Here is a 52,500-nt window from a genome sequence, read left to right on the forward strand (position 1 = left end):
TTTTTCTAACATGTCTCCAAAATGCTATGAGCCCACCGGGCACCATAGATGTATTCAGACACCTGTCGGTCTTTGTTATGATGGCAGTGGGTGCCAGGGACTAAACATGTGAGCCACAAAGCACGTGTAAGTGGGTGTGGTGTGGGTTGATGAGCACATCGTTGCTGTGAAACGCAGTGGCTGACGTAATCAGCACTTTGCCATCCGCCTGTCGCTCACCGTCCCTCAAATTGAACAGCCGCGCAAGATAAAAGCAATGCCGGACTGCACTGGATGTTTCAGCTGTGATTAATAATTAATAAAAAACGTTCCACCCACTTAAGATGCTAATAGTTTCCTGCAGGAGCCACAAAGCACCACTCAGAAACCAGATTACAGCATCCTGACAAACAGCTCGTTTGTAGATACAAGTTGGCGCACAAGAGTTGTCATAGTATTACAGTTAATACGGTAATGTGCACGACAGTGACGGAAACTGTGAGACGTGGCGGTACACGAAAGGGGTTTTACGACAATAGACTATGCGTGAAGGTCACGTTGCGTACGCGTGGTTTCCCCCCCCCCCCCGTACCCGTTTTCCGGGAACTCTGCCTCTGATTGGCTAGTACTTGTCGCCTCCGTTGGTTAGGTTGGTTAAGGTTAGGGTTAGGGTGGGGTTAGGGATAGCCAATCAGAGATAGAGGAGGGGCGGGTCTTCCCGGAATCCAGGTGGGAAAAATAATAACGTACTCGAAAACGGGTACGGAAAAAACATCACACGTTGCGTACATGTGAGCTAGCCTGTGTAAACTACTAATAAGACCCGTTAGTTAACGGGTCTGACCCTTTAGCCGAGCGGTTAGTGACGTCACCTTGTGCTGCAGTACACGCCGTATCGAATCCCGCACCGGGCAAGAAAATAACCGGTTACACTTGTTAGCTGAATGAAATAGACACTTCACCGGCTCCGTTTGACTGGACGTTCCGTGATTTGTCACATGGTGTCAGAAGTGAGGCATACATTCACAACGACAATGAATTATGGCGAAGTTTAGCCCACCAGAAAACTGTAGCTCTGATAAACCGACGGCATGGACTGGCTGGAAGAGACGCTTCGAGAGATTCAGAATGGCGACCAAGCGCCACAAGGAGGCTGGTGAAGTACAGGTTAGTTCTCTAATATCTGCGATGGGGAGCGAAGCAGGGAATATTTTCAAGTCTTTCACTTTTGCTGAAGCAGCCCACGAGAAGGATTACAGTATACTCATGGATAAATACAACGAGTACTTTCTCCCTAAACGGAATATAATCCACCAGCCAGCCATTTTCCACCAGCGGGGGCAGCAGCCAGGTGAGGAGGCAGAGACATTTATCAGAGCCCGGTAACACTTTAGTATGGGGAACATAAAAAAACTTAATTACTAGTGAATTAGTAATGATCAAGATGTCACTTTAGTATGGGGAACATAAAAAAACTCAATTACGAGTGAATTAGTAATGATCAAGATGTCACTTTAGTATGGGGAACATATTCTAAGTAACAAAAACTTAATTTAGAGTAATGTAACACTATGAACACTTGTAGTGTTGTGTGTTGTTATGTAAGAACAGACCATATTCATTAAGTGTCAGTAAGGGAGAATAACTCTTCTTGTGGTACTACCACCTTATAAAGGCCATACTAAGCAAAGCATATTGAGATGGTACTACTAATAAGCAATACTTCTGAGGTTATAGAGGGAAAACTCATAGTTAATGGCTTACTGGTTGTATAATAAGGCCATGCAGAATAAGGCATTAATGAGTACGTAATAATGACCAATTAAGAGCCAATATGTTGCTAATTTGCATGCTAATAAGCACCTAATTAATGGTGACTACGTTCCCCATACTAAAGTGTTACCCAGAGCCCTTTGTGAGCTGTCAGAGCCCTTTATGAGCTGTCAGAGCCCTTTATGAGCTGTCAGAGCACTGCGAGTTCGGGATGAATAGGGAGGAGAATATTCGGGACCGGATCGTGGTAGGGATTCTAGAGAAAGAGCAGTCTCGTAAGTTGCAACTCATGAATGAGCTCACGCTAGCACACACAGTACAGTCAGTGCATCAGTCAGAGACCGTTAGCATGCAGACTAGCAAGCAAGGGGAAGCTACAAGCGCTGCAGCAGCTGTGCAAGAGGTGCATGCACAGGGCGCGTGGAAGAAAAACCCCAAATGGCAACGTAACGCCAAACAGAAAGGACGCAAAAACTCCAGAAACACGGAGCGCGGAGGAAAGTGCGGCAGATGTGGAACAATGCAACACAAAAACCAGGAAGGGTGCACAGCGTTCAGATCAGCATGCAACAAGTGCAACAAAAATGGACATTGGGAGAGAATGTGTAAGAGCAAATCGGTGAGTGAAGTTACAAAGACTGTTGAGCAGAATGCATACTTTTTGGGATCAGTGAATGCAAACTTGAGTGATGAAAAATGGACAGGGCAGCTTCTCATTGGTGCAACACCAGTGGAGTTTAAGATTGGTAGTGGAGCAGACGCTAGTGTTATGTGTGAAGAGACTTTCAATATGCTAATTCCAGAGAGAGAATGAAAGCAGACCAACATTTCACTATGCAGTCCAGGGGGTCAATTGAATTGTCAAGGGCAATTTCAAGCATGCACCATGTACAAGGGCAAGTCATACTCATTCCCAGTGTATTTTATCAGAGGGCAGAGAGTCAATAACTTACTCAGCTGTTCCACTGCAGCAGAGATGGGCCTTGTGAAGCGAGTCGAGGAGGTCCATGATGCATTTGAGAGCATGGCCCTCTCAAGACAGAGCATGTAAAGATACAGTTAAAGGACAATGCCACACCATTGCAGTGAACACAGCACGTAGGTTCCCAATCCCGCTAATGCACAAGGTTAGAGAGGCGCTGCGCCGGATGGAGGAGAATGGCATTATAGAAGAGGTAACAGAGCCGACAGATTGGTGTGTCCCTATGGTGCCCGTCCTGGAAAGGTCTGGAAAAGTGCGAATATGCGTGGATATAAAGAAACTGAATGAACGGGTCAAGAGAGAGAGATTCATCTTACCTACACCGGAGGAGATCATAGCCAAGCTGAGCGGAGCAATGGTGTTCTCCAGCCTCGACGCAGCCTCGGGATTTTTCCAGATCCCTTTGCACAGCGACAGTGCCAGCTGACGACGTTCATCACTCCAAACGATAAGCGCCAGGTACTGTTTCTGACGCTTATCGTTTGGACTAACGAGCGCACCAGAGATATTTCAAAGAAAAATGACAGAGACACTGCATGGCCTACAGGGGGCAGCTGTGTACATGGACGACATAGTTGTGTACGGAAGGGACATGGAAGAACACGACCTTCGGCTTCAGAAAGTCCTGGAGAGAGTCGAGTCCGCTGGACTCAAGCTCAACAAGGAAAAGTGTGTGCTGAGGCAGAAACAGCTTCACTTCCTGGGACATGTGATCAATGCCACTGGCGTGCGACCAGATCCAGCCAAAGTGGAGGCTATCCGAGAGCTTATCACACCAGAGAATGTGCAGGACCTGAAACGAGTCCTTGGCATGGTGAACTATCTCGGTAAATACATGCCAAACCTATCCACAGTGGGCCAGCCACTGTATGAGCTGCTAAGGTCCAAGACAGCATGGACCTTGGGGCCAGCACAACAGACAGCGTTTGAGAGGCTTAAAGAGCTCTTGATGACATCGCCTGTGTTGACATTCTACGATGTCAACAAACCCACCGCACTCTCAGCTGATGCAGCTGTAGCTATGGGATCGGTGGCGTGCTACTGCAGCTCCATGGGGAAGACTGGAAGTCAGTAACATACTGCTCCAGGAGATTGACTGACGCGGAAACCAGATACGCAGATCGAAAAAGAGTGTTTGGCGTGTGTTTGGACCTGTGAGCGGTTTGAAAAATACCTCTATGGCCTCGAGAGTTTCAAACTAGTGACAGACCGCAAGCCGTTGGTCCCGCTAATGAACAGCAAGGACTTAGACAATGTTCCGTACGGTGCCAGAGACTTCTTACGCGGCTCATGGGGTTTAAACCCATAGCTGAGTATGCACCTGGAAAGACACTTGTTGTGGCAGACACACTGTCAAGGAGCCCTGTGCGCCACATGGAGAACGAGAGGGACACACACTCAGATGTGGAGTGCTACATGGCAGCTGTCATTCAGAACATGCCTGCTACTCCACAGAAGCTGGCCAGCATCAGAGCAGCCACAGCAGCGGATGAGATGCTACCGACGGTGATCAGACACATCAGGTCAGGGTGGCCTGAACACGGGAGTAAAGTCCCAGGTAACATAAGAGAGTATTTTCCAATGAAAAGTGAACTTTCAGAGTATAAGGGAATGGTTACTAGGGGATGTCGAATAGTGATACCTGAGACATTGAGGACAGACATTCTTGATAGGATTCATGATGGACATCAGGGCCTCACAAAATGTTGGGAGAGGGCAAACGCCTCTGTCTGGTGGCCGGGCATTTCCTCACAGATAAAACACAAGGTCTCGTCATGTCAGTTTGCTGTGAGTCAAGAAGAGCACAGCAAAAGGAGCCATTGATTTCTAATGCGCTCCCTGACAGGCCATGGAAGCGTATAGCTCTGGACCTGTGTGAGTACAACAAACACAACTATTTAGTTATCTCAGACTACTTCTCTAGAGACATAGAGATTCTACACATGACAACAACAACCAGTGCTCAAGTCGCTCTGAAGCTAAAAGCAACATGTGCCCAGTACGGCATACCGGATGTGGTCGTGAGTGACAATGGGCCACAGTTCTTGAGCGCCGAGTTTCAAGACCTAGCCCGTGAGCTCGATTTTAAACATATCACCTCGAGCTCGCACAACGCACAAGGAAATGGTCACGCTGAAAGGGCCGTGCAGATTGCAAAGAGAATCCTGAAACAGAAAGACCCTCTCATTGCAGTCATGTGCTACAGGTCGACTCCGTGCAGCACCACGGGAGCCAGCCCAGCTGAGCTCCTAATGGGCCGGAAGATCAGGACGACGCTTCCTACCCGCGAGAGAAACCTGCAACCTAGATGGCCTAGTTTGCATCGGATCAAGCAGAAGGACAAGGCCGAAAAGAAGAAGCAAGCCTTCTACTATAACCAACGTCACGGGGTGAGATCCCTACCTCCACTGCAGCCAGGTGGTCATGTTCTCACCAAGCTGGACCACCAGAAATCCTCCTGCAGCAGTGACCAGTGAGAGTGACACGCCACGCTCTTACCTCATCGAGACACAGCAGGATGGAACGTTCCGGCGTAGCCGTCGCCATCTCCAGGTGATGCCTGCTCCAGAGTCAGCTGGGAGTATAGTGCCTGTCTCACCTGTTTGCAAGATGCCAGTCAAGAGCCTTATGACACAGTTGGACACGGGACTGATCCACACACCCCCAGTGTCAGCATACATGCTGGTACAGAGAAACTGTCACAGACCAGGTCTGGACGGGTCATTAAACCAGTTGTTAGACTGGACTTGTGAGTGACTGTGTTCTCACATCTCATGGCCTTTGGGGGGGGATATACATTTATGAAAATGGGGGGGGGGGGAGAGGGTGAACAAAAGAAAAAAAAGAGTTCCAGATGGTAAACTATAGAACTAAGGAGTTATTTGGAAATGTCAAAAGAGTTCCAGAGTGTAATAGGCTGTGAAATGTTAAACTGAGTGTTGAAGCCTTATTGTTGCTCTCAGTGTGGTAAGAGTTGTATTGATGCTACAGAGGAATAGCACTGTTTACCTGATGTTTAGAATAATGTTATATCTGTTTACTTTAAAAGGTGAAAGAAAAACTAAAAAGGGGGAGATGTCATAGTATTACAGTTAATACGGTAATGTGCACGACAGTGACGGAAACTGTGAGCTGTGGCTGTACATGGAAGGGGTTTTACGACAGTAGACTATGCGTGAAGGTCATGTTGCATCCATGTGAGCTGACCTGTTAGCTGCATAAAGTAGACACGTAACCTGCTCCGTTTGACTGGACGTGCCATGATTTATTACAAGATTAAAAATCTTCCTAAAGCGGTGCAATTTTTCTCTGCCTAAAATGTCATCCCTAGTCACTGGCCGACTCCAAAACAATGTCGAATGTATGGGAAAAAAAACCAAAACAAAAAACAACAACAAAAAAAGTATGCTGTCAATTCTCTTGTTATGTACGGCAAAAGTCACTCAGCGCCATTTGCTCGAAGCCGTCCAGTGTCTTCAATACCCCATGGGGGCATAACGAGCGAGATCAATTAAAGAGGAACCATTTACAGTTGAGTGCTCATTACATCTGGCACGTGAAATAGACGACGAGAAATTGAACCGCTCCCGATCCAGGAACCACACTAATGCTGATTCTGGTTTGTGTGCAACAAACATTGTATAGGTCATAAACCTTACAACAGGAAAAGCTCATGCTTAATGCTTTTATAATTGTCTTTGTGGTCAGTGCTGGAGATGGACATTTCCTAATATAATCCCCTCAATGGTGATGGCATTTAATCTGCACGGATTCTTTGAAATCCCTGGCATTCGTTAATCAAACAAATCAGGAACATAGTTAAAACAAGCTAATGCTCTTTAACAGCTATATATATATATATATATATATTGATATATATATATATATATATATATTGATATATATATATTGATATATATATATTGATATATATCAACATGGATACAGGAAAAAAGATTTTAATACATTGCAGTACAGGCCCGCACGAAACAGGCCTGTACTGCAATGTATTAAAATCTTTTTTCCTGTATCCGTGTTGATATTCCGCTCCTCATTAGTTGAGCACCCACAACAGCATTGACGGTTTCGGGAAAAAAACGCTATCTATATATATATATGTGTATATACACACACACACACACACACACACACACACACACACACACACACACACACATACATACATACATACTTACATACATTACTGAATCTGGATGTGATATATATATATATATATATAAAATTTAAATAAATCCATCCATCCATCCATTATCCAAGCCACTTATCCCAATTGAGAATTAAAATAAATAATCAAAATAAAATAAATATAAAATGAATATAATTAAAATTGTTAAACAAATAATTAAAACAAATATAAATTGTAAAAATATAACAAACATAAAATATAAATTAAAATAAATTATATATATATATATAAATACCATAATGTCCTTTAAAATTAAACAGGCCCACTTGCGATACTTAATATAAATGAATACTTGACTTGTGCATTTGGCAAAAGGTCCCTTCTGTTCTAAAATTTTCAAGGTGGATTTCGGAAAACAGATTTTTGCAGTGGAGCGCTCAACATTGTAAGTGACCGAAAGCAGTTACCCAGACCTCAGCGGTTGAAATGATTTAAATTGAGGAAAATGTTTGTTTTTCAAACTCTTTTCATAACTGCAACGCTGGTGAAGAAGATGTGAGCAATGTGCGTCAGAAAGACAGAGGCAGGGGGTTTGCTGATGACACCGATGACACCGCACGAGCCGTCACTGCTAACACCGGCTTCTCGATATCCATTTAGGATTGTCAGGTTAAGGTCGGAAAAACGGGCCAGATGTGTCCCTGGCAAACTGCATCTCTGGTAACACACGGTAGCAGTGCCACATCGGTGCAAACTGAAAGAAGACTGAGACCGCGTGTTACAATGCAGGCAATAGTTATCCCCAAACAGCATCAGCGTGCAGTACCTCAGTGAAGAAATCAACTCTAAGCTCAAAGAGGATAAAAGCAATATGTAGGTTTCAAGGACAACTACATAAATGAAAATGGGGAAAGCTAAAATCAGCTGGATGTCAGCATCCAAACATGCTGTTTCTATGCCCTGGACAATTCAGCCCTAACGCGGTGTACTTTCACCAGTGTCTTCACTTGTCAGAAATGATGGGAATCTGTGAATTCATGCTGATTTACAACTCTGGAAAGAATGCATTGGAACGGACTGAAAATAACGTGTACATATATTCTTCAGGGCGACCGTGGTAGCATAAAGCTTACAAAGTCTACAGGGTTAGTCGTTTATTTATTGGATTAGCAGTTGAAAGTAATGCTGTTGCATCATCACACATTTTAGTTTGGGATCTTTATTTCCCATCTTATGGTTATCAGGACAAACACTTGTCTAGACAAGCCTGCAGAGTGACATATGGCAGTCTGAAAGTGACTGGCTGTGAGCGACTGCCCTAATCCAAATTTTTCCAAAACTGTAAATACGTATTTCCACTCGACTCGATCAAATGCTTTCCCCGCATCTAATGATACGACACACTCAGGGACGTTTTCAAAGATGAGTACAGGATGTTAAAAATACACCAGACATTAAAAAAGAAGTGATGTTTCTTAATGAAGCCTGTCCGATCGTTTGCTATTATTTGGGGGTTAACTTCTTCCGATCTGTGTGCCAGGGCCTTTGCTAGAATCTTAGCATCTGGGTTCAGAAGAGAGGTAGGCCTACACGAGGCACATTCTACAGGGTCTCCCCCTTTCTTGGCTATGGGAGTTTTACATGCCTCATTTAGAGAAGGAGGGGTGAACCCAGCCTAAGGGATTCATATAGAACAGTTGTTAATTGTGGTGAGAGAAGTACCAAAAACTTCTTAAAGAATTCGGCTGGAAAGCCGTCCGGCCTTAATGATATATGGCTAGGGTTATTTCTGCTTGGGTCTGAGGTGCTTCCGGCTTCTCCATCGAGTCTGGGGGAATAGTTGGGATGGGCAGAAGGTCTAGAAAGGCTGTAATTGTCATTTCGTTTCCATCAAATTGAGAGGTGTGTAGTTGGGAGTAGAAATCTTTAAATGCATTATTGATTTTAATGGGGTCTACAGTGATATCGCCACTACCTGTGTGAATGCTTGGTATAAGTTGCTTAGCCCTCTGTCCCTTTAGTGGGTTAGCTAACAGTTTCCCTGTCTTTTCACCATGCTCGTGAAGAGTACTTTTGGTTTTTAATAAAAGATTTTGCATTTGGTGAGTAGTAAAGAGGCCAAATTTTGTTTTGAGTTCTAGTCTTTTGGGATATAGTTCTGGAGTTTGAGTTAATGCATACTGTTTATCAATATCTAGATGTTTAGATCATAAATCTAGTTGTTGCTGGGGAGAGGGACGTCTGGAGTGCCCTACTTAGCTTGCTGCCACCGCAACCCCACCCCGGAGAAGTGGCCGAAGATGAGCGAAGGAATGAAATCGTTCCTTCTGAGAATGCCTTTTCTGGTTTGCAGTGGATGATATAATTTGCCCTCTCGGGTAAGCCTTGATTGTATCCCAGACCACAAGAGCAGAGACATCTGGGGTATTACTGGTTTCAAGAAAAAAAGGTAATCTGTTCTTCTGTATTTTACAAACTCATTGTCAGAAAGTAGGGTTGAGTTAAAACGCCGGTGCCTTATGGGCTGTGGGGTACCAGGAAGTAGCAGTGACATCACAACAGGGCCATGATCAGATATAACAATACTTTGATATGTACAGGAATGGACTTGGGGAATTAGTCTGGTGTCAATGAAAACATAGTCTATTCTAGAATATGTATGGTGGACATTGGAAAAAAGGAGTACTCGCTCTCTCGTTAAGGTGAAGGAACCGCCACATATCTTAAATTCCATACTCAGAAAGAGAAGACTGAACGTGTGAGGCTGACTTACTCATTACTTCAGGTTTGGTGGAAGAACGATCCAGCATCAGGTCCAGCCAACGGTCGAGGTCCCCCCCAAGTATGAAGTAGTGTGTGCCCAGGTCAGGAAGAAGAGAGGACGGGCGGTCAAAGAAGCTGGCGTCATCTGTGTTTGGGGCATATACGTTGGCAACATCTGTGTTAAATAGTTTCCCTGAAACTACCGTTCCTCTCAGCAGTGATTTTGGCTGGTTCAAAGAATATGTGTTTAGCTACTAGGATGGAGACCCCCCTCGCCTCGGCCTGGAGCGCAGAGCGGAAGTGCTGCCCCGCCCAACCCGCCATAAGTCTGGAATGCTGTGAAGAACGCAGACGTGTTTGCTGCAGAAAAACAATATCTGTGTCAAACTGCTTAAGGTGGCCAAATACTTTCCTCCTTTTGACTGTGTGGGCAAATAAAAGGATTCTGATTCTGTGGCACGTCTAACCCGTTAGTGAGTCGAGTACTCAGTCAAACAGCACAGAAGAAGAAACGAGGTCAATTTTGCACAGATGAAACCAAACGGGATTATTGACACAAGATTTGAAGCCTGTGTCCAAACCGGGGAGGGACTTCAGAGGATGCTGGGCCACAAGTTGCCATTAATGTTTCACAACCCCCGAAGAGCAGATGCAGATCATAACAAGTCGACTCAAAACCGAAGGAAGTGGTTGGCACGCCTCTCTTACAGGATATTGGTGTGCTTTGCAATTATGCCGAGTCCATAATCAATTGCATTGGGAGCTGAAAGCAAACTGTACATCCATGCCGTGTCACACAAGCACAAGTGGAAATTGGCAAACACAGAAAGTAAATGGAGCAAATAAATACATCATACAGCTGTCATTTATAAGGATACAAATGTTCATTTTACTCAGTTTCAGTTTAGATCTCAGAATTAACAGAAGAAAAAAAATGCATCAGCAAAAAAAGAAAACAGAAAAAAATAGTTACTGTAACTTGGCTGTTTAATGTTCGCTACTTCCTGCTGCAGACTGAATTGGTAGTTGACATATTACAGAGGTGGCAAATTCAGGTCCAGAAAGTAAAAGTCCTAACCACGTATTTGCTCCACCCATGTGCTAAACCAACTGATTCTAATCAACCCCACTCTTCAGCTTGATAGGGTAATGAAATCAGCTGATTTAGCGCGCGGGTGGAGGAAATGCATGCTTCGGAGTTGTACTTTCTGGACCTGGTTTTGCCATGTCTGCATACATTAACGGTTGTTTCCACATACTGTAGGTGCAATGAACAAAGTGAATATTTTACGGGCATATTCCGTACATGTCATCTTTATTCTTTCGGCTTATCACTGAGATGGGTTACAGCAATATCTTGCATGCAGTTTACTCATCCACTACAAGCATAATGCATATGAATGTTGGGAGCTGTGAAATTCAATGTAATCAAAACATTCATTATTTATGTATAACTGATATATACATACTGAACATTTTCATTACATGCAAATTATGCATACATAAATGCAATTATATCTTAGAACATGGAACAACAGATAAAACATTTTGACAATTTATGGTGGTTTTCCTACAATGACAAAAAAAAGAGACAAAATTAACACAACTACTGCTATAAAAATGTAAACACGTGTTAGGAAACAGCCAAGGGCACACAAGATGTGTGACGCTATATCCTTGAGACAATCATATTTAGTATTGTCTGAACTATCTTAAACTCATCTTAGATATTTAGTATGATAAAGACTGAGAGGCAAACTGTGATGACAGTTTACAAAGTATGCAAATATGCAAAAAGCCACATTCAGAATACACTTCCCTTTAATTAGGTTACCAAGTTTATGAATAAAAATGTGCAGTTCAAAGTCGAATAACAGTGGCTATGGTACAGACAGCATATGGCCATATAACATCGGCAACAGTGGCCAAAAAAATCCAGAGGGCTACATCTTAAAAAGAGAAATGATCAGTCACATATTTAACAGTACTCGTATAGAAAGTCATATATCAAAGTAGTCATTTTACAGCTAGATGTACTGTATCCCTGTCCGTCTGCATACAGCAGCAAACCATGAAAATGTTCATATCAGTTCCAAATACCTCATACAGTATATATATATATGTGCACACACACACACACACACACACACACACACACAATAAGGAAGGGTACACACAAGGATGAAACTTTAGGTTACTTCCGTAACCCTGGTTCTCTGAGTAGCGTGAGTGAGCTGTCTCACTATGGGGGAATACATGAGGGGGTGTATCCCACAGTGAGACATCCAAATTAATGCTATGAAAGAGAAGCTATATTTGGGGGATGTCCAATCAGATTTTGAGCACTGAACAATGACTTTCCAGCTCTAATAATACAGAGGACATAAGCAAATGCTGCTGGTAAAAATACCCACTTCAAGCAAATTATGGCAGATACACTGTTGGAAAGGTAAGAGGTTTGTGGTTAGTTGAGGTAACGTATACCATGTTCAGTGGCTTTCACAAGCATTCCAGCTCTGTGTGTCTTTGATTATAGCAATATGGTATTTAGTGAAAAAACATCCATCCATCCATCCATTATCCGAACTGCTTATCCTGCTGTCAGGGTCGCAGGGATGCTGGAGCCTATCTCAGCAGTCATTGGGCGGCAGGCAAGGAGACACCCTGGACAGGCCGCCAGTCCATCACAGGGCCCACACACACACACACACACACACACACACACATTCATACCTAGGGGCAATTTAGTACGGCAGAGTCACCTGACCTACATGTCTTTGGACCGTGGGAGGAAACTGGAGCACCCGGAGGAAACCCACGCAGACACGAGGAGAACATGCAAACTCCACACAGAGGACGACCCGGGACGACCCCCCAAGGTTGGACTACCCCGGGGCTCAAACCCAGAACTTTCTTGCTGTGAGGCAACCGCGCTAACCACTGCGCCACCGTGAGAAAACATTGTATCACTAAATATTGTACTTAAGTACTACATCAACAGCAGTTGATGAAGAATGAGTAAAGACAAAGAAGAAGCTGAGATGAAACGTACGGGATAGACTGAGATGAATAAAACGAATGAATGTGCAAAGTTGGTTTGCCAAGGTGCTTTTGCTCCAAGACCGACTGAAAAGTTACATGACTGGGTTTGTTTGAACTGCCTGCTCAGGATTTTTGGTTTTAAAACATGGAAAACACCCATATATGACTCTATACTTTATATATCATCATGAGATGTGAAGGAGAGGAAGAGAATAACTGGAAGGCGATAGTAATTTTTTGCATGCATAATCATGGCTGAACATTCATGCAGGTCTATATCTCTAATCATCTGCAGCAACCGTCATCGTCCCCTGGATTTGTCAAGTATTGTAAGTTGTATGAGTAAGCAAGATTAGCCTCAATATCACGTTTTCATGACCACAATTGAAGCAATTACCCTTCTTTATAAATAAAAAAAATATAAAAAGTCAGATAACCAACCTATGAACTCTAAAAGTAATATCTTTAAAATGTATCTCTGTCAGTGTAAAATAAGTAGGTAAATGAACAGTCATTAATAGAACAACAATGCAAGCCACTGAATCGCAGAGCTAGCTGCAAGAAAACGTACCCATCAGCTGATGCTGCAGACTGTGTAAATGCTTAAAATGTTGCCCATATACCCATAAGTAGCCAGAGGCCACTCTCAATCTTTAAAATAACACCACCCGAAAAGCAATGGTCCACAGCAGCCTGAATGCAAGTCTTTTTTTCTTCTTCTTCTTCTTCATTTAGGCACCACCCTTTAGTCTCAAGTAGGCATGGTCAGGCACAGATATCCGTACAAAAAGGGAGTCCATTGGATGTCTTAATCACCTCCAAAAGCTGTAAACATGTTGTAATTCAAGGTAATGTCAATGTTGCATTCTCAACATTCCTTTACATGCCTTGCTCCCTGACATCTTTGCTCATGACCTCATTTTCACTAATGTCTTCTTCACATTTGTTCTCGTCTGTTGTTATTACACTATTATTTGAGGCTGGAGTAGCTGCAGATAGGGTTGAGTAATTGCCATCTGGTGCAGAAAGCCCTGTCGATTTGTTTTTGACAACATCCTCCTCGTCAACGAGGTTTTCCTCATTGGGAATCTTGTCTTTGGCATTGTTGCAGGACTTAATGGCAGCACGTGTAATCATATATCTCCTGAATGCTCTTTGGATGACAAAGGCTGACAAGTCCTCTTGTTTGTGGCGGAGGGTGGAAGTGATGGGTTCATAGGACACTTTGGAGGGGTTGGAGGCCATGAAGCGTTCCTCCATCTGCCCCCTCAGCATGTCCATCTCCCCACCCTCACCCAGGACACGTTTGGTGAATGCAAACAGGATGTCCAGACAGTGAATGCGCTCACCACTCACCATGGGCAGGTCCATAGAGATCAGTTGGACCGTGTTGGGTTTGGCGATGCGCAGCGGCGGATCTAGGGCATCTGCAAACTCTGAAAGCTTGTGAAATTCCACGAACTGGGTTGCACTAGGATCAAACTTCTCCCAGACCTCGTAGAACATTTCAAAATCATCCTCGCCCAATGGCTCAGCGCTCTCCTCTGTGGCCACGCTGAAGTTTTCCAGGATGACTGCAATGTACATGTTAATAACAATGAGGAAGCAGATGATGATGTAGCTCACAAAGAAGATAATTCCCACGGAGGGGTTCCCACAGTCTCCCTTGATGGAGCTGCCGGGATTTTCTTTATTGACGTCACAGTCGGGGGTATCTCTGTTGAGAATAGGGGCCAGCAGGCCATCCCACCCTGCTGAGGTGGTGATCTGGAACAAGCAGATCATGCTGTTGCCGAATGTCTCAAAATTGAAAAGGTCATCAATACCCGCCTCCTTCTTGACATAAGCAAATTTTGACATCCCAAAGATGGCGTAGATAAACATTACCAAAAAGAGCAGGAGGCCAATGTTGAACAAGGCAGGAAGTGACATCATCAAGGCAAACAAGAGTGTGCGGATTCCTTTGGCACCTTTAATGAGTCGAAGGATGCGTCCGATCCGAGCCAAACGGATGACTCTTAACAAGGTGGGTGAAAAAAAATTCTTTTTTATTATGTTTGAGATGGACATACCTGGAAAGGAAGCAAAACATAAATCAGACAGACTGCAACAGTGTCCTGACAAATTCAACGGCTAGAGTTCAAAAGTCATGACTGTAGTTTCACACAGAGTTGGGTCGTACCTGCTATTGACAGAATGACTACGATGAAGTCAAACACATTCCAACCAATGGTGAAATAGTAATGGCGGAGAGCGAGCATCTTCAACACACACTCTCCCGTGAAGATGATAATGAAGACGAGGTTAATGTAGTAGAGAATGTTGGTCTTCTGAGTCGTCTGTTCATCTGTTTCCACCATCATGGTGACCATGTTAAGGCATATGAGAACCATTATTATAATGTCAAAGGCCTGCTTTGTGGCGAAATCAAAGATAAAGCCTTGAATCTTGTTCTGAAACAGGAGACAAGTGGAGAAAGAAAAGAAAAGAAATGTAAAAACTAAAGGAGTCTAAATATTAGACTGACATGAGAAATGAGAAACAACATGTTCTAAATTATTTTGGCGTACTGCTGGTCGAGGAATTGGCTTTTGTGGTTTCTTTGAGCCCAGCTTTTTCATGGCATTGTAGTATTTCTTCTGTTCCTCCGTCATGAAGATGTCCTGACCTCCAAAGTGAAGAGCAGAAAGAAGGCATGTTAAATGACTGCAAAGGCATTTGCATAAACTGTCGTTAAATCTTCCTCGGAGTCTTAAAAACTCACACTTTATGAACAAGCACCTCAGACAGCAACTGCGGAGGTTTGGATGTTAAATGTTCGGCTAACATTTAAAAATATGAATATTACATTTTAGGGTTAGCAATTGCATTTTTGCGTTCACTTTTGATTTGAAGACTTGTATTAAAACCTGTATTACCATCCATCCATCCATCCATTATCCAAGCCGCTTAGCCTAACCAGGGTCAAGGGATGCTGGAGCCTATCCCAGCAGTCATTGGGTGGCAGGTGGGGAAACACCCTGGACAGGCCACCAGGCCGTCACAGGGCCCACACACACACACACATTCACACTAGCAACAATTTAGTATGGCCGATTCACCTGATCTAGTACATGTCTTTGGACTGTGAGAGGAAACCGGAGCACCCGGAGGAAACCCACACAGACACGGGGAGAACATGCAAACTCCACACAGAGGACGACCTGGGACGACCCCCAAGGTTGGACTACCCCGGGGCTCGAACCCAGGACCTTCTTGCTGTGAGGCGACTGTTCTAACCACTGCACCGCCGTGCCGCCAACCTGTAGTAACAACAGTTGGAAAATATTTAATTTCAAAATGGAAGATATGACACTTATCTTTTTCTTCTGTTGATTGAAGTTGTCGATGATGACACCAATGAAGAGATTGAGTGTGAAGAAGGATCCGAATATGATGAAAACCACAAAGTAAATGTACATTAAAAGGTTGACTTCGTATTCAGGTTGCTCCTCTGGCTGTAATAAAGAAAGAGCATATGAACAATCAGTTTTCAAGTCTTCAGTTTGTACCTTTGAACTCCAGTGAGGTTTTCTGACGGTATATAATATGCATAATATATATTATATAGTATAAAGTATAATATAATATATAATGTAACATGATACAACATAATGAATATAATATTATAAAATACAACAATATGATATAACATAATAAATAATTATTTTTACCCATGTTTGAATAATCGTTCAAGATTTGAGACAATATCATCATATTATCATCATTTCACAAATGCTCTTATGTAAATACAGCTAATACTTTACAGCTTCACCACATGAGGCTGATATTAAAATTTAAATTGTAATTTATTGTTTCAGGCTGTGGGCATGTTCTCTCACTAAGGTTTACAGAAGAGAGAGAAGAGTAGAGAGCGTTTAATCGTCTTACAGCTGACACACACTGGACACACACACACACACACGCATGCAGGGAGTGATGGCGGAAGAAATGTTCCTTCTGCATTTTCCCATCCTGCTATCCTTCCTCCAGGGGTAGCGAGGAGTAGTGGTTAGCCCTTTCCTTTGGCACTCGGGGACCAGTTCCAGGTGGATATCCATGTCGTAGTCAGGGACAGGACAGGAGTGTGTTCTGCATGTTTTTTTGGGGGGGGGGTTCTTCTTGATGCTGGAGGAAACCCACGTGAGCATGGGGGAGAGCATGCAGAGTACACACAGACAGCCACTGCACACTGACAGGCCTGGGGAGAACATGCAACCTCTCCAGTGCCAACCCTGCACTTCTTGCTGTGGGGCAGCAGTGCAAGCACTGTGCCACTGAGCCGGCTTAGACACTATAGCCTGGTACCCATTCTGCTACTCCCACTGTCAGAAGACTACACACCAGTGTTAACTACTACCTGCATAAAATATACCTCTTTGTAAGACATTGTGCCTGTCTACCAGCTAGTCTCAAAAGCAACAGCAAAATTCAAATGGGAAACAAGATGGAATATCACCTGACACATAAAACCCTCATTACCTTGTTACGTGAGTCCACAGCAGCATACATGATGTCCATCCAACCCTTAAATGTGGCCTGCATTAATCAATAAAAAATGTTTATTGGAAAAGGTCCTATGAATGCATTTGGAAATATTCACTGCCCAACAAATGACAAATGTAATAACAACAACATGTGTTTGTACTCTAGCGTAGGTGTGAATGGTGCAACTGTTTATTCTTTAATGCTCTCGCTCACCACTTGTAGAAGTGCCAGGTAACCTGAACCGACGTTGTCAAAGTTGATTTTGACATTCTTCCAGTGAGCGTTTTCCCCCAGGGCTAGGCACTCTGACATGTTGTTCACCACAGACGTGGGGAAAACCTCGTCCGAGGTTGCGTTGACACAGTAGTAGAACTTCCCTGCAAAAAGGTTGACCCCCATGATGCTGAAGATGAGCCAGAAGATGAGACACACCAGCAGCACGTTGAAGATGGAAGGGATGGCCCCTAGCAGGGCATAAACAACCACCTGCAAAACAGCAGAGTAACACATCCTGTCTCAGCAGCCGGCAGAGCTGACTACAGCTAAAGTTGAATGTTCAACACTGCATACTTTGGTAATGGTAAAAATAGGAAAACACAAGAGTGAAGTGTTTAAATGCCATTGCACACATGGGTGTGTACTCATCTTAAGTATTGCTAACACTAAAGCTCATACACAGCAACGACAACAGCGACGTAAAAGGTGAGGAAAGAATATGGAAAGGAGGGAGGACATTACTCAAAGGAGGTATACTATGTATGATCTATTTTTACTGTTTTTGGTGGGTTGCAATCATGTTGAGGAGAAACATCGAAACAGAAAACCTTTGCAGAGGCAGGAGGAAGTCACAAAATTTGTTTACTGTAGATGAAAAAAAAAACAAATAAAACACATGAATATAAAAACGAATAAATTCACATTAAAGGCACCCAGCAAACAATATCCAAATAGTGCAGTTTCAGAGAACACCAATACAGGGCAAGTTATGTAAATGAGAAGCCAGTCATGCAGATCGGGGAGTTGAGTGGCTACCACGTGAGGAGAAAGCATTGCCACAGCAGTGCTGGAGACCCACACAGGCCAACACAACATGGAAGCAGCTGATCGATAACAGTTCCATTGATTTTACTGGCTGGCATCCCTTACCCACCAATTACATAAGTTCTCAAGTACTGTGTACTGTTCACACCGCTTCCCCACTTCCCAAAATATATATATATATATATATATATATACACATGTATACATCACTTCAATAGATACAGAATTTATGAATTTATGAGTATCATTTGGAAAACAGTCAGTCAGGTTATCGACGAGATAATTTAGGGACTGGTTATCACTCATGAGGAGAACTAAGCAAACCCTCTGAAACAAACAACAGCTGGAGAAAGAGGAACAGCACAGGATAGGAATGCCTCGTTTGCATGCATCGAACTATGTGGATTTCTGCTCTCTGTGTACTGCAAAACAACAAAGTGTACGTGAGCTGCCCTTTATCTGACTGCAGAGCGCCAGTGCGCTGTGGTAATGCAGCGGGCTGCTGGCCGATAGTGTCACCGGTGACACACTGTGATAACGTGTGAAACACTGTGAGCCAGGACTGATAGGGGATTCCTGTGCTTCTTACCCTCATGCCGTCGAACCGTGACAAGGCTCTCATGGGCCTCAGTGCTCGCAGGGTCCTTAAGGACTTGATGGCGCTGATCTCAGACAATCCCATGGCGTTGGCTATCAAGCTGACCAGTGAGACCTGTTAACACCACCACACACACACACAATGTCCATGAAGGGACAGTGGCTAAAACTTACAGAGAACACTACCCCATGCTGAAGTTACATGACATATATAATCTGTGGTAAGACATCTTATGGTCTCAACAAAACAGCGTCACACTGTTCATATCTGTGCCTCCTGCCATGGTAGGATAAAGATGTTTTTAGGCAAACCTACATCAACAATGAGGAAATCCAGCCAGCACCAGGCATTTGTGAAATATTTGGCAAATCCATATGCCACCCACTTCAGCAGCATCTCCAGAATGAAAATGTAGGTGAAGATTTTGTCTGAAATCTCCAGTATAGTCTTAATGGTCTTCCTCCCCTCGATGTAGATGTCTTCAAATGCCTGGATGTGAAATGCAATCAGTAAATTAGAACCTGGCTTACAACTTTCAGTAACGCACAATTACCCCACTCTTCCCGAGCCGTCACGGTCTCTGCTCCACCCCCTCTGCCGATCCGGGGAGGGCTGCAGACTACCACATGCCTCCTCCGATATATGTGGAGTCACCAGCTGCTTCTTTTCACCTGACAGTGAGGAGTTTTGCATGGGAGGATCACGCTATTCCCCCCAGTCCCCCCCCCCCGAATAGGTGCCCCGACCGACCAGAGGAGGCGCTAGTGCAGTGACCAGGACACATGCCCACATCCAGCTTCCCACCCGCAGACACAGCCAATTGTGTATTGTGGGACACCCGACCAAGCAGGAGGTAACACGGGGATTTGAACCGGTGATCCCCGTGTTGGTAGGCAACAGAATAGACCGCCATGCTACCCGGACGCCCTGCCAAATAGACTTTGATTTATTACTTTTACACATATCTGACTAATGTAAGATAAGAAGAGGTTTTATGTTCAGTAACTGGTCAGTTTTTGCATTAATTTTGCACCTAACATGACTTAACACCGAAGTCACTCATGTAATGGGAAAATACAGCTTATACAGGTTCTGCTGTAACCTTTGTATTTCCCCATTACACTTTTTACCAGAATATTGATGCATTGATGCATTGATGCATGTTATAACGTTTAAAAAGCTATAAAAGATGAAGTCCTGGCATAAGTAATACGCTTTTGCATAACTAATAAAAATACGTACTATATCATGATAAATTTGCGACATTTGTAAAATAAATTACTGCTCATCACTGCATAAATCTCCCACATGAGATCAGTGAAGTTGACTTATTTCCATAACCATATGATATCTTGAGGTGTGATTATTTTGACGCCAATATGATATTTTCATCCCAGTTTAGCTTCTTTCCTCTCAGCGTCAACAACTGTTCATGCATACCAGCGCTCCACTGCTGAGCAGGATCATGAAGATGATGAAGCTCTCAAACCAGTTGTGCTCCACAATGCGGTAACAGGTCTTCCTCAATGTCCACCACATTTTCCACCAGCCCACGTCCACATTTACCTGGCAACAATGGAACCTTTGTACACAGCCTGAGAATAGAAAAAGGATTTGAAATGCTTAGATGCTGCTCCAGCCACATTAACACGATGCCATATTACACTGTTCCTGCACTGTAAAAATATTACACTATTCATGCACTGTAAAAAATCACACTATTCCTACACTGTAAAGATATCACACTATTCCGGCACTGTAAAAATATCACACTATTCCTGTACTGTAAAAATATTACACTATTCTTGCACTGTAAAAATATCACTATTCATGTACTGAAAAATATCACTATTCCTGCACTGTAAAAATATCACTATTCCTGCACTGTAAAAATATCACTATTCCTGCACTGGAAAATATCACTATTCCTGCACTGTAAAAATATCACACTATTCCTGTACTGTAAAAAATTACACTATTCCTGCACTGTAAAAATATCACTATTCCTGCACTGTAAAGATATGACACTAATCCTACACTGTAAAAGTCTGTTGTTTTTACGGTAAAAAAAACTGGCAGCTGTGGTGGCCAGAACGTTACCATAATAACTACAGTATAACTTTTTCTACTACTTTTCTACTATATATTATGGTATATTTCCGTAATAAAAAAACAAAACAAGGGTATTTAACAGTGGAGGAATGTTTTTTTTTTCCATTAAAGACATGTAAAAATGATTGGTTTGGCTGATATATATATTTACGGTGTCTCACTGACACAGTTACTGTATTCGACCCATTTAGAGTTTATGGTCTTTTACTGTCATGGTTTGACAGTTTTTCACCGTAAAATCTAGACATTTTTTACAGTGTGGGCTTATGTCGTAATAAATGGGACTAAATTTTGTGTCGATATTACATTCAAATTAGAACCATAGAACTATAAAAAATTCTTTAAACCATGCCACGTGTTCACGTACGTTAAATCTGATGTCATTTTTTACGGCACAATTGAAAACTTTTTTCATGACTTCACATTTGCTTAATTTTACTCTCATCATGCTGTTGTTGAACTGTTATTTTGAATGCTAGGAGTCCAACAGAATTTTGGAAATTTTGTTTAATGGGCATTAATAAGTTGCGAGTGTTAAGGGATTCAGCTGCGTAAGTCTTCCCTTTATGATTATGTTGATGTGGACTCCTTATTTCTTCTTCTACATTTTCAAACTTGTGATATTTGTAATACTAAATAATTAACTCTTAATCTATTGAAATGTTCTGACATATACTATGTCGATTGTTTAGCACCAGTAATGCTAATACTGACAACAACAGCCTTTTTTTGGGATTTTTCCCCAATTGTACTTGGCCAATTACCCCACTCTTCTGAGCCGTCCCGGTCTCTGCTCCACCCCCTCTGCTGATCCGGGGAGGGCTGCAGACTACCACATGCCTCCTCCCATACATGTGGAGTCGCCAGCTGCTTCTTTTCACCTGACAGTGAGGAGTTTCACCAGGGGGGCGTAGCGTGTGGGAGGATCACGCCATTCCCCCCAGTCCCCCCTCCCCCCGAACAGGCGCCCCAACCGACCAGAGGAGGCGCTAGTGCAGCGACCAGGACATATACCCACATCCGGCTTCCCACCCGCAGACACGGCCAATTGTGTCTGTAGGGACGCCCGACCAAGCCGGAGGTAACACGGGGATTTGAACCAGTGATTCCCATGTTGGTAGGCAACGGAATAGACCGCTATGCCACCCAGACGCCACAGCAACAAAAATTATATTGCAGCGAATTCAGGGGGGCAGTCTGGGAACCGTCGCCACAGCCAGGACGTGAACTTATATCTCCCGCACCGTGGGCGACAACGTTAACCAGTCGACTAAAGGGTCCGACCCGTTAGCCAAGGGCTAACGTGTCTACTTATCCATGCACGTTACAATATTAACAACAACAATAACAATGATAGTAGTAGTAGGAGTAGCATTAGTAGCTGTATCAGTAGTAGTAATAGTAGCACTCTTCACCATCTGTAAAGCAGGCATCAGGGTCCATGGACTCTTCCAGTTCAGCATCCACGGAGTCTCTTCCCTCCCCATGTGCATTGAAGACCACTGTGCTTCCATCAGATGAACTCATCTGACCATCATCATCCACCATCTGCAGACGGAGTCAGGAAAAGCTTGTGTAAGCAAATCAAACATCATTGGAAGGACCTGCAATGCTGATGGGAAACGTAGCACCTAACCATAAGCTGAATACTTATATGTACTGATGATATACGTGGCTATGACTACAGAGTACTGAATGATGCAAGACTATCTGCCCTGGGAAAACTTCCATTCCCACATTTTTTCTCAACAAGAATTAATTAATTTCATATGAAAACAGTCCAAAATACCAACAGATCTGTACACGTTCAGAAGAATTGTACGCATTCAGAATAATGGCACACATTCAGAATAATTAGCATTAGCATTCTGTTGGAATAAATAGTTGCGTCTTGCTAAAGGCCGCAGGTAAGAATGACTTTGCAAATATCACTGACATGCATTCACTAGAAATGCATGTTTCAATCATGCCTGTGATAACCAAACAACACATGTGGTCCAGTATTTTCATGTCCATGTCCAGTATTTCATAACCTAAATCTTGCACCTTGAGTGACAATATTTTACAAAAATATAAACACTGACATGAAAACACATATGCCCAACATCTGCACAGTTGATGTACATGTGAATGACTTCAAAAATATTCAACATAGGGTATCTGCATTAGCCTAACAGCAGTCAAGCAGTGGTGCTCTTAAACCAAGAAAGCATTGAGGAGTCTGCAACACAGGACCTGGTCCAGTTTTCTGTTCCCTTAGCTTGAGACAGGGAAATCCAACTGTATCAAATGAGATAACTTGGGAGGTTAATGTAATAAGGTTGAGGGTGAGACAGCCAGGTTGCTTCCTATAGGGCTTTAAATAAGCCATGGTGGTTTTATGCCTGTTTAAATCACAATGGCTAGAATCCCATGTATTCAAATAGTGAAAATACACAAATAATTAAATAATAATAATGAAATTATAACATAATATATAATGAAATATAATATAATGATTATTAGAATAAATAATAATATAATTATTATTATATTGTATAATAATATACAATAATGACTGCTGGGATAGGCTCTAGCATCCCCACAACCCTAAGTAAGGCTAAGTGGTTTGGATAATTGATGGATGGGTAATGAAATAAAATAGTAGATATCATACCACTGGACACGTCATATTTATGCCCTGCAGGATGGGTCTTGACTCGCAAAATTTTCATGGAGCCAATGACACAATAAATGAATGGTGTATATACTATTACTTTACAGCCAGTTCTGTGAAATCCAAGAATATGGCTCACAAGACAAAATAGAAATATCTCAAAAGAGTGAGTGATCTGTACGGGTTGGCAGTATTTGTAATAACACGGTCTCTCCCTCAGCCTTTTGCTGTGATCCTTCCTACAGGGTGTGTCTCCTAATAGCACTGAGATGAGAGCAGCCTGAATGCCTTCCTGGAGACAGCAGCATCACTGGGCTGTCCGGGGACCAGCTAATGCAGAGCAGGGAATAATTCAAGCATGCTACTGTGATATACTGTAACCGCTAAACGAAGTGTGCTGTTTCTGCTACCACTCAAGCTTCAACCGCCCAGTCAGTTTGAATGAGATGCGATTTACACCTCTTTTGAGGGGGGGGATCATGATTCACATTTTGGTAGATATACTGGATTTTTAGGTAACACTTTAGTATGGGGAACATATGCTAAGTAACAAAAACTTAATTTAGAGTAATTTAACACTATGAACACTTGTAGTTTTGTGTGTTGTTATGTAAGAACAGAGCATATTCATTAAGTGTTAGTAAGGGAGAATAACTCTTCTTGTGGTACTACCACCTTATAAAGGCCATACTAAGCAAAGCATATTGAGATGGTACTACTAATAAGCAATAATTCTGAGGTTATAGAGGGAAAACTCATAGTTAATGGCTCACTGGTTGTATAATAAGGCCATGCAGAATAGGGCATTAATGAGTACGTAATACTGACCAATTAAGAGCCAATATTTTGCTAATTTGCATGCTAATAAGCACCTAATTAATGGTGACTATGTTCCCCATACTAAAGTGTTACCGATTTTTAGTAGAATTTCTTTTGAAATGTATCACCGAAAAAGCCATTAATAATCATCAGCATTACCTGTAGTTGTAAATGCATGCCCCAGCGACATTATCTGCTTGGAAAACATCTCAATACTGAAATTGTATGAAAACACAATTATTTTTCTTTTTCTTTTCTTTTTTTTTTACCCTATTTCTTTATTTTCCCTGAAATCTATTTTTAATTGTTGTGAACTTTCCCAAAATGAGTTCCTACCTGTGAAAAGGTTCCACCCCAGTGGTTTTAAACGCACACCTTTTGTTCCCCGGGGGCGCTGTTCTGGTGTGACGCCTCTGAGCCTAGCCTCGCCAGTCACATTTTCTAACGCTCTCTCCATTATCTTACATATTTTCTCCATTTGTTTTGTTTAAAGATGCATTACGGTGACACACACAGTGCTGTGAGGCGCTAACGAACTTATTGGTCTATCCTCCATTGTATAAATGAGTTGTAATTCTGATTTAGACTATTCATGCGTTTGCTAATTTAATTAGCCCTGTGCTAGCTTCAATGGCGGCTGGCCAGTACAGGGCAGTGGGGCACCGCCCCCTTCAAACATCAAGAGATGAAAATCTACTTAAACATGTTAAATATAATTTAGTTGTATAATTCAAATAATGATGAAATAAAAGTGTTTTCAGTCTGTGAGCGCCTGTCAGCAGCCATTACATATTGGTTCAAAGGGTATTTGGTTGATTACTGTCTGAATACATGTACTTCCTGTCTGAATACATGTACTTCCTGTCTGAATACATATTCTTCCTGTCTGAATACATGTACTTCCTGTCTGAATACATGTACTTCCTGTCTGAATATATATACTTCCTGTCTGAATACATGTACTTCCTGTCTGAATACATATACTTCCTGAGTGAGGGGCGCCGGCCAAATGATACCTTATGCAAGCCCTCAAACTTGTGGTGAACAGGTGACCTGAGGCTGCTCTCTGATTGGTTTCTTCAGATTTCCTGTGCCCCAGACACTCCCACTTTTATTGGTATTGTTTTAATGTTTTTTGATCTAATGTGATTGGACAATTCTCGTGGCTGTCAATCACGTTCACACCCACCACCACGCCTCGTCTCGACTGTCAATCATCCACCGTCTACGAAACCCTGATAAAATCTATAGACTAATCCGGCGAAGTACCGGAAGTTAACAAGTCGCCATTGCTGCGGTGGCGCTTCCCTACAATACGCGCGCGTTTGAATGCAAGCTGTGCAAAGAAGTGTACAATTTTCTACTTTTATCTTTTTAACATTATTCAACGTTACATTTGACGACGATGTCTAGGAAGTCGGGAAGAAGCTGTGCAGTTCTCGGCTGCTCCAACAGTAGTGGCAAACTTCACGTTTGGAAAAAGACTGAATGCGAAGTACACAAGCCTTTACTTCATGAAGACTGCCCCTGTCTGAGACCACACGGTTTACATAGAGTCCCTGGCCGTGCAGAGGACCAAGATACTCTTCAGAAGTGGATTAAGAAAACCAACAGACAGGACTTTGTTCCCAATAAAAACAGCACGGTAGGTTTTGGTTAACAGTCGACAATCTATATTCATCTCACAATGACTAACGTTAGCAGCTGCCTAGCCTAACATGGTGAAACGCGTCTTTAAGCTAACCTTGCTTAGCTTACGTTAAGTTAGCTAGCGTTAGTGGGCTGCGGTGGTCGCACATAATAAATTAACTCAACCAGCTAACTGGCGTTATCGTGAAAATATACAACGTTAACTGCTCTAATGTTAACTGGCAGCCCTATGTTTAATAGTGGAAGTGACTTTTTTTAACCATGGAAAACTTAACAGACAGCCAATAAGTCTAGCTACATTTTATGTCGAAGTTTTTCATCAAGTAACGTTAGCTGAACTTATTTAGAAAATCGACAATCTTTGCAAAAGCGTACATAGCTAGCTACACAAACGTTAGTTACTTCATCACTTGAAATGCGGCGGATGGTTAAGTGGTCATTTTTTTCTCTATCTGGCTATTGACATAACCGATGTCTAACTAATACATACAATTTGAATAACATTAAGCTTGCCATCCATAAGGTACCTTCATCAGTAACTGGGGGCCACTGTCTAACGTCGTCAATCCAGCTACCGATGCTGCTGTCACTTAGCAGGCATTAGCAAACATTGCTACTTGCCACCGCAGTAAAGGCGGCGGCGCTAGATGGCGGAACACACAAATTGGTCGAGAAGCCCCTGACTGCAGCCTGCAGGTCTGTGATGTGTTCAGCGTTGGCTGTGACGTGTGCGATGGGGGCGGAGTCGGTGACGTGCTCAATGTTTGTACAGTAACGCACGCGAGAACGCCAGTGTCGGTACTTGATCCACTCGCCCTGCTCGGGGCCCTACGACTACAGATGACATCACTACTTCACGCATTATGATTGGATAGGGGCTTGGGTAGGGGCTAGTTCAGTTTAGGAACAGCGGGAAACAGTGGATTGACGTTAGACTCGTTCACTCGTCCAGGACCCCCCTTCCTGAGCCTGCGGCCTGGCTCCTTAGATGCAGCTCGGGCCTTCGGCCCTTGCACCTTTACTAACTAACTCTATGTCAACGTGGATTGTAAAAAACCCTCAGCTAAATAACTATAAAGCTAGCATTAAACAACGCTAGCTGGCAACATAATCCGTGACTGCTGATTCATGCTAGCTAATGTTCGTGCAATGGCGGGAATCGCAAACCAGTGAACTTGAGGAGGCCCACAGGTAGGAACTAATTTCGTGGAAGTTCACAACAATTAATCAAAAGATTTTAGGGAAAATAAAGAAATAAAATAAAATAAGAAATTTGGCTGGGCTACATAGTGCTTGTACATTGTATAAAAAAATGTTGTTTATCAAATGAGAATGCCATGAGCAGGCAATTAATCAGTCCGGGTAAATGAAATTTTGACGTCACAAAGAAACCCCATGGCTCCTTGGCGCTCAACAGCTGTGTGTCGCCAAAACAAAATAAACATTCAAACCGTGGAAAAGCTGGGTGCTGAAGTTAGTGACGCTGCATAGTCATGTAACACTGGAATCTTTCAAATGAAATAAAGCCGGTAGAATATATCTTCAAATCAATACAGCTGCAAAGCAAAGAGTCAAATCAGACTGAGGAATGAAGTCAGTTGACACAAAAAAAAAAAAGCAATCCAATGAGTTGAGCATTGTAGACGGAACAGGCAATCCCCATAGTTAGTGTTATGTACAGTAAAGTGTTCTTACAAGTGTCCTCTCACTGAAAACTTTGAGTGCATCTGTGAAGCAGCAGCAACAGTAACAAACAGCATTAAATGTAGTTAAAAAGAATCACACAAAACATTAGCAAGTAACACTTCACTTTGCAAGCAGATTTTGCTTTGTGAACAAAAACTGCTGCAAGATCTGAGAAGTTAGAGATGAGCTACAAAGGGTCTGACAGGACAATAACAATATGTGATAGCGTTAATTACACGATAGACGGCCGTGTGAGACATTTCTTTCACATGCTGCAGTAAAAGAAAGATGAAATGGGCTCTCGTCTGCCACGAAGCAAACAGCCCGTCAAGAGGAGGATGCGGCTCTACAGCACTCAGACTTAAATGGCAGATAATGTAATCTGAAAACTGCTGTTTTCCTGTTTCTGTGGCCTCTCCTCATTAAAAGGTTGCAGTATAGCAGGTCTACAGGAGGAAACATCATGTCATATGTCCATACCTCTCTGCTACTGACAGTGGGCTAAGTAGTTCTACACCGCCACTGCATTGATAGAGTTATCTAAAACAGCGGATGAATCCACCAAGAACCCCAGCTGATCATGAAATCACTTTCCATCCATTACACGCATTAATCTCCCTTTTACTGCTCATAACGTGCCTTACCAACCCAGGTTTAAGAGGAACACTGTCCAAGCCACGCATTATGATTACATTGTTAGTATTGTGTTTACAGGCGATCGCAATACTTTTTAATCTAGATGAAAAGAAAGCCCTGCTAAAACCTTAACTGCAAAGAGCTTGTCAGACAAAAGGAGAAGAGCATCCTTACCACTTTAACTCCTTCCACATCAGAGGTGTCACTGCTCAAGTCCTCCGTGTTGAGATTGTCAAAATCAGACTCTCCCACAGCGATGGGCACAACGACAGTCAGACTGGGATTGTGGATGAATGACATCATAGACTCCTCACTCATGCTGTTGACTATGTATTTGTCTCCGTTTTTATCCACACCAGTAACGTCCCCATTGCCATTCTTTGGAAATTCTTTCATGAGCTCCAGAGTGGTGTGGTTCTGGATGGAGTTGTTTACAGTAGGTTTGTGGAACTCATCCAGGGTTTTGTCATCGCCCTTGCCCTTCTTTTTCTTCTTCTTTCCCAGACAAACACTGTAGAAGGTACGGAGAACCAGGGACTTAGTGAAGGCAATACCTTGCTGGATGCGTCCAATGGCAATCTGCAAGTTTTTCGTCTCACTGTCATCGTCTGTTGCTGCCAGGTTGTCAGCACTGAATGAGCTCAGCAGCAGGGCTAGGAACAAGTTCAGCACCTGTCACACAATGACATTCCTTCATATTTATATTTATGTATATATATATATATATATAAAACCACGTTTGCTTTTTGAGAAATTTCAATTGATAACAAATGACAATAAAGAATCTTTACACTAATATGGCTTCAAAAGAGCATTATGGACAAATATCTTGTACCTAATCAGACTAAAGCTACAAGTCTGTTTCATGATTTCAATAGCAAAGTTGATAATGTACCACAAGGTTTCCAATGACCATGACCATCATGAAGACGATGAGGCACATGGTTGTTCCAGCAACTTCCATACAGTCCCACATGGTCTCTATCCACTCCCCACACAGCACGCGGAACACAATGAGGAAGGAATGGAAGAAGTCGTGCATGTGCCAGCGGGGCAAAGTACAGTCCTTAGAGATTTTACACACGCACTCCCTGTAGCTTTTGCCAAACAGCTGCATGCCAACCACAGCAAAGATGAAGACAATAATGGCCAGCACCAGAGTAAGATTGCCCAAAGCCCCCACTGAGTTACCGATGATTTTAATCAGCATGTTGAGGGTGGGCCACGATTTCGCCAGCTTGAACACTCTCAGCTGTGAAATAAAGAACAACATTTCATCTAATTTCATTTATACATTAAGTTTGTGCGATCAAAATGCATCTGAATGTACCAGCAGTGGTATGCGCTTGCGCTCACCAGCCGAAACGACCTCAGCACAGACATTCCGGACAAGTTGGACAAACCAAGCTCCATCAAGCTCAAACAGACAATGATGGAATCAAAAATGTTCCATCCCTGCTGGAAATAATAGTACGGGTCCAGAGCAATAATCTTGAAGAACATTTCAGCCGTGAAGATGCCACTGAATACCTTAATGAAAGACACAAAAAACTGACATTTAGTAGACCGCTGTCAAATTGCATAGAATGCTTTTTTGTTAACAATGCTCAAAATATCAAGTAATGCGGTATACAACAATCCACGTACCATATTTCCCACATACAGCACATTGGAGAACGTCGGGGACATTTTGTAATGCTCCATAGCCATAAACACTGTGTTCATTACAATGCATATGGTGATGGCTAGGTCTGCAAATGGGTCCATCACAACCAGCTTGACCCTCTTCTTGAACCTCACCCACACTGGACAACACTCCCAGATTAGGAAAGTATGGGCAAACTTGTACCAGCAAGGAGGACACTTTTGTCTTGACTCTTCAAGCTCTGATGAACACAAAGGAGACAAAACAAAACATTCTGTATTTTTACTTTAATTCAAAATCCCTTCTCCTTGTTTAAAATCCAACCTCATGATGGTATTTTTAGGACTATGGTGTCTGATACATACCTTCCATCGTGTTGGTTATGACACTAGCTATACTTAAAGCCCTCTGTCTGGCCTCTGGGCCTTCTAGAAAGTCCGTGGACCCCTGGTATGAGCCACATCTGGCCTTTCTGTACTCTGGTTCCACTGTGTCAGCCTGGAGATAGAGATATGGATCATAGGTCACAACCAGGAAGCTATATAGAGTACCTGTAAAGTATCCTGAACCATGTAGATGAGTAAACAGAAAAAATGCTTCAGTTGTTCATGTCAGTACCACACAGCAAAGCTACACCGAATAAATAAATAAACAAATAGGTAATCAGCGCAGGGGATGCCAAGTAGAAAAAAAAATGCATGGGATCATAGAGACTGAGGATAACAAGAAATACGTATGCTTCAAAGTTCATTTTTTGCTTGTGCACATTTAAGTAGCTCATATTTTGAGTGAAACACTTACAGTGAGCCAGGTAGCGAGGGGACAAAGAGAAAGGAAAGAAAAGGAATCACACCACAAGGCGATAGCAGCGCTATCAAGCAATCACGGTAGGGTGCCAACCAGCGCAGAAGGCCTAACCATACTTCCTTACACTGTCATCATTCGAGGCCATATCAACTTTCACCTCAGGCAGAAGGAGCCCCACAGGTGATGGGGGGAGCGAAGCCCTGCCAACGAGGGACACCACACCGTTGCAGTCCACAGAGCTGTGCTTCACCCGTTTGGGTGGAGGCCGGACATGCGACAAGAAGCTGCTCTGGCTCATGCTGCTGTTTCGCCGGTTAAACCGTTGTGGAATAAACAGAGACCCCCTCCGACTGCTGTCATCCTCAAAAGTGCTGTTTTCATCATCTGCAAAGCTGTTGTCGGAGCCAGCATCCTGCACATGGCTTCGGAAACTGAAAAGGCTGGCCTGGCTGTTTCTTCTTGACGAGAAAAGCGGTCCACGGAAACCCAGGAAGGACTAGAAGAGAAAGGCACTCCTCAATGGCTACCAGTGATATGGGTGTATATGAGTAAGAAAGTGGACCACGATGATGATAAAGATGATCTCTGATTCTTGTTGTTAGACATGATGATGATGACGATGAGCCATATGCTGCATTGTAGAAATATTTGTATCCCATGGTAAAAAAAAAATGGAAGAAAATAAGGCAACAAGAAATGTTTAGGGTGTATAAATAATGAAAAGCACGATTTTACTAATGAGAATAATGATCATGAAGAGAAAGGTGACAAGAAACATAAGTGCAAATAGTAAAAAAACTGGGAAAAAAGGAAATACGTATCTTGATGATCATGGCAATGAGGACGATGATAATGATGATGGCAATGACGACGATGAAGATGAGTAAGATGACAGCAATGACAAGGATGACACATTGAGGGTAATGATCATTAAGAGAATCTCTCCATGGCAACATTGGAAGAAAGTTCACCTGAGACTTGCCTACCTTTTTGTGGGTTAGTGACATAAAAGCCACGCTGTGAATTCTGTTAGCGACTTTCAGCACTGTCTATAGCAACTCAGCCAATTACAGCCATAGTTGTGTTTGTGATGTAAATTAACATATTCAATTTGTGCTGATGTGATTCCGAGGTTGGCAGTCACTCCTGTATACTGAACAGCGATTTGAGCATTGTTGAGCTCTACACTAGCCAGTCGGACTTCTTACTGAATATTATGGCACAAGGTTTCTTTAAGAGTATCTGTTCAGCTGATGAGACACATAAAGACTCATTTTATGATGAAACATTATCTGCAGAAATGATTCTGTTCTATGGTCATTCAAACTGCAGTACTATACCTGATCAGAAATAAAAAGAAAATCGTTTGCAATAATGGCCTTTCAGTGAAGTTGATGGACACTGTAGTCGGGGGTGCAGCGTCACATTCTCTGAATCACATTCTTCATTTGTAAAGGAAGCTCTTAAGTGTACAGGAAAACAATTTGTCGAGTCGGAATTGGACCGCTTAGGAAAGCAGATTTGACTGAATTTGTTTGATCTAAGTGAAAATACAGTATTGGACAGATCATACTGGACCTGGTGTGCAGACGAACATTTCACATCTTGGTGGAGCAGGTTAGCCTCCACTGACAAGCGGAGGCGCGTCTTCCTTATGCTTTCCTCTGATTCAGATTTTCGAACCTTCTCATCGCTGCTTTTGCCTTCCCCTTCCTTCCTTTTCCTACGCTTGCTGCGTCTCTCTTTTACACTCTTGGAGCTGAGCTTGGAGGCATCAGAGGGGCTATCTGTGACACCTCCTCCATCACTGAACTCATCACTCTCGGCAGTAGCTGACACCACTGCCTAGAACAGGAAATTGATACAGAAGCCATAGAAGAAGAAGAAGAAATAGTTTAGCGTTAAGGGTCTAGCTGAAGTGCACCTAAAGGTGAAATCTGGGATTCTTCTCCATCAATAAATAGTTATTTTAGCCCTCTGTACCATGGAGTCTTATTTCATAATACTAACTGGCATCTTTACCATGGTTGAAGACACTCTCGATATAATCCTGTTGAAAATTTTTGACTGTTGCAGCGGCAAACACATTCCTACTCAAATAGCAAAAAGGATTGAAACATGGATATGATGTGGTGATGCTTCTGTTGGACAAACAATTAATATTACAGTGGAACAGTGTTCCCATATAGTTTGAAAAACATCATATTGCCTGTGTTAGCTTCAGTCTGAGGATGCCATTTTACAAAGGTGGGAATTGTTTACTGCTGAGCTGACGGCACACAAGCAACAATGGCTGCTACACCTTGTTTGTAGTTCTCGCTAGCAGGGGGAGGGACAGATTGAGGAAATCACAGATTTTATCTTTAATTAAGGTAACGTGGTTGATAGTGGATATAATTTTTCTATTTTTAACCAAAAGTAATCTGATCTGCTAGTTTAGTGCAGTGCATGGCTTAATTCTTTTCTGTATCAGTCACGGGTGGGAATCCCTGTGATGGTGCAGTGATGTTAGAAGATCAACGTGATGACAGAAGATTGATTCGTTTGATGTGGAGTTATTGGGATTGAAATAATACCTGAGCATCCTCTTGCTGCTTCTTCAGCTGCTCGAGCATGGCCTTGAACTCCTCCTCCTTCTGGTGAGCCTCCTTCATGGTGGCCTGGTTCTGCTCATCGTAGGCCATCGCCACCACAGCCAGGATCAGATTGACCAGGTAGAAGGAGCCAAGGAAGATCACAAAGATGAAAAAGATCATGTAGGGCTTCCCAGCTGCTCGCAGTGTCTGGAAGAGAAGCAAACAAAGTTTTGCTGTCAGAGAGCTCAGCCTTGATGGTTATGGGTGATGATCAATGCTGACTTGTTTGTCATCAAAACAGTTGCTATCGGCTTTCATTTCCTCTTGTGTAAAGTGCTCGAGCACTTCCAGAATAATTCTTAAACATTCACTCTAATTCAAATATACTGTAGTGTTGCTCAATTAAAGAAACAATCTGTCTCGGCAAAGGTCCCCGCACCGCCAAACTAAATGAAATAAAGAAATAACAACATATTTCCACTACGATGACAGAAATGTACGAAAGGGGGGGGGACAAACAAACACACAAAAAAATAAAATACAACAACGGCTGATACAACAAGCAGTACTACCTAGTTACATGCGGTGCTAAAGAAAATTTCCAATGGGAGCTTCACTGGTTTTTGTGTTTGCTTTGCTGCCAGGTCCCTGAATGTTTAGCTGAGCGCCATTCAAGAGACAACTATTCAGTTCTATTTAAGGTCCATTCAGTTTGTGTTTGGCTAAGTCACAGTGGGTTTCATCTTTGTTCCTCTTTGCCAACGTGCACCTGTACTTTATTGGGCTTTTGTTTGAACAGGACGAGCACTATATTTCCTTCCATTACTCTACTGTAATGTGAGATGGCATACTTTTTTCCTATGGTCAATTCTTCACACAACAAAGTAAGCCTGTTCATGTTTTTAGAGCAGGAGATGACACAAAGACCATCCCGTAGCATCCATAGGGTCAGTCATAAATAAACCAATCAACATAAAATAAGACAATAAACACGACGTTCCCACAGAAGAGTTGTGTAGAGGAGGAACAGAAGAAAAGCCACAATGCATTCATATGCTTGGTGCAGACATATCTAATGATACTTTCATGGAATAACTAGTTTTTTTTAACTCCCCCTTCCCCCCCAGTTGTACCCGTCCAATTACCCCACTCTTCCGAGCCGCCCCGGTCTCTGCTCCACCCCCTCTGCCGATCCGGGGAGGGCTGCAGACTACCACACGCCTCCTTTGATAATGTGGAGTCGCCAGCCGCTTCTTTTCACCTGACAGTGAAGAGTTTCACCAGGGGGCCGTAGCGCGTGGGAGGATCATGCTGTTCCCCCTCCCCCCCAAACAGGCGCCCCGACCGACCAGAGGAGGCGCTAGTGCAGCAACCAGGACACATACCCACGTCTGGCTTCCCACCCGCAGACACGGCCAATTCTGTCTGTAGGGATGCCCGACCAAGCCGGAGGTAACACGGGGATTCGAACCGACGATCCCCGTGTTGGTAGGCAACGGAATAGACCGCTGTGCTACCCGGATACCCGGAATAACTTGTTAACAACATGAAAACATCATAGATTCTCATCTTGTTATCCCCGTATCGATTTGATTGTCTGTTTATGGTGTCTGTAAAACCTACTTAAGCCTGAGTGTAGATCGCTCTGTTCTGGGTCGATGCGTTCAGTTTTTATTTCGTAAATAGTGCAAGTTTTCCCCAGGCCTTCTGGCCTCCCCTGCCTACCTGCTGGTAAAGTTTTTCCCAATAATCCTGTGTCATCAGCCTAAACAGAGAGAGGAAGGCCCAACCAAATGAGTCAAAGCTGGTGTAACCATAGTCGGGGTTCTTTCCCACTCGTTGGCATTCAAATCCATCTGGGCACTGCCTGCAACAAATAAACAGCTGTGAATTTTAAAGAGAATCGCCAGCCCTTGATTCACGGTGCATTGCTATGGCTCCGCAACACCGACAATATAAATCACTATAGCATGAAATGTTACTCCAGCACATTCAGTCTGCCGGACGTTTGAGCTGAATCTTACCCAGCTCCAGTACCAAATCCACACAGCAATGGATCCTTTTTGCCTGGGAGGTAATAAAGCTCGTCTGGTGGGGACAGAAATATCAGTAAAAGAAATATCAGAAAACTCATTGTGTTGGTGATCGGGCAATGGTGGTTTTTTTACACAACACAGAACACCATAAAAAAAAAGGATAGCTGTGGTAGCTGACAAGCTTGATAAATACTATGACAGAAACACACTGTAGAAATACATTGTGCAGCTTGACCACACAATGTATTTTGCAGTCAAGACTGCATTTCCTGCTCACATTCTACAAACCCCAAATGTTGCATTAGTTAGCATTGTTAGCACTGTTCTACAAATTACTTCCGCTCATCAGTGAATGTCCACCACATCCCTCCAGACCATTTCTTTCATTTTTTAATTAGTCGCTCCACCCCTGGTTGGCTCAGCTGGCTATGTTATATAGGACTGGGTAACATGGTATCTTCAGTGGACTGAGGCTAACGGGGATCTAGAAACCCCAAGGATAACTAGGGGGGGAAAAAAAGTACTTACTATTCACTGAATCATTAGAGTGACTGCCAGTAGAATTATCATGCTTTCGCACACAATTCTGTTTTAAATTGCCCATAAACAGCTGTAAACCTATGAGGGCAAACACACTCAGGCAGAAGACGGTGAGGATCATCACATCCGACAACTTCTTCATTGACTGGATCAGTGCACCAACGATGGTCTTCAGGCCTGTCGGATACAGTGACACTTGTTACTCTCAGTATATAATTTGAGTTTAAAAGACAAAGGGGTGGTTTCCGAGACAAGATTAAGCCTAGTCCTGGATTAAACTGAATTTTGACAGGAGATTCTCTGTACAAAAGTCTAAAAAAGAAGTGATTAAGAGTTAAATGACATGGAGCAACAGGACGAGTGGTTGCCGGCAATGGCGGATTTTCCTGCCCAATAAGCTCAATAAGCTGCTATAGCGATGGCATTGAGTGACTGGTGATGTACCTGTGGATAAAGAAGCAAATTGGGTGACAGGCATGGGCGTAAGTCCATGAATACTGGGATGGCATCCAGCGCTTTACCTGTGCCCCCGTCCATAGGGTTAGTGGTTGTGTCAGGAAGGGCATCGGACTTAAAATTTTGCCAAATCAGTATGCGGATTGACAAGACCATACCGGATCGGTGAAGGCCCGGGTTAATAACGGCCGCCATTGGTGCTATGCCCTCACATGCTACCGATGGAAACTAAAATCCGTTATGGTGACCGCTGTGTGATTCCCTGGGAAACAGAGAATAAACTGAAAGAAGAAGATTCTCTGTACTAAAGTCTGTTCAGGACTAGGTTTAATCTGTACACGGGAAACCAGCCCAAAGCCATCAACTTAAACACTAAACACTGAAAATGGAAGCTGATTAGACAGTGTAAAGTTCTTACTTTTTTTTTTTTTAATCTACTACTCTTAACAATGCAGCGGATACAGGATACAAACACTTTCTTAAGATATTCCAAAACCCAGTGACCAACTAATAAGCAACCTTAATGTCATGAGGGCCAGAAAAAAAGTTAAGCCTACATCTGCACTATAAGTCCTGTTTTCATGTTTTGATCGCTATTTTGCTCACAACACGATTTTTCTTTTTTTAATCCTTAAGAAATGGAAAGAAATGAAAAGACGATGGATGCTTGTTCTATAAACTCAGCTGGGTGCTGAACATGCATCGAGATCAGGGGTGGCAGTATGGGTCCTCCCTCACTAAAACAACACGAAGTCTCGAGTCATTTGAATAACAGAACATCACATTCAAAGAACAATTCATGGAAAAAAACATCAATAACCGGAGAATCAGGAAAAATAAAGGAAAAGCTGATCGCTTAAGGAAGAGACATGGGATGGATCACAATAGGTCAAAATGCCAGGTATACCTACTGCTATGGGCAAATGTTTTCAAGAAAGCAAGATAGTGGGCTCTATTTTCATGCAGGCCGCAAGGCCGTTGGAGATATAAATGCAGGCTGATCGGCAATTTCCTTGAGCGCGAGGTGAATGTTTTCCACTTGCACTAGTTTGGCAATTGCGTGGCTCGAAAGGAACCTCCCTGTGTGGTGGCACAGCCGGGGGGGGGGGGTGTTGATGCAGATCTGCTGGTGCAGTACAAGTTTGGTGTCCATTTTGGCTTGCAGCAGCACTTACTACATTGGCTCAGACCACGTGGAAGCCCAAACACAGGTGCAATGTCCTATCTTTGTGCACCAGTTTAGGTGAGGACGCATGGAAACATCTACCCAAATGTGTTTTCATGGATGTTAGCCTATGCATTTCAACCCACTGAAATAAATCACTAATTGCATCAACCAACTCATCCATCTATCCATTATCCAAGCCGCTTAGCCCAAGTGGGGTCATGGGGCGCTGGAGGCTATCCCAGCAGTCAAACTCAATACAGCAAACTGTTGATATGTGGCTGTTGAATCTGACGTGAATCAAAGACAGTTTGAGCTCATCATGACACACAGAAAACTCAGTCTGACTTGACAAAGTAAATGTCTGTCTGGTCCATACAGATGCAGCCACCCGTCCAAACTCTGTATACTTGAGAGTCACGTCTGGTCAGGAATCCCCCAGAAATCCCGGGGGACAGCAGTCAGTCTAACTACCATTAACTTCGCTCCTGTGATTGGATTGGGACGGAGGCTCTAGAATAAAGTATTGTGTCCACTGAGAATCTCTGTAGGCTTGTGCATGACGAGAAAAGTGAGGGCAATTTCAGTTATGTCAGCTAGGCTGTTTAATTAAGAGCTTCTTGTGCGGTTCTTCAAATTACGTATATTTTGCTTTGTCACAATCTATAGGAATGGAACATATAACTGGAAGGAGGCAGCGACACAGAGAAAGACTTCACTGCCTCTGGATTTCATTCATCCAGTTAACTGAGGAGGGATGCGAAGCCGTTCTGCTGAGTTTCCCTCTTCGTCCATAACTAAAATGACAAGACGCTGCGCCACAGTACACTTGCAGGGTATGAGAGGAGCTGATGTGATTGGCCACATCAATTGTAATGTATTCATCCCAATCCAACCCCTTGTTCCAACTGTGCCACGCTGTGTCAGGGCTGTGCACGCGGTCACCAAATTACCAAAACCATATTGAACACGGCCACGTGGGCCGGAGTGCCACACTTGCGCCATGTTTCATGAAGATAGAGCCCGGTATGTTTAAAACCAAGGAGTCTTTCAGCAGTTTGCCGCTTCACATTCCTGCTTTTAATGGCATCTGAGGCAAACAATCAGACCTGATCAGGTCCTGCTAAACACTGATGGCGTGATGTTCGGACACCCCTCCCATTTGACCTAACCTACCTGGGATGACTGAGATTGTTTTTAGAGCTCGGAGGACCCTGAACGTTCTGAGGGCGGAAACATTGCCCAGGTCCACAAATGTCGTGACATATCTGTAACAAGGGGGTGGGGGGTTCACATATGGACGTCATGACAAAACACACAATTAACAGCAGTTGCATGAGGAGGGGGAGTAGCAGAGAGCCAGGGGAAGACGAGGGACAGGTGGGGGTGCCGTCGCAGGAGGGGCTAGTTCCGATGTGGCTGCTGGAGCCGCTTACCTGGGATAACTGAAATAGTTTTCAAAACTCTCAGCACTCTGAACGTGCGCAGAGCTGAAACGTTCCCTATGTTTACAAACTCGGTTACAAACCTGCAGGGAAACTTAAAATTACTCGGGAGTTGAAGTAATGAGAGACAACAGCACACGTTATGAGGACTGGAGACAAAATTCTTTACCCTGTGCATATCAGATGAGGACCATTTGGACAAAAAGATGCACCTAAATGGCCAAAGCTAAAATGATCGCTGACTAATTGTTATGGTATATATGAAATGCACCAGCTTCCAGCCGATACAGGCTGAGTGGCAGATGATGGATAGCCTTCAATAATAAACACTGAATATTTCATGTAGTCGGATATTTTCAAGAATTCTTTATGTATTTCTCCTGCAACAAACAAAAGAAGGCTTGGCTTTTTATGTAACATGGAGAGCATTTATGACCAAACATTTTTGTACATTTTATTGCTAATATAAGGCTATGAACCTGATAGGGAGCTTATCAAATGAGTACTCTATGTTCATCTTATGATAATTACCATATATTTGTGAATTGTGACAGAATTTGGCAAATCCAGTTCTTTAATTAACCCCATTTGAACATTTACGGTTAAGAGCATCTGACTCGGCTGCAGCTTGAGTACAACCCACCCTTCGCAGATAGAGAGAAAAGGTTTTCCTAAAAGTTTCCCATTTTTTATAGAATCAATCATTTTTGTATATCCATTCTTACTTCAGTATATCAGGTATATTCTCATACCATCTAATTACACAGTAATTATGCAGCCGAATGAGTTGAACCATGGGTTAAACAAGTTATGAACCGTTAACATGCCGGAGAGTTCAGAAAAACGAATGCACAAGTATTGTCTTGAGTGATACTGACATAATGCATACTGAAATACTGAAATATGACAGATACTTACGCCATGGTTATGACACAGAAATCCAGCCAGTTCCACGGATCGCTCAGAAAAGTGAACTTTCCGATACAGAATCCGCGGGCCAAAATTTTAACTAGGGACTCAAATGTGTAGATGGCAGTAAATGTGTACCTATTGGAGACAAAACATATGTCTTATTGTACAAAACTACCGCCACCAGTTTGACTAACTGATATTTTGTGATTCGGGGAAAAACTTACTCTACATTCTTCGCCCAGTCTGGAGGTTGATTCAGGGTCATAAACCCACAGTTGGTAAGGATAGTGCACATGATCACCATGCTGAACAATGTGGAAGCAGTTGTCAAGGAAGCCAGACAATCCAGAGCGGTTGAGCCAACCAGCACTGTTCACACATGACTTACGACGTGTTTCAACAACCGATCCTCAGTAACAAAACATCTACAATGACGACGCGAGCATCAAGTTCCAGCCACAGGTTTAGAGTGTCCTCCATATACACACTGGTACAGTTTTGTTTTTTGTGGGATTTTTCTCCCCAATTGTATCCGGCCACTTACCCCACTCTTCTGAGCTGTCCCGGTCTCTGCTCCACCCCCTCTACTGATCCGGGGAGGGCTGCAGACTACCACATGTCTCCTCCCATACATGTGGAGTCACCAGCTGCTTCTTTTCACCTGATAGTGAGGAGTTTCACCAGGGGGACGTAGCACGTGGGAGGATCACGCTATTCCCCTCAGTTCCCCCTCCCCCCGACCGACCAGAGGAGGCGTTAGTGCAGTGACCAGGACACATACCCACATCTGGCTTCCCACTCGCAGACACAGCCAATTGTGTCTGTAGGGACGCCCGACCAAGCCAGAGGTAACACGGGGACTTGAACCGGTGATCCCCGTGTTGGTAGGCAACAGAATAGACCGCCGCACCACCCGGACGCCCCCAACACTGGTACAGTTTAGCGGGTGAATACTTTAATACAAAAAAAAAGGATATGAGTGTACCAAAATCTTAATTGATATTCTTCTAAGTGGGTTGGAGGGGCTGAGGACATACAAGGCAGGAGCGGCATTGAAACGGAACAGGACCTTCCCTCTGTTCAATACTATAAAGGTCTGGGAGAGAAAGAAAGACAGCCATCAACAGAGAGATGGCGAGAGAGAGTGAGAGAGACATGGCAACAAAAGAAACAGGATGAGTTGGCCCGACAAATAAATCTTTGTCTTTGACTTTTGGATAAACTCTTGTTGTCTACAAATGGATTAACTTCGCTGGTTTAAAAGGATTATAGAAAACGAGGACAAAACCTTGACACTCTATTGTCCACAGTTTACAAGTCACATCATCGCAGATTGTAGATAGAAGAAATGCTTATAGGCTATTTTTAGCGTGTTGTTTTCCTGCCACCTGACATACAAAGCCTTTGGCCGGAGGACAACGTCACCTAGCCAATGTTTTAACTACCGTGATGCCAGATAACCGAATCGCTCTTCTGCCGGCTCGCTCTTCCAGTGTCTATGTGAACATTTAACCCCGTGTAGCCCTCCTGCTGGCAGAGATGAAGACAAGACAAAATGTAAATACTTCTAACTGCGTCAGTATAAAACTAGATTGCAACCCTAAATTTTGATCCTGACATGGAAAGCTGGCATCTGGTGTTTGTCATCGTTCACTGGTTTGGAATCAAAGGGCCTGTGTGTGATCTTTTGGCTTTCCTGAAGCACAATAACACCAGCAATAGTACAGCTGGGTTATATATCAATATAATATTGACATTGTGCGATGAGACAAACCATCGTCTGGGATTTTGGTGACTGTAATATCGTGACAGAGCTTCAGTGTCGTCATTTCCTGGTCTTGAAGGCTGCGTTACAGCAAAGCCATCAAATTTTCTGAGTTTATTAGACTGCTTTAACAAAGGGAAATGGACAACAAATGCCTCCGTGTACTTAGCCGTCATATCAACATTTCTAATGATCATTTTTAAATATGTTTTCTTGTGTAAATAACTTATGGAAGCACCAATAGTCATCCTGTAAATAACATCACATCATCAGTATGAGGAATTCAGTCAAAAATATTGTAATATTTGGCTGTGTATATTATCACCCATCCCTAAGTAATAGCAAGAGTATCACCTGGTATACTACATTAGCAGGGCATGCTGAATGATACTCGTTAAAACAAAGTAAATAATTCATAGCCCGCCACCTCTCCAGATGTCTGTATTTAAAATCAGAGGAGCCGGACCGACTGAGTTGTTGTTGTTTTTTATGTTGTTTGACATCCAGTCAGCCAAAAGACTTGGTCACACGTGCATCCCTCAGCAAACTATGCAGCAGTTACAGCGAACAATACATATGTAATGAGGGTGATTAAGTACATGTTGGCAAGTGCACTGAGTTTGTTCATCTTCCTCGCTTTGATTTGTTATCCACATCAACGAACAACAGAGGTCAGCGTGAGATGACACCAAAATTCGAGTCACACATTAAACCGGAATTACATGTAGCAATTTTAAGCAAACATACTTTCTGATTACTGTAGTAGGGGTCCAGGTCTTCCAGCGGTGTGGACACCAGTCCTCTGGGAATGTCCCCGTATATAAAGGGCAGTGATTTGCCAGCGTCCAGGTCACTGTTGGGCTTGGGCTTATTCTCATCATCCTGTCGTCTCTGCTCTCCTTTGGGCTTCTTGGCGTTCTCCTCAGCAATCCGCCTCTCAATGGCATCAAGGGACTCACGACAAAAGGGGCGGAAGCTGTCTGGTCCTGGTGGTACAAGCAGCTGTGCCATCTTTTCATCCTGCACCTTCAGAGTGAGCAGCTAGCCACCAACATGAGAAAGGGCTGAGGGGACAAAAGAGAACAGGAGCTCTGATTAAAGATTGAGGAACCACCGAAACATAATGACCTGTCAACCAGCAGCTGCAAACGGAGCCCGTTCTATTCTTGTTCTGGCTTAGGAATTATTCTTCTATCAAAAACGCAGAAAGAGAGGGAGAGATCAGACGTTTCAAGGTTTCAACTCCATTCAGCTCCAAGGATATACATGAAACATAGAGATTACAATGGGAGATAATGTAGGAATAGCAATGTATCACCTAACACGCCTCATGCAACTGAATCCTAATGAACCTTTAAGTGGTCATTTGATTGGTTGCCCTGGCCAACCAACCCCTACTTACAGATTACATCTGCTTTAATCAGCGGGGAGGCAAAGGGAGTGGATCTGTTTTTTGGCTGGAGATTATTAATTCCCTGAGCGGCAGGCCCTAACAAGATTAAAGATGCCTGCTGTACAGATTAACCCCTGCCATCTAACAATCTAGATGAGAAATATCTACTCTAATTCAGCTTCCTCTTCCCTGATTAGAGCCACTGAAATGTCCACGGACATCCTTTTAAATGGACCATGCAGGATCCATTTTCATCTGGGAGCCACAGCCAGAACAAGTAGTGGAGCAAAGAGGCGGCTCCTCCTAAAAAGGCTTTGACTAATGGGGTGATACGACAACATTTAACATGGAATCTAAATGTATTACAAAGTGTTGCATCTCTGAAGGCTACGCCACTGGAGCTTTTGTCCGGTTTGACTGCATCCTGTAACAGAACGCTTCCACAGTTTGCCCTGTGATGCAGGAAATCAATCACATACACACTGGTCAACCAACTGCCTACAGCACTGGGCGTGACATATTTCATGTAATATTTTTTTTCCATTCATGTTTATTTATAGTAAGAGAATCAAACGACGAGTGGGGTTTGAAGATTTACTGAGGTTACATAAAATTCAAATTTTGGGCCATTCTATCCCATGAACATTTTGTGCATAATGCAAAATGTATGTATAGGTTTTTAAGCAGCCCTTATTGAAAGTCGATGGTTTGCACACTGCCTTTGGTTATTACTAGTTTGCCTGCATGCAGTGGAGACCAAGTGTTGTAGTAGTAACTTTGGCCAGGGAGGTGACAAACAACAGACTAATACCTACACTCCACATCCAAAAAACAAAGACAGGTTTTAGTTTTCAATCAAAGGACAACATCTGCAAGGCATCTGGAGATACTGTTTGTATAGACTTAAAGGGACATCTTTGTTGGGAAGGCTTATTGGCAGGTACCTTTTGAAATGTGACCCTCATTTTGTCTCAAGAGACTACTAGAGACGAGTAAAGGATCATTAACACCAATCCAGACTGCGACACTAGTGAGAAAGAGGCATGTTGGGACTTTAACGAGTTATTAGATTGGTACTTGGTCGTCCAAATTTTTTTTTAAATGAATAAACAAACAAAAATAAACAATACAGAGTAAAACATTTTTGGTTGTCTTCCATTTTAATATCAGGATAACAACAGAGCAGCTTATACGGTGATACTGTATGATAGTGATGTCATATTATGCCCACCATTTACAGAACATTAGGTTTAATGGATAACCAGCCCTTTTTCATGTGGGATTGTCTCTGGTGCAATGCACTTAAAATATTCCCACTTCCTCGTGTAGGATCGTGTTTGTATTCCCCCTTGAAGAAAACACAGTGACCGTTGCCTTTGCCCAACTTTATATCGGAAGCAGAATCTCATAAATCTGATAATTGTCCTCGATAGAGGACCAAACCTGACTTTTATCAGGGATACACGAGTCAAATGCCAATATGTTAGACTGGAGGCTTATGCAAATTAGGCACAACAGTAGGACTTGACAGTAATCAATATAGATATGTAACCCAACTAGATTTTAACCTTTCCTGCTCTGGGCAAAGTATACAGTGTTCATATTCTATATGAGCACTGTATGTGACTAGGCTGTGACTATCAATACGGATTTCTCTCCACTCACAGTATGTGTGCAAGTACACCGATCAGCCAAAACATTGAAAACCACTGACAGGTGAAGTGACGAAGGCTAGCCCGTCTGGTCCGATGCCACTGAAGAACTAATGTAGCTGAAATTGCTGAAAAAAGTGAATGCTGGCATGATAGACGGGTGTCAGAACACAGTGCATCACAGCTCGCTGCGTATGGGGCTGTGTAGCTGTAGACTGGTCAGAGTGCCCACGATGGCCCCGGTCCACCTCCGTAAGTGCCTACAATGGGTACGTGAGCATCAGAACTGGACCATGGAGCAGTGGGAGAAGGTGGCCTGGTCTGATGAATCATGTTTTCTTTTCCATCATGTGAATGGCTGGGTACGTGTGCGTCATTTACCTGGGGAAGAGATGGCACCAGGATGCACTATGGGAAGAAGGCAAACTGGCAGACGCAGTGTGATGTTGGGCAATGCTCTGCTGGGAAACCTTGGGTCCTGGCATTCATGTGGATGTTACTTTGACATGTACCACCTCCCTAAACATCATTGCAGACCAAGTGCACCCCTTTATGGCAACGGTATTCCCTGATGGCAGTGGCCTCTTTCAGCAGGACTGCACACACACTTGTTGAGGAATGGTTTGAGGAACATGACAGAGTTCAAGGTGTTGCCTTGGCCTCCAAATTTCCCAGATCTCAACCCGATCAAGCATCTGTGGGATGTGCTGGAAAAACAAGTCCGATCCATGGAGGCTCCACCTCGCATCTTACAGAAGGACATAAAGGATCTGCTGCTACCAGAGGACACCTTCAGAGGTTTGTGGAGTCCAGGTCTTGATGAGTCAGAGCTGTTTCGGTGGCACAAGGGGGACCTACACAATATTATGCAAGTGGTTTTAATGCTTTGGCTGATCAGTGTATGGTGTAAATGGGCTGTTTAAAATAAGACTGTCAAGTTTTTTTTTTTGTGAATTACTCATTATCATGCGACTTCTTTTACCTGGTTCATTTGCATGTCTCTTCAATTTCTTTTTCTGCATTTGATAATTGTAGGTAAGGTAAATAATAATGGTAATTAGTATTCAATCCACCCATTATCCAAACCACTCGTCCTGCTGCTGGAGCCTATCCCAGCAGTCATTTGGCAGCAGATGGGGAGACACCCTGGACAGGTTGCCAAGCCATCACAGGGCCAAGCCATCACAGGGCCCCCCCCCACCCCACCACCACCACCACCACCACACACACACACACACATTAGGGACAATTTAGTACGGCCGATTCACCTGACCTACAGGTCTTTGGACTGTGGGAGGAAACCGGAGCACCCGGAGGAAACCCACGCAGACACGGGGACAACATGCAAACTCCACACAGAGGATGACCCGGGATGACCCCCAAGGTTGGACTACCCCGGGGCTCGAACCCAGGACCTTCTTTACTGTGAGGCGACCGCGCTAACCACTGTGCCACCGTGCCGCCCGGTAATTAGCATTGATAGTAGAAATATACTAGTGACAGACGACTGGGACCAAGAAGTAAAACATACTGGACAACTACCCATACCGTATAGGGTCACTTTAATTAACACTACAGTCGAACTTCAATGAGGGGATCTTTGAGGAAAACTGACAGTTTGTTACTGTATGATAACTACAACATGTGTCTATGAAATAAAGAGGTGTCACATGACCTACTGCCCACACCATAAAGGTCAGTCTACAGCAGTGTTTCTCAACCGGGGGTTCGCGGACCCCTAGTGGTCCGTGGTGTAATTGCAAGGGGTCCGTGAAAATAAAATATCTTAAAAAAAAAAGATCCTATGACATTTATAGAAATAGGATTATTTTACTCAAATGTGACTGAGACCTTTATCTACCTAAACTATAAAGGGTAACAGGACTTTTTTCTCTAATTACATCTGTTTCACAAGTGTAATTTATTGTATTTTAATAAGAGATCTCGCTCCCGTTTGCATTGTTAAAAGTTACTGCATAAAAATTCTGTTGTTACATATATCTGAAAGTTACTGAATACATATTCTGTTTTGTTACATATATCTGAAAGTTACTGCATACATATTCTGCGTTGTTACATATATCTGAAAGTTACTGCATAAGAATTCTGTTTTGTTACATATATCTGAAAGTTACTGAATACATATTCTGTTTTGTTAACTATATCTGAAAGTTACTGAATACATATTCTGTGTTGTTACATATATCTGAAAGTTACTGAATACATATTCTGTTTTGTTACATATATCTGAAAGTTACTGAATACATATTCTGTGTTGTTACATATATCTGAAAGTTACTGAATACATATTCTGTTTTGTTAACTATATCTGAAAGTTACTGAATACATATTCTGTTTTGTTACATATATCTGAAAGTTACTGAATACATATTCTGTTTTGTTACATATATCTGAAAGTTACTGAATACATATTCTGTTTTGTTACATATATCTGAAAGTTACTGCATACATATTCTGTGTTGTTACATATATCTGAAAGTTACTGCATAAGAATTCTGTTTTGTTACATATATCTGAAAGTTACTGAATACATATTCTGTTTTGTTACATATATCTGAAAGTTACTGAATACATATTCTGTTTTGTTACATATATCTGAAAGTTACTGAATACATATTCTGTGTTGTTACATATATCTGAAAGTTACTGAATACATATTCTGTTTTGTTACATATATCTGAAAGTTACTGAATACATATTCTGTGTTGTTACATATATCTGAAAGTTACTGAATACATATTCTGTTTTGTTAACTATATCTGAAAGTTACTGAATACATATTCTGTTTTGTTACATATATCTGAAAGTTACTGAATACATATTCTGTTTTGTTACATATATCTGAAAGTTACTGAATACATATTCTGTTTTGTTAACTATATCTGAAAGTTACTGAATACATATTCTGTTTTCTTACATATATCTGAAAGTTACTGAATACATATTCTGTTTTGTTACATATATCTGAAAGTTACTGCATAAGAATTCTGTTTTGTTAACTATATCTAAGTTACAACTGAAAGCTCTTATTTTTGCCCCAAAGAGTGAATAAATGCTATAATGCAATTTAAAATGCAGTTTCTACCGTTTCTATCAAATTGCAACCCCCCTCCCCCAAGATCAGGTGGAGGGGTCCTCAGGGTAGATCAAAAACACGCAGGGGGTCCAGGACCCCAAAAAGGTGGAGAACCACTGCTCTACAGTGACCAACCCCTCGCAAGGTATGCGTCATTTACCTGCCCCCGCTAACTGAAAACAACTTCAGACACGATCTCCCAGCCCGGAAGTTCTGTCTCCCCCTTCTGCCAGTGAGAGGAATTACCTCTCTTCTTTCAGCGCTCTCCAGCGACTTTAATCCTCCCTCTGAACGCCGAGTTTCTTCCACGCTGAAGTTCCTCCGCCATCGCTCCCAAAGCCGGAAGCTTTCCGGCAGAGAGCCCTGAAGCTAAGCCAATCAGAGGCGTGCGAACGCTTTCATCACACGCGACTTCCGCTCCGGCGACGCAATCGTTGTTGGGTGACGTAAAACGCGTCACTACGCATAACCTCCGCGCCCAGACACACCGGATTTAAAACGCAGGTGCGCTGCGAAACAGAGATTCACCCGGCGGTGGGACGCTTCGTCGTCATTGTGTGAACTCGACTGGCAAGGGTTTGAATGTCACGGACATTCGTTTATATGTAAAAGTCCCGCATTCTAGCTTTAAAGCTTCAAACGGGCCCACTTCAGTTTATCTGTTCACCTACCCAGACAGCATCCGGATGTGGGCCACTTCAGGCAGTGACGCGGCCCTGACGGTCTTCTTCTGGCCCTGACAAAACGGATGTGAGCCTGAAGTGGCCCACATGTATAATAGCAAATATGGCCCAAAGATGCCAAATCACATGTGGGCCTTTTTTTGGCAAAGACGCGGTGCTCTGGGCAACATGTGGTCTGGATGTGACCCTGAAGCGGCCCGTGTGGTAAATGGTGAATATGGCCCAAATATCACAAAACACATATGGGGCCACCTTTGGCACACATGTGGCACATGCAGCATTGCTATGGCTTGGTTCTGGCCCAGATCTGGCAAACAGGATCGGACCGCCCAAGTGCCATCATTCCATGCGGTATGTGGGCCGGGTGTGGGACGGGTTCAGGCCAAAGCAATTTTGCTATCTGGGTAACCGCATTATGACCTTGTGCTGCTAGGTGACCTAACATGGACACATTTCCTTTTATCTATTTGATGATACCTCTTAACGTCAACACATCCGTGTTGTCTTTGACTGTTCACCGTCAGCCCCGTCTTAACTACTCAGCATACAGCGAGGCAAGGCCTCGACCTTGAGCCATCTGCTTCACCAACAAAGGTACTGACAGCTCATCTTGAGATGAAAGTAGAAACAAAACCTTTTAATTAGGCTTTATATGGTTCAAAAGTCAACTTAATTTAACTCATGAAAGCCGGTCCTTAAATTTAAAAAACAAATAAAAAAGGGGCGGTCTGACATTGATCTGTATAATTTTTGGGTGACTTCTCAATTCAATCGAACCACTGTTGGATATGGAACAAGAGGCAAAGTCAAAGGGCAAACATTCCACTCTTTAATGACATTGCAGAGTGTTCTTAGATTTAGACGAGCTATTAAGAGGTGCTACTGGATGTTATTCGCAACACATGTCGAGAGCGGCGCAACTCATGTTGTACTGTTACCCCGCCCACTCCAAACAGCTCAGCGCGCTCTCACCAGTGGTGAATCGATTGTTTTGATGTGTCAATAAAATATAGATTTAGTCTGCCTGCAAACATTGTATTATATGGACAAACAAGACTTGTACTGAACCAAAGCACCCAAAGAAGAGAGGGACGTGCAAGAAAACCTTAAAGCTAAGCGTTTCCCAAACGGCCACTGTCCTTGGTCCTGAAACTTGCTTGACATAACATCCATCCATCCATCCACCTGTCAAGTAACTATACTGGCTTAATTTTGTGGAAATGCAGTGTGATTCTACAGCAGGTCTTCAATGTAAGGTAAATATGTTTACCACTAGATCACTATTGGACCTGGAGAGTGCACTGAAAAGAGAAGGAAAAAAAAGTTGGGCTTATTAACTCTGGGTTGGGTGGACTGACATCTGAGCGTCATAAAACATACAATAGATCTGAGGGAAATATGGGTGGATGGATCATCAGAAGTTAGCACTTGTTTGGCAACAATTTAAGAAAAAAAAAGACATGCATGTTAGGGTTAACACTCCTGTCTGTGCCCTTGACCGAGGCATGGCAAGACGAACTGGAGTCGGTCCCCGGGTGCTGCACGGCGGCTGCCCGCTGCTCCTAGCTACACAGCTAGGATGGGGTAAATGCAGAGCACAATTTCCCCATGGGGATCAATAAAGTATCTCAAACTCCAAATCAAAATAAAACCCCTCAGCCTTAAATCCAGCTATTAGTGTCTTTAGCTTTGAGTAAAAATGACAAAACACCCTGTGCACATGCAGCCCTGAGCACCAACCTATAGGCTCCGATCTAAGCCAGAACACAAGGCCACGACTGCATTAATAACAGGCTGGAGAAGTTGTGCTGGTTTTCTTTGAAGACCCATACGACTTAGAAAAGTCGAGACAGCTTGCTTCCAAAAGAATGAGCCAGATTCAGCCGAGCCTATGGTGTTTATAGAGAGCGGTCACCCCCTGTCCAGGCCTTTGTCCACTCTCTCTCTCGCAGATTCTCACACCAACCACTGCTTCCACCGAGTTTCCATCGAAAGCTGCAGGATCACGTCTCAGTGAGATGCGCATGCAGGGCGTTGGCGAAAGAGCCGATGACGAGCGGCCCAACAGGAGAGGATTAGGTCATGACGTGAGTTCATGTTCTCAACACTTTACACGTAGCACTGAGGACGTGTTGCGCTGAACACACGCTGCACATACAGGCAGCGAAGTGCTCGGCAAGCACTAAACTGCAGGCTTACTGGCAGCTCGTATGCAAATGGTTCAAAAATGAACGTGAGCAAAACTCCACTGCACTGACATACTGTAGTCTATTACGTCAGCTCAGAGCAATATCAATCAATCAATCAATCAATCAATCAATCAAGTTGCATTTCATATAGCAATAAATTTTATATAGCAATAAATAGTATTTTATCACCGAGTAGTTTTTAACCCAGTGACCGACATCCGAGTGGTCAAATTTGACATCCGGACTGTCGTGTAATTTAATTTTTCTCAAGTTTAAAACAATAAAAGCCCCCCCCCCCAGTGTTGGGCCTAGCTGATAGGAATAGAGCCAGGCCGTCAGTACACGGCACGTTTCAATAACAGCACAAATCCCTGCTCCAGCGCATCATGGGGGGGCCTTTATCATGCGACGCTGCAAAAAGAAGTAAATTCTCCTCAAACAAACAATCCTAAACAACCAAACAGCTGAGGGGGGGGCAGGAGGGGGGAGGGGGGAGGGGGGGGGTCTCCCTTAACGCCACACGGATGAGTTATTGTCTTCTGCACGTGAAGAGGCCGCCACCATGTCACGCACGCAACTGTCACTCTTACAGCCGGGCTGCAGCACGAGGAGGCCACTTACCGTCAGGCTGTCATCCCCGGCACGTGAAGGAGACGGCGAGGCCGCTCCGCTCTCGAGCAACAGCCAATATACTACCAGCTTAGGCAAAGGTGTAACCGGAAGGGCACCGGTCATCCGCTCCCGACGCGGCGTCCGTCTTTTTGTTTGTTTTTCTTCTCCTCCTCTTCCTCCTCCTCTTCCTCCTCCTCCTCCGCTTAGCGCGCGACTATTTCCCGGTGGCCGAAGAAAAGGTGTCCGCGAGCTCCCCGCGCCGAGCGCGCTTTCTGGTGCGCTTCCGGTAGTCGGCTGACACCGAACGACGGCGGGGGGGGGGCAGCGGGGGGGATGCCGGGAAAACCGGATCTAATCTAGAACCGACAACCCGGGCGCCTTCAACCGCGCGGTCCAGATCCGTTTGTTTCTTCCTTCGAGAGCCCCGAACAGCTGGCAGGGGCCGCTCAAGTTTAGAGGTTGCCGTGGGAACGGAGCGGGCTCTTGACACGCCTGATAGGAGCGAGTCTGGATGACGCCGGGGAACCGCCGGGGAGCCGGACATGTGTAGGGGGTTAGCGGGACACGCTACAGCTGCGACCCGCTTCAGAGAGGGGACCGTGTGGGTCGGACGACTCCCTTTAAATACTTTCCCCCCCTTCTCAACGAAAGGCACCACGAACACTCCGCGGACCGCTGGAACTGAAGTGACTTTTGACTTTCTGGAGTCTGGCGACCCCTGGCGGCTCCAGATGCTCATCACAAAGGGAAGCCAGTGGTTGTTTTGGCTCCCAAGTAGCTTTGGTACTACTAATGTCAAGCACTCACATTGACAAACTAACTATCTATCTATCTATCTATCTATCTATCTATCTATCTATCTATCTATCTATCTATCTATCTATCTATCTATCTATCTATCCATCCATCCATCCATATTCTTTACACCTCCATACAGACCATTTGTAGTCTTGTCCGACAGTGAGCAACCAGCTAAACCAGGGGTGGGCAGTCTTAGCCAGAAAGAGCCATTGTGGGTGAAAGTTTTTGTTCCAACCAAGCAGTTGCCCTCCTGTGTCTCCTAATCAAGTTCCTCAGCAAAGACTCTGCTGGTTGATTAGTGGGCTCAGGTGTGTA

General features: G+C 43.5%; 1 protein-coding gene across 1 annotated transcript; it reads right to left on the minus strand.

Annotated features, from left to right (window-relative positions):
- Nucleotides 1-13,456: 13,456 nt before the first annotated feature.
- LOC130133160 (sodium channel protein type 2 subunit alpha-like) lies at nt 13,457-42,775 on the minus strand. The gene is made up of 26 exons (XM_056301943.1): nt 42,506-42,775; nt 40,971-41,089; nt 40,218-40,307; nt 40,000-40,128; nt 38,813-38,904; nt 35,980-36,192; nt 35,464-35,527; nt 35,165-35,306; nt 33,440-33,646; nt 32,442-32,708; nt 30,988-31,359; nt 30,422-30,554; nt 30,059-30,297; nt 29,768-29,941; nt 29,307-29,663; nt 28,589-29,083; nt 22,380-22,512; nt 20,293-20,447; nt 19,168-19,341; nt 18,844-18,966; nt 17,427-17,699; nt 17,199-17,264; nt 16,046-16,174; nt 15,257-15,361; nt 14,869-15,139; nt 13,457-14,758 (listed from the first exon to the last, which is right to left on the minus strand). Exons 1-26 carry the CDS (start codon nt 42,767-42,769, stop codon nt 13,566-13,568), a joined length of 5,979 nt encoding a protein of 1,992 aa, XP_056157918.1. The 5' UTR covers nt 42,770-42,775; the 3' UTR covers nt 13,457-13,565.
- Nucleotides 42,776-52,500: the final 9,725 nt, after the last annotated feature.

Source organism: Lampris incognitus, unplaced genomic scaffold, assembly GCF_029633865.1.
Source record: "Lampris incognitus isolate fLamInc1 unplaced genomic scaffold, fLamInc1.hap2 scaffold_241, whole genome shotgun sequence".
Classification (NCBI taxonomy): domain Eukaryota; kingdom Metazoa; phylum Chordata; class Actinopteri; order Lampriformes; family Lampridae; genus Lampris; species Lampris incognitus.

Excerpts from the sequence above, each read along its gene's own strand:
- LOC130133160 (XM_056301943.1), bottom strand. The coding sequence starts at position 42,769 with ATGGCACAGCTGCTTGTACCACCAGGACCAGACAGCTTCCGCCCCTTT. Across the intron at positions 35,307-35,463 it reads GGATTTGGTACTGGAGCTGG|GCAGTGCCCAGATGGATTTG; the intron begins GTAAGATTCAGC and ends TATTTGTTGCAG. Across the intron at positions 15,140-15,256 it reads AGCCAATTCCTCGACCAGCA|AACAAGATTCAAGGCTTTAT; the intron begins GTACGCCAAAAT and ends CTCCTGTTTCAG.